Genomic DNA, 68495 nt, shown 5'->3' with positions numbered 1-68495 from the left:
CCCCGGCGCGCCGTGGCACGGCAGCGGTGACGAGTCGCAGCTCAGCGACGTTCGGACGCGGTTCAGTCCGTCCCTGGCGCGTGCCGAGCCCAGCAGACGGTAGTTGTGCTTCACACCGATGGGTGGAACGAAGAACGGGGCCGAAGGGACCCGGGAAAATCCTCCGCTCTCGTTTCATCCCCAAATTATGCAGCGCCGCTGCACAGAAAGCTGCTAAACACGGGTGACTTCTTAACCTGTTGTGCAGGTGAACTCGTAAATAAGGCTGAGTCACTGCAGCTCTGTCAATAATGGAGATTAGAAACTATTCCTAACTGTTTATGTATTTGAGCTCAGATCCAGCTCAGAGCTGGTTTATTGGCCTGATAATGGTATTTATACTCTGGTATTGCCTGGACTCCTCTCCATCTCAGAGTACCATTTGTGCTAGGTCCTACATGAATGCACTGGAAGATAAAATAGCCTGTCCTTCCCTTACCAAAGTCTACAAGGTATGAAAATAAATAAATACGAGCAGTTGTTTACGTATGCTGATTTCCTGTTGAGGTCAATGAGATGCTGATGTGAAAACCGGGGAGGGGATCAGGCCCTGAGCTCTAACCACGCGCTTTTACAGTCACGCTTCCTGTACGCGTGCAAACACTTACGGGCAGTACTGGCACCCATCCGCTTCCCGAACTCAGGGGGGTCCATCTGGAATTTGGAGGTGGGAGCTCTGAATGCTTCTTAGCAGCCTCATGGACTCCCCCGGAAGCAGAACCATGCAGCTCCCACCAACATGTAATCCCATGGGATTACAGGGCGGGAGAAGGCTCTCGTTAGCAGGTGTTAAGCCTGGTTTTCATTTAGGGCTCGCTTGCTCTGTTTGTTTGTCTTTGGACATGGTAGGGAGCAGAGATTTATCTGCTGCTCGGGGATTTGCTCGAGCATCGTTCTGAGCCCTCGTTGTATCAGCCATTGCTCAGGGCATGGACAAGACGCTGCTGTTTCTGGGCAATTTGCACTTCTGGTGTTTTTAGGACATTGTAGACGAAGGCAGGAGCTTCATACTCCTGGTTGTTTGTGATGATGAGGAGGAGCAACTTAGCTTGTGAAGAGTCATGCAACAGGGAGCAAACATTGCAGAAGGAGGGGTGGGAGGCCCAGCACCAACGGTGCTGAGCTGAGCTCAGGAAACAGGGCTCACACTTCAGAAGATTAACCTTGCCCTCCTTCAGTTCCCATCTGTAAGACGGGGGTGGCAGTGCCTCCCTCTCCAGACCTGCTGCCAGAATGGTTTGGATGCATCGAGGCTCAGATCTGCGGGACAAGCCGGGGACGTGGCTGTCCTCATGTGTGCAGGTAACCACGGCCACATGCACCTGAGCTTCCCCTGCACTGCAGAGATGCTGGTCCACACGACGAATATATTGTTTCTGTGGTCACATTTAGCTCCTGCGTGGACCACATCTGCTGAGATCCCAATGCACTGTGTAGAGAAAGGTGATGATCCGCTTATTACTCCTCAGGAAAGGGCGAGAGCTTTGATGCAGGTCTCTGCAAGGATGTCCAAGGTGCCAGGGTCGTGCGTGGAAAGCCCAGCCGCTCTGACTCAACCGTTTGCAGCGTCAGACTGGCAACTGTTCTCTTCCTCGGATTACCTGGGCTTTCTTGTCCGTCTGTGTGTGCTTAATACTCACGTAACGTACCTAGAGAGGTGTGAGGTTTGGTCCTCGCTTGTTTGTTTTAGCTCTGGACTTGACATTGTGTGTGAAGCAGGCCATGAACTGATAAAGAGTTGCTCGAGCACGTTAGTCATGCAGCTGGGAGCGTCTCTGTGTCTTCATCTCCAAGACCACCTGCAAAATGAGTGGGAAAAATGTGACCTGCCTGTTTCAGCCTGGGTTCTCATACATTCTGTAGAGCAACCGAAACCATGTAAACATGTTTGTCTTTCATCTGGTGCCCATACAGTTCCTATCTCCAGACAGAGTATTGGACTTCTCTGTTGAACTGCATCTGCCATCAATATGTCATTTCCATTTTTAAAAGGGAAAAAAAAAAGTCATCTTTCTGATGGCTGTGCTCTGGAATTGCCTTGTGACTCCTTTGTTCTGGCCTCAAAGGATGCCCAGAAAAATCTTTTATGAAAAATTTGGTGGGGCAGAGGAAAATGCCTTGCCAGAGCTGAGGTGCCCACCCATCTCGGGCATCCTGCTGAGCGCTGGGCCCAGCCTCCCTTTGGAGGATTAGCAAACATGGGACAGGTCTCAGCTTGGGCAGCCAAGTACCAGAGCAAAACCTTCCTGCAGCCCCCAGCCCCTGCTGCAAGGCTGCAACTCTGAGTCTGTTGGTGGGACACCATCGAACATCAGAATTAAAGCAGATTTCTTGAGCCCAGTCCTGAATCTGGACCAGAGAATCAGGTTAATTTCTACAGATTTAATTTTTACAGATTAATTTCTATCTTAAAACCAAGGCTGTTTGCCCGTTAGCTCTGCAGGGAGGCTGTTTGGGAATAAGGCTTCTCTTTTGGGTGATATTTGTTCTAAAGAGCAGAGTAAGGGGAAGGGCTCTGTGCTGGGCAGATGCCTCTGGGGACAGCAGTTTTCCATTTACCTGTCTAGAAGCTCAGCTTTCGGGCACAAGCTGTGCAGGATTGTGCCAGCATGATGCAGTCCCGGGTCAATCAGCCTTTGATCCCAGAGGCGTTGCCAGGCAATAGGTTTCACAAGGGGCTGCCTTGCCCAGTGGAAGCTGCCCCAAATCCATTAATGCAGATACCGTCATCCCACACTTGAATCGCAATTACCACTTTGGTCAAACATTGGAACAGGTTGCCCAGGGAAGTGGTGGAGTCACCATGCCTGGAAGGGTTCAAAAAATGCGTATATGTAGCACTTCAGGACATGGTTTAGTGGGCGTGGTGATATTGGGTTGATGGTTGGATTTGATGATCTTAGAGGTCCTTTCCAACCTTAATGATTCTATACCATGAGGTGGATTCAAGCTTCCCCTCGAGGCTGAAATCTTCAGAGACCCTTCCTGGTTCCTCGGAGTTTTCTTCTCCCTTTGGAGCCAGTTGCTGTTTCCAGGCTGGATATGTCCCTCTGTGCAAATAGATGCACCTCTTCGTGTAGTCACTGCCTGGCTCCTGAGCTCAAAAGGGATGCTGCCAGGTTGCATCTGTCATTCTTACAGTCTGCAGCAGGGCTATTTAACTGAGTTGTAACAAGGTCTGATGGATAACTTCGATGAGACCTGCCAGTTTTTACCATGGCACAGCTGCTCCTCGGGAGATAGGAACGGTGAGAAACAAAGGATCTCGCACAGAAACGCACATGTTGCATGTTTGAGACTGGCTGGGGTCTGGTTGATGTTGTCTACGGTGTGGATCCAGGCGAGGGGCTGTTGGGGCAGGTCTGGGCTAGATGTGAGGGTGCGCCGGGCACTGAGGACCTCAGGGTTGCTGCTTCCTGCAGCAGAAGCAGAGCAGGTCCTCCCGTGCAGCCTCGGGGTTCACAGCAGCTCATGAGCCCCCGACACAGCCCGTGGTCCCGAAGATTCCAGAGAAGCTCCAAACCACTCTGCTCCTCTCCGCTGCTGGTTCACAAGACACATCTTGATCCAGATCCTCTTCCTTTGTAGTGGGAGAGACCCAGAGATGGTCCCAGTTGGTGCTGTGGGATAGCACCTGGGGGGCAGGGGGTGGCAACTGTGTGTTCTCCTGCCTTGTGTTACTAAAAATAGCACCGGGGGTAAGTAAAAACAGGGATTTTTTGATAGACTTATTTCCTCTTTTGTTCTGGCAGTGTTTACCCTGCCTCGCACTGAAACTCTGAGTCAGTCGGTTTCATTTTCTGGCTCTTGGCGACAGCACCGCCGGCTCCTCCGTAAGGTGGGATTTGTTTACCGCCAAATAAACCCATTCCTGAAAAACAAAAAACAATCCCCTGAAAACACAGCGACCAGGGTTTGTCATTTCCCTTCACCTTTATTTACCCAACCTGAACTCGGTGTAACCTGAGTCTCTGCACGACAGCTCCTCTCCCTTCCCCGCACCCCATCCGGGGTTGGGCCCATCTCCCTGGAGCCCCACGTGGGCCATGGAGATGTGTCCATCCAAAACATGCCACATCCGCTCTGTGACAAGCGGTGTGGCATGTTTTGGAGACTCAGAGACAGGGTATTATGGGGCAGTGCTGCCAGGTGGGCTGTGGGTGCCTGGCCAGGTCCACACATCCCAGCTCTGGGACATTGCTTGAGCAGGAGCATCTCTGCATGGGAAATGCAATTTCCAGCGGCCAGAGAACTGCACGGCCAGTCTGGTGGGTTTTTCCTCCAGGAAGGCTGGAAAGGGACTTTTTACAAGGGCATGTAGTGATAGAACAAGGGGAAATGGCTTTAAACTGAAAGAGGGCAGATTTAGACTATATATAAGGAAGAAATTTTTCTCTCAGAGGGTGGTGAGGCACTGGAACAGGTTGGCCAGAGAAGTTGTAGCTGCCCCATCCCTGGAAGTGTTCCAGGCCAGATTGGATGAGGCTTTGGGCAACCTGGTGTAGTGGAGGGTGTCCCTGCCCATGGCAGGGGGGTTGGAACTAGATGATCTTGGAGGTCCCTTCCAACCCAAACCATTTCTATGATTCTGTATTCTGGGATGTGGGAAGGGGTTTTAGCTGGGCTGGCTGCAGCGAGCTGCAGTGCTGCCAGACGGAGTTGATGTTACTGATGTGCTGATCTGCTGCGTGTCACCAGGACGATCATGGATCTGCAGGGTCCTGTGCTTCTGACATCCCCCACCATAGCTCGTTTACCTGGGCTTCGTGCCTCGTTTAATATCTGTGGATCTCCACCCCAAATGGCGAAACCCTTTCGAAGGAGCAGGGCTCTGATCCCACCATACCCTTTCTGTCCCCTACAAATTTTGCATCTTAGAAAAGAAACTGGGAAGAACCGCGTACCCGGGACTGTAGGGCCAGCCCCCCCGAGCCCTGCGCGGTGGCTTAGCCGGGCTGCTGGCTGTTTGGGAATCCAGCCCAGATTGTTTCTCGAGCCAGCCGAAACTGAGCTCTAATCAAAGACATCCCGTGACAGACCGGGTACTTTCCCCAGGAGCAATGTAACGCTGGTGATAAGGTATCGGTCACCATGGTACCTACGGAGCTGAAACGCCTCCCCGGGGGCTCCCCGCTCCGGAGGGGGCCAGTCCTGGCCATGTCCAGACCCTTGCTCTTCCCTGAGCAGTGTGGGGACGGGGGGACACGCGTGTGGGTCTCGAGCTCGAGCCGTTTGCAGACAGACAGACGCTTCCGTCGTTCCCGACTCTCTCCCCGCTCACGCGGAGCTGGGTTGGTTTTCCCGCGCTGGCGGGGCCGGGTGACGTTACCGCTCGGGCGCGTTGCCCCGCTGGACGCCGAGTGCCTGGCTGCCGAGCCCTGCTTGGCTACGAGAGCAGGGGAAGGAAGCTGTGGCACCCAAAACTGACCTCAGCCCACCCCGACAGCCCCGGCTCCCCCCCCGCGTCCGGCTGCAGCCTCTCACCCGCCGTGCGACGGGTGTGCTGGAGCAGGAATTCAGTTCAAACTGATCACCAGGCTGTTTTCCTGCTTTCAAGCGCAGGACAGGAAGTCACCAATCTGGGCGATGGTTTATTTAAAAGCTCTTCTCCTTTCTGTTCCTGCCAGCAGCCCGTGCAGAAGTTGCAAACCCTGCCCTGGCACTGCCGGGCTGGTGGGCATATGTGAGACCAGCGCCGTGCGATTGAATCAGCACAGAATTCTACTAAAATGACCAATTTACCTTTTGCTTACCGCATCATTGCCGATGCCATGCAAAGGCATGATCGTTGGCGATACTGGAGAACACGATTGTTTGCTGGGGGTTGATGGGCAGGGCTAGACGGAGCTTTGCCTCCAGTTTGGGTTCAGATCTGAGGTTCCTGAACTCGTCTGTGCTGGGCAGTGCCCTTACCGAGAGGTGCTGTTAATGCAGAGAGCTGCTGTGCACAAGCGCTTGAACATCTGGTTTGTGTTGTGACAGTCCTGGAGCTGTCTCTTGCCAAAAGTGGATTCAAAAGGTGGGCTTGTGCCCCTAAGAACAAAGACTGGCTTCGAAATCAGCTTCCTGAGAACTGGTTTAAGTTGGATTCTTTTCGTTTTACTGCAAAAGGCCAGTGTTAGTATAAGCATCACAAATTTAGGCTAAAAATGAGAGAACGGTCTCTTTCCAATTTGGGAAAGGAGGGACAAGCTTGTCCCTTGATTTTTCTTCCTCTCATCTCATTCAGAAGACCAGGTGGCGGAGGAGACGGAGGAGGTGTTTCGGAGCTACGCTTTCTACCGCTACCAGCAGGAGATTGAAGAGAGAGGGGAGGAAGTGACCATGGACCCAGAGATCATGGACATCCAGCAGGATCTGGAAAGGTAAAACTCTCATACCATCCATATGCACATCCCCCAGCCCCATCCCGAGCCAGGCTCCATCACAGACCCACCCCTCAGTCCTGCTTACCGGTCTTGCTGGGAAGGCAGACCCATCCATAATGCCATCTTCCCTCTGGGCAGCACTGGGAGCCTGGTGGGAAGGCGCCTGGCCATCATTGGTGACGACATTAACGAGCGGTACGACGCGGAGTTTCGCTACATGCTGAAATCCTTGCAGCCCACCAGGGAGAACGTCCGTGAGTACTTCACCAGAATAGCCTCCAGGTAAGGCCTCCGGCTCCCTCGGTGTGGGCAGGACACCTTCTCCTGGAGGACACCAGGGAAGGAAAGGTCAATGAGGGTGCAATGCAGTTGGCTAAGCCCTTACCCCCACCCTGGAGCAGCTGCCTCCCCGGCCCTGCCCCGGCACACAGACCCTGTCCGTTCAAGCTTCACCCACTGTCCCTGGGTTGAGGTCCCAGCAAGCTCATCGTGACGGTTCCTGTGCTTTCTGCCTGTCTGCTCTTGCTCCTGCATACTGTCTGGACACTCTTCATGTGACAATCATCTCCAAGTCCTTGCACAAGCTGACCAGGGTCAGAAAGTTTGGGGGACGTGCCTGGGAAGGGTGGCCTGTACATTAGTAGCCAAGCGAACGTCCCAGGTCCCATTCAGGGGGACGACCAGCCCTGGACCAAAGCAGACCTGCTGCTGGTCCCACTGCTGCTTGCTTGGTAGCTGGGAAGTCCCGACGGGTCGGGCTTTCCAGGGGCACAAAGCAAATGGAGCTGCAGGCTGCGGGGATGGGCAGGTACTCGCTGCCCTTGGCGTGGTCCGTGTGGAACAGGGTCGGACTAATTCAGGATGCGGGATGCTCTGGAGACCCGCAGCATCCCGTGCAGGCGATGCACACCCAGCTCTCCCACTCAGAGCACAGCAGGAGTGAAGGCAAACACCTCGGACATCTTACTGCCATGACTGCCTGAGCCACAGGCTTGGATCGCAGTGGCCATCGAGGGGTTCAGTCCTCACCCCTCTCTCTCTGTAGGGAACCTGAGCCGCTACAAGCGTGAAATGATTTGCCCAGGCTCATGCAGAAGAGCTCTCCAGAGCCAGGAGAGCAGCTGGGGTCTGTGGGTTCCCAGGTTGCGGGCTCCCATCGCTCCTCCGAGCGCCCCCGGCTCCGGCGCAGCCCTGTCCCCGCTCGGTGTTTGTTGTCTAACCGCTCTCTTCTGTCCTTTTCCTGCTCCCCTGTCCTCGGGAAGCCGTGCCGCGCTGTTTTCACCGCTTTGCCAGCCTGAGGCGGTTAACGCACCGCAAACAGGTAAATTAACCTCTGTCCCTCTCTCCCTGCTGCCTGTTTCGCTCCTCTTCCTTCCCTCTCCCTCCGCGACCTGCACGGGGGCAGCTCCCAACCGAGGCTCTGCGGAGAAGATGATTCCCTTTGATCGTGCAGACCTCCAGGAACAGGGCACAAGATTAAAACACAGGGCCTGAGTGTATTTTTTTTTTTTTTTTCCCCTTTTTCCCTCCTTGCTTGCCTTGCTGGAAACCGGGAAAAACACCTGCAAAAACTGGCCTAGATAAATGAGTGCCAAACCTGCCCATAGCGATGCAGTTTGTGCCCACAGCAACCAAAACGTGGATTAGGAGCAGCAGGGCATCGGCTAGGCACGTTTTGGAGTCCTGCCAGCCCTTGGGAGTGTCTGTCTAAGGCAAGATCAGATCAGGTTTTGAACTTGGAGGGGTTTGTCTATGCAGGAAAAGGGAAAATCCTGTTCTAACATGCTTTGTCCTTAGATATATTTAAAACTTCCTTACCTCCAGGCATGAGGAAGGGATGCTTTGGGACAGGTGGGTGGTAATTTCTGCTCCTGGCTCCATGTGTAGCAGCTACTGAGCTTGCTGCAGCCTGTGTACAGCCCGACGGCTTAAAGCACCACTGGTTCCAGCTTACCCTGTTTGATGGCTTTGCCCATGAAGACGCAGGACCTGCAGGCAGCTGGTGCACCCTGCGTTCGGGTGGAGACCTGAGGGGAAGGCAGGAAGGTGGCAGGTCACCAACAGCCACCCCCAAAGCTTCCCCTCTGGCAATTCTGAGCCTGTAGCTGTGCAGACCGGATTTGGAAACTCCCTTTTCCCTGGCACATCCCTAACCCACACGGCTGAAGCAAACAGCAGTTGTGACCAAGACGGCGTTTGTTCTGCTCCAAAAGCACACCTGGTTGTGGGTGGCCATGTGTCACCTAACCACCAAAACGACTACGTTGCCCGTGCAGCTGGGATGCACCTCAAGGACAGCGCAACATCCTCAGCCCTGCTCGAGTGCCCGTGGCCTGGGCAGTGCAGGGATGCAGGGAGGTCGGAGCCACGGCAGTGATTTAACCGGACCGTTGTCTTTGTTTCAGCCTGTTCGACAGCGGCATTAACTGGGGCCGGGTGATTGCACTGCTGGGCTTTGGCTACCGCATGGCCATCTACGTCTACCAGCAAGGCATGCCAGGTTTCCTCCGCTGGATCGCCCGCTGCGTTGCAGAGTTCGTGCTCCGGAATCGCATCGCCCAGTGGATCGCCCAGCAGGGAGGATGGGTGAGCCAGCGGCAGCCGTCCTGGGGGGATTCGGGGGCGAGGGGAGGCAGCGGTGCTGTGGTGGTGGAAGGTGCAGCCTGGGGAGGTGTGGCAGTGCCAAGGTTGGGGGGTCGCTGGGTGCAGGCAGAGCAGCGAGCTGGCCCGGGCAGATCTAACGTGCTCTGGTTATTCTCTGTTTCTCGTTAGGTGGCTGCACTCGAGCTGGACAATGTTTACATGAAGTACATGCTGGTGGTGGTGGCCCTGGTCGTAGTGGGGCATTTAGTGGTACGACGCTTCTTCAGGCCCTGACTGACATGGGGGCAGAGGCCAGGGGGGTCTGGCCAAGCTCTCTCTCAAATCTCTGCTCTACACTGACGTCTCCCAAGAGAGGGGGGATTCAAGAAACCTCCGAGAGAGAGAGAGAGAGAGCAGCTTGGACCGGTGACCCTCCCACCACAGGTCTCTGCCATCTATGCAGACACCACCAGGAGCTATGGAGAGAAGCAGTGGAGGGGGAGAAGTTTCAACTTTGTTGTCCGTTTTATGCCTCGCTTAGCTGCTGAGGATGGAGCATCACTGTGACACTCATAGCATGCAGCAGCGAGGCAGAACAGGCTCCTTGGGAGCCAAGGGTCTGGAGGAACAAACGTGTTGTTGTGACAATGCCAGTGTGTGTGTGTGTGTGTGTGTGGGTCTTGTCCACTCCTTGGGGCGGGGGCAGAGCTCCCCAGTTGCTGATGGCTCTAGCCTAGACCATGCCTGCGTTTGAGGGGGGATTGCAGCCGTCACTGGAGGGACAAGCCAGCATTAGAGAGCCCATGTGGGGCTTGCTTCCACCTTCCCTCTGTTCCTGAGCCCAAGTACTTGAGCTTTCTCTTCCCTTTTAACCAGCATTCCTACCCCTTTTCAAAGAAACATGCTGGCGACAGCTCCCCTGACAGCCGGCGGTAACGTCGGCAGCGCTGCCAGGCAGCTTGTCCCTGCCGCAGCCCGAACCGGAGCCCCACGGCTCCGCCACCGCCGAGGTGGGTGCTGGGGTGCAGCCTCACAGCCCCCCACGAGCTCCGAGGCCGCATGCCGGCAGAGTTGGGAAGCACCAGCAGGTTTCCAAACACTAAAAAGCTGTGGGGTGACTACTGGTCGGCATGGGCAGCCTGCCCACCCGCCTGCCCTCCCTCCGCTGCTGCTGGGGGCTTCCATCCGGTAGATTTGGCTGCTGGCAAACAAGCAGCCCAGGCAAGACCAGTTGGTCGCCCTCGCTGTCAGTGGGAGGGCTCTGGAGTTGCATCCCATCCTTCCATCAGCTCTTTGCCTTCCGAGCTCAGCTGGGCAGGACAGTGCAGGGATGCCCTGGTTAAGCCCAGGGCTGCAGTGGTTTGTGGCTGCCCAGAGAGCAGAGCCCAACCTCTTCTGGGCACCACAGTGTCTTTGGGGAGCAACTTGACCTTGTTCTGCTCAGGATTAATGCTTGAGCGTGGTTTTAGGGGGAGGGAGGGAAGCAGGCTCCGCTCTCCCATCCCAAATCTTTCAGACTTTTGCAGAATAAGGGGAGAGCCTCAGTGCAGACTGTATGGTTTAGCTCTGTTCTTTTTACTCCAGGTGACTCTGTAAGGCTTGAAACTGTGACTGGCCCTGTCTGAGCCAAACCCAACCTATTCCAGCATCACCCACCTCCTAGAGCAGGTCAGCCAGGGACCTCGGAGGTAGGAAACAAACAGTGGTCCTGTGACTGGGCTGCCCTCCTAATGCAGACAGAGCCCTCCTGGCTGGAGCCTGGGACAATGGCAGCAGCAAAATTGTAGCCCTAACCATGCTGAGCCCTCCTGCCCTCTGGGGCCTTCCCACGATGGCTGGAGCAAGGAACATGCCTGGCATTGCTATGGCAAAACGGGCTGGGTGACGCCAACCAACAGTGCTCTGACTCATCCCTGTGGCACGGGGATCACCGAACCGCGGCAGAGCCCGGCTCGCCGCAGCCCTACCTGGGGTCCCCTTCTGCAGCGACCACCGTGACAGCCCAAGGAGGGTCAGGGAGATGTTGAGAGCAGCCCACCTGCCCCACAGTGACAAAGGCATCCCTGACAGCTGTCTAACCTGTTTTTAAAACCCTCCCATGTTGCCTCCCTGTATCATGGACTCCCACCTTAACCTCTACCTTCACATCGATATCCCCTGCTGCAGTCTAAGCTTGTTGCTACACGTCACGTCCAAGCAGAGACAGGACACCTTAACGTCCTTCCTCCTTGCAGCTGCAGAGGCTTAGCAGGACCAGCCATAATTTTATAACACGTCCCTCCTGTTCCTGCCTCTCTTGCCATAGGAAGAGCAAACCTTTCCGCCTGTTTCCATAGCAGGGTCTTTCTGTGCTTATCATTTTGACCCTGACTGTTTCTGCAGTATCCCTTTCCCTGGGGGAGTGCCCTGGACTGTGCTTACTAGAAAGGCATTAAAATATTTGCTATGATATTCCTCTTCTAGATATCTCTGTTTCCGTTGCTTTATTCGTGTTATCTGTGCTGAGCAGCACAACTCTCCAGCGATTGTCTGTGCTCAGGTTCCGCGGCCGTGCCGAGTCTCTCTGAGCAGCTGAACACCCACCTCGCTCGTTTGCCCCCCTGCCAGTGTATTTCTTTGCATTTGCCCACACACAACTTCATTTACCACCTGTTCACCTGTCTTGAGCAGATCTTGAGCTCTCCAGACTCCTCTCTAGCATGAACCAGTCGAACCAACCTCGTACCATCAGCAGTTTCCCACCCTCCCCCAACCCTTACCTTCTTTTCTGGGTGAAAACACCACCAGATGGAGCCTTTTTGCCACGACGAAAACGAACTGCTAATTGTTATTTTCCTTTTCTCTTAATCACCCACATTATTGACATGTCACTGTCCTCTAGGCTGGTTGCCTGGTTTAGTTGTGTCTCCAGCAGGACTTTTTCAGAGGACCTTGGAAAGAAAACAGTACATCAGCTTTTATTCACTACTTCACCGACTCACTCCAAGAACTCTAACAGTTCAGAGAGAACTTTTGCTTGTACAAGCTGTGCTGCTTGTAATTTATTCTCCTCTTCCAGATAAGGTGTTTCACCTTGCAAACCAAATTCAGCTGTAAGGCCAGCAGTCTTGAAACAAAGAATGGTTTTCAGCTTTGTGGCAGATGATCAAGCCTTGGCAAAGTCTGTGATAGCAGGACAGAGAAGGGAACTTCTAAAATAGGTGCTGTAGCAAAGGAAAGTTTCCATTTTATCTGTTTTCTCAGGGGATTTGCAGGGAGGGTTGTCTCAGGATATCAGCATATCGTCTCCCTCTGCTCTCACCTCTCCCAGCCTTCCTGATACTGCTTACCAAGTGGAAAAAGGCTTGAACTGGGACTGTGAAGGGGTGACTGGTCTGTAGTACTGGGTCCTGTCACTGGATGGCAACAGCACTGTAGACACAGCAGATGGGTGCTGGCTCCCAGGGCAGAGGGGGGGCTGAGCTCCATGGAAGGGGAACACCCCCTCCCCCTTTTCACCCAGGTGACCTGGGTACCCATCAGCTGTGGTCCGCACACCCAGAGCTGTGGGCACACACCGTGCTCTGCCCCATAGCAAAGGCATCACTGGTTTGTTGTGGGCTGCTGCTGAGCATAGTGCTGGGCGCTTTGAGGGGGGCAGGACTGGGGTACAGCAGGGTTGGATTTGCTGGGATCGAAGCAGACTGAGACAAGAAGGGTTGGCCCTCCTCAGAAGCTGATGCTCTTGGTAGGGTTGGCGGACCCTCCCCAGGGAGCCGCAGCGGGTATCTACCTCAAAGCCCACTCGGCAGAGTTTGGGCAGGGGCCCTGGGCATGGTACCACGGGCCACCTTGACTCTGAGACTGGCAGTGCCAGGAGCCCCATTTTTACCAAAAAGCACATCTCTGCTATAGCAGCAAGAGCTCCAGATAAAACAACGTTCGTAGAATAACCCTAAAATTCCCTTACAGGGCTGAATCAGCCAGTTTATTCTGCAGGGATAAAGCCCTGATCAACTACAATATTTTTTTTTTAACCAGCATGAACTTTGTTTAACCACCAACCCAGAGACATCTTGTACCTTGCAGGAAAGCAAGCCCACTGCACCGAACAGCAGGGTGCCACTGATGCCACCTCCTTGGCTACTGAGGTGCTATAGGGGGCAACTGCCCCCAGGGCTTTGGCTTCTTGGTGAGCAAGGGAAACAGGGGTGGGGAGCCCTCAAACTGGGAAACGAAGGCAGATGAGGAGAAGGCTCTGCCACGGCTGTTGGCAAGGAGAGGACTGTTCGCTGAATCATTTGGGTTGGAAGGAAAGTCTCACCCCCCGCTCAAAGCGGGGCTACCTCGATGGTTGCAGGGTTTGGTGGAGCAAGCATTACTAGCATTAGAGCCCCATGCTGGGGTTGCATTTGGGGAAAGACTGGTTCTGTGATTCCTACAACTTAGCTGCACCTGCTGGTACCAGCACCTGCCCAGTCTGCTCACTCCTAGACCGGGTAGGGAGAGGAACCAGAGACAGGCTTGTGCTATTCCCTTCTCCACCCAGCCCCAGCATCAGCTGATGGGATGGTCTGGGATGGTTTCAGCACCGCAGCGCTCAGCGAGGGCTGAGGTCACCCCAGCAGTGGCAGAGGGGGGTCTGGGCTGTCCAGGTGGTGGTTCCAGCCCCCACGCTGGAGGAGCCGTACGTGGATGCGAGTCGGGGCAGCCGATCGCAGCCTCACCCGAGGCCATGAGCTCTGCACCATGGCTCCTGGTGCCTCTCTCTGCCAGCTCCCTACATATCAAGGGGTGCAGGGAGGAAAAGGGGGTTCTTTTTGGTGGGAATTTCTTTGTGCCAGAGGCTACCCCAGGAGAGCCGTTAAGGAAACAGCACAGGGACTTGTCCAGACAGAAAACTCTTAGTTCAAGCAGAAGCATGCGTGTTCGGGAGGGTGGGCAGAGGAATTTCATGCAGAAGGTTATAATGGGTGCATAGAAAAAGGGGAGAGTCTGAAAGAAGAGTCTCATTTACTGAGCCCACAAGCATTTTTTACTCCCACCCTCTCCCAGCTCTTTCCTTCTGGATGGAGGAATCTGCCTGAGCCATGACTTTGCTCATCAGAGCCACCTCTCCCTTCTAGCCATTCCTCATGCCGCAGCTGGACCCTGAGCCACCCCCACCACGCACCGGGTGCTGCGGGGCTCAGGCTGGCAGGGCTGGCACTGCCCCAGACAGACCAGTCTCTTCATGGCCGGCACTGGTGGCAGCCTTCTGCAAAGCTCTGTGTGATGGGTTTTACACATATACTTGAAACCACGCTATCTCTATTAATTCTGGTTCTTCCTTGCCTTTTTCATGGTATCAAAGTGCCCAGTGTTCCACACAGCTCCTTCCCCAGCTCCATCCCTCCAGGAAGCCCCAGTGCCTCCCAGCACTGCAGGAAGGGGATGGGGTACATGATGGAGCAATAAAGCATACTTTGCACTGACTCTGGAGGGGGAGGAACTGGTGAACACATTTTTTTGCTAGGGGACCGAAGAGAAGATGACCACAGGTCGTCCCAGTAGCAGTGGGGAGATGGGAAGTGAGCTCAGCCTTTCCCCACTGTAGGTCATTTTTAAATCAGAGGCAAAGGGGCTGGGTGGAACACGGTGGATTGCTTTTACCTGAAAGAAAGACATTTTCTTCACAAATATTCTGTTTTAAAGTGATGTAATATATATATATTCACATGTGAAAATAAAAAAGGTACATACAGTGCAAACTCTTTTCCTGGCTGTGTTGAGTGTTTTCTTTCAGAAGCTGTACTCCTTTGCAGGGTCTTGGGTGGGTTGTAAGTTCACCGGCACCGATTTCCACAAGCTATTTAGTCTTGGATGCCCCATTAGTTTAGGGATACTAGGCATTCTTAGGATTTTCCTAGCATGAAGACCTAGATGGGGACAGAAATCTGCTGCTGCAGCTTGTTTCACTGTCCCTGAGAAATAGTGCCTTTACAGCAAACGCTGCAGGGATGGAGAAGAGGCCACTGCAGGAATCTGATCAGCTGCTCCACCTGCCCAGAAGTTAAGGATCCTGTCTCTGATGCACCCACACCTCCCTAGCAGGCAACCATAAAGCCAGGAAATCACAAAGGACAAATCCATTCCAGAGGAGTACAAGGGGATTCTCAACTGCCACAAAATGCTCCAGTAAATGAAAGTGAAACATGTTCTTATCAGAAAAGCCCAACACGTACAAGACGAGGAGGTGCTACCGCTTTCCTGCGTCGGGATAACACCAATACCTCCCACCAGCCAACAGCTTCAGCCAACAGCACTGAGGACTCACGTCGCTGAGCGGAACTGGGGCTGGCACAAAGATGGGAACTGGGGCTCCTGAACGTAGCCTGTAGCCTGTAGCCAGGTCTCCAGGCTACAGCACTTTCAGCTGCTCCCTTTTCATACGCCAAGACAGGGCACAAGCTCGTACCAAGCTGCCCTCCCCTCCCCACACTGCTCTCCTTTGCTCAGAGACAAACCTGGCTGCTTACCTGACTTTTTTCACCCCTTGCAGGACCACTCTGGATGCTACCTTCCACCAGGTGCTCCTACCAGCACTGCAGAGCTCCAACAGCATCTGTAAGGGGGAAAAGCAGCAGATGATGTCAGAGGACCGGATGCTTTAACAGCACTGCTGGGGTGGGACAGCTGGGGCTGTGTGCCTTGTTAACGAGCACACACCTGGCTAATAAGCACATACACACCCCACCTCTGCTAACGGCCCCCCTGGTCATCCCAGCCTGCAGCTGCTTCTGCTGATGCCTTCCCACCTCCAGCACTGGTCCCTACAGCCCTTGCTTTTGGGGCTGGAGGAATGTCCCCCTAGAGCCCCAGACTCTTGGTTGTAGTGGGAGGCACTGAGGCCGGGGCAGCCCTCAGGGACTGCGGTGATGTGGGGGAGATGCTCTCTCCATCAGTCCTTGCTTGTGAATATGGAGCATCCTTCCTGTTTCCCTGTCCCCACCCTCGCTGAGGACCTGTTGTTCTGGTTGAGGAAAGGCGTGGGGTGAGCAGGGGCAGGATTTCTGGTTGTGCAGGACTCCGCGGTGTATCAGAGGTGGCTTTACAGCCTCGTCGGCAGGCAGAGCAGCGCAGCGGTCATTGTCCAGCCAGCTTAGCGATGAATCCAAGTGTCTCCTCTGCTCCCATCCATGGCTCTGTCCCATCCCACGTCATTGCAAACGAGCCCGTCTGCCCAACGGGGCAATGACAGCTCTGTGCCGTTACCCCTCCCGCACTCTGGGTGCCTGGATTTGCCATTTCTACCTCTGAATGCCAGTCAGTTAAAATAAGGGAGGAGAGATGGAGGGCAGGATGCCTGCCAGGATGGTCTGGGACCAGAAGGTGCCGGAGGGTCTGAATCCAGGCCATGCCCATTTTCTGCAGAATTAATCCTGGGGAATGTGTTTGGGAGCACTGGGAGGAGAGAAGCTGAAGGCTACGGTTCTAAATCGCTGTAGAAAGAGAGGGGGCTCAGGCTTTCCACACCATCAGCCAGTGGCAGATTAAGCATTGGAATCCAAATAAATATTTACCCTCTAGTTCTCAGTCTCTATAAATAGTCCTATGACGCAGTCACCAGTTGGTACTTTGGGATGGCTGCAGTGAGGTTCGAGCTCGGTGAGAGTGTTCCAGGCACGGGACCCTGCGCAGACCTGGCACCGGGCACGCAAACGGGCACGCAAACACGCTGCTGTCCCTGGCTGCCGCTGCCTCCCTGTGCAAGCAAAGGGTAAACTTCAACAAAAGACTAATGGCCCTAATTAAAAAGCCAGCTGCTGCTGTAATCCACATTGTGTCCTGCCCCAAAACCAGATCGAGCTCCTAATTAAATTGCCAAAAAAAAAAAAATTAAAAAAAAATTAAGGCCACAATATTATTGAAGTATTTGCCTTTGGCCATTCAAATAGAATTGACCCTAAACCAGAATCCAAGAGCTGGTAGCAATCTAGATCTAGTTGTGGTATTTGAGGCAAAAGTACCTTATTTCTAAAACTGGGTCAAACTCTGAACCACTCTGAGTTTTGCGGAAATAAGGATTTTCCAGTTAATTTCCAGGATATGAAATGAGAGCGGGCAGGAGCTTGTTTTTATAATCTTAATTTTTTTAATAAAAATCCTTGGCTCCTCGGCAGGTTTTCCTTCATTTGGCTTGTGTTTGAAGATTCCCAGCCCCTGGCTAAGATTCAGCATGCTGTCACTGCGATGTCAGGGATACGCTTCCTCCCAAGGGCTCCTTCACATCCAGTCATCTCACGCATCGTTTCCACCACCAATATCTGGGATTCCGCATGGGACCTGGCTGCACTGACAGGAATGAATTGAAGGAAACAGCCTTTGATCTCCCAGCTGAAAGGAGAAAAGGAGAACACGTGCAGCAGTAAAACCCCGTGATTGACACAAACTGGCACTGGCACCTCCGACAGCAGGAATGCCGTTGTGGCGCTGTGAGAATCGCTTGCAGCACGCAGTTTACTAAGCCAGTGGTTGGTTGTGGGTTTTTTTTTTTCCACCCTGTGAATTGGCAGCCAGAGATGTGGATTCTTCACCAATTTATTCCTTATTCCCAGATCTCCCTTACTTTCCCTGAACAATCCGGGCAAATTCAAGAGAGGACAACCCTGGAGGTATGTCTATCCGTTACACCGTGGGATGAGATGAGATGAGCTCGTTCCAGCAGACATGACCGTTCTGACATGTATGAAGTTGGGCTCTGCTCTGCTTTCCTGGCAGCCATACAGCTTTCTGGATCAAAGCTGGAGTCTGTCCAGACGTCAAGAGCTCTGGCAGAGCAATTTCATGTCTGCACTCAATACACCATTTTGACATACCCTTATCACCAGTTGGCTGTAGGGAACACCATGGTAGTTCAATGCCCTTGGATGGATCTCTGTTGTAAAAGGAGGAATCTCTTCTGTTAAAGTTAGAAGACCTGATTCAGCACGAGGTAAGCAAGAAATTCGGTTTTCTACTTGCACCAGTCATTGAAGGAGACCAAACCATAACACTGTCTTCATACAAGTCGCATTCCTGATTCAGAACTCCCTCTCTCCAAAACTGCCCTCACATTTGCTTGAACCATGTCTCTGCCCATCAACTCGTTCACCAGAATAGGCCAGGGAAGTACCTTGGCATTTACCATGTGCTGATTGTGCTCATCTGGGGGGATTTACACCCGTGATTTAGGTGGGGTTGTTCTACCCTTACTCTGCAGAACCTGGACCAAAGGTCAGAAAGCTGAAACTGGATGAGGTCTACACGGCTCAGATGACACCCTCTTTGAACTCTATGGCAGCACACAAGTAGCACAAGATGTTTCACGATCCTTTTTTTCTTACAAATTTCTTGCAAAAATCTGTAGCTAAACGATGACAACACATGTAAGGGCCACGGCTCAGCTGCATTTCCTTAAAAATAAGGTGATCCTACCATCAAGGCACCAAGCAGCAAGGCTTTGCCAAGGCAGCAGGACGGCTTTCTAAGAAGAAATGAGTCATTTTTAGCAGCTGGCACATGTGAGTGAGGGAAAGGCAGACCCATAAAACCAGCAAAATTCTGGCACCCTGGAGCTTGTTCTGACAAACTCTGAGCTTTGCCTTTAGAGCAATTCACAGATGCTCATTTTGTTAATTGCAAGCAGTGTTACTCCTGCTGCACCCTTGTCTTTCTTACTCCCCGATGCAGATGTTGTCAGGAACAAATTCTTCCCTCTGAGGGTGGTGAGGCACTGGCACAGGTTGCCCAGAGGAGTTGTGGCTGCCCCATCCCTGGAAGTGTTCAAGGCCAGGTTGGATGGGGCTTTGGGCAACCTGGTGTAGAGGAAGGTGTCCCTCCATGGCAGGGAGGTTGGAATTAGGTGATCTTTAAGGTCCCTTCCAGCCCAAACCATTCTGTGATTCTATGATTCCCAGCAAAAGCATCAAGCTCCATCCCTTCTAGACTTTGCAGCTGGCAGCTCCTCTGCTGCCAAGTGGAAAAAGTCATGCTCCTGCAGAGGCTTTTGCCATGACAAGTTTGTGTGGACCATCACTGCCAAGGGTGAAGCCACCACAGTAAGGACCACCCCAAGTGCTGGGAATCATAGTTTCAAATGTTGTGGTTTCTCTTCTTTTAATAAAACTTCCTGCAGAATCTTTACCTTTCTTTTCCCTGTGCTAGGAATTCCCTCCTGTCCCTCTGTTCTTTCAACTGCTATGACTGAAGAAACACAGAAGAAAAACGTAGGTTTTTTCCTAGCAAAAACTTCTCAAAGCACTGTTTTGATACATTTTGGCAGATTCACAGTTCTCAGAAAAAATATTCAGATTGAAAAGAAGCAGTCACTGAAGTTTTCCCTCTCAATAAAAAGGGCATTTCCATTAAATGAACAACAAAAATATTTTGATATAAGTTTCTTGGTCATTCTACTCTTGGGCTGAACTGAAAAAAAGTCAATAAATGCAAGTTTAGTGTTAACATCGCTTCTCAGGTCTTGTGGAAGCCTTGAATTAATAAATCACGGTGGAAAACTCCTGCCACTGAAAATCCAAGAGAGTGGGTCCCTTTCTTCTTCACAATCAGCAAAAGAAAAACCCGTTGCAGGCTGGCTAACGCCTTCCCTAACGCCTGGACAAAGCTCGTTGCCAGATTTTGTACTTCCCGAGCCCTGGGCAAGCCAAGGGCTTGACAGATTCCCCCCAAACGTGGACGAGTCCCTGCGAAGGACCCTGACCTGCCCTCGCTGCCAGCTCTGCCATGCTGCAGTAGCAGGAGGGAAAAGCAAATTCTGACTCAGAGGCAGGAGGCTGCGTCGGGCACGGCGCGTGCAGCGAAGGGCGATGCCATCCCGCTCCGGGAATGAGGCATCCAGCCTGGCAGAGTTCGGCCATCGCTGCCTGTCGCTGGTGCTCATCTTCCTTCCCCAGTTCACTACCTGAACTGCCCGGGTGGGGAAATATCCAAAAGCTTTTCTGATAGCTGCAGAAAACACCGCTCAGGGTGCAGAGGTTATCTGCTGCTTTTTGAAGAGCTCGGGGAGGGAAGCACTGCCCCTCAGTTCCTGGCTTTCCTCTGAAAGTACCAGGTGGAAAATCCTCTCCCCAGTTTTTTCCTAACGTGTGAACATCATGCCCTCACTACAAAGCCTCGCCTGGCTGGAAATCCGCACCAGTGTAATTTAGGGCACACCAGCACATGAAAGTGAACTTGATTTAAGTGAGAGCATCACTTGAAACTGCAATAGCTTTTCTCAATTAACTCCACACGTAGGAAAGACCTTGAAACGCATTTCAAACTGCTATGTTAAGGCATTATAAAATCCTTTGTGAACACTATTATTCTGGCTCACTTTAAACCCCGTACCCCCATCTGACGTTACCACAGGGGTTGCCATCATGACTTGGTAAGACATAACTAAGCAGCTGAGTTGTGATAACAACCCACCGCAATACAACACCCCGCCAGTGACTTTGTACCATTTCTGCAGCTTTTTCTTTTTTTTTTTTTCCTGATGCAAGGGCTGAGCCCTCTGAGACAAAAAGCCAGCCCTCTGCACAACCCCTTCTGCCAGAAGCCTGGCATCCCACCGTGCACCACGCGATACGGGTGGACGACGTGGCACGGTGTGGGCAGGGATGCCAGAGCTGTGTGCTCTCGCTAATTTGACTGCTGCGAGTCAAAATTAGCGCTATCAACTGCTCCAGTAAAGCAGGTATTACTGGTCACGGTAGTTGAGGGCAAAATATTTTATGTCACATCAGCGCTGGGCTGGGTCTGTGCACGCGGTTAATTAACGAGGCTCAGCTAGAGTGCGGTAATTCGTTAAGCTGCATAACTTAATTGATTGCAGTCATCTGCCTGTCCCCACACTCAGCTGCTCCTAACGGGAAAGAAGGCGTTGAACTGTGTCTGTTAAAAGTTTCTTCTTTTGGCTACCGAGGTGCAACTTCTGCCACTTCGATAAGAGCGACCCATTCCCCTCCGGTTATCGCACGTGGGCAGCTCTGCTCACCAGCCCTCACCCGCTCTGCTGCCGACAAGCAGCGCCGCGAGAAGCTCCGATATTCAAAATTTGCCTCGAAACTCAGCCCGGCCCCTCAGCTCGCAGCCGGCCGCCAGCACAGCCCCATAGGATGCAGGTGCCCCAGGCATGGGAGAGCGGGGAGCCAGGATGAGCCTGGTCCTCCCCACGGGCAGAGAGAAATCAAAAGCTGAGCCCTAAAAAATTAAAGAGCCTTTTCTGCAATTCATCCCACAACAGAATTTGTTCCTGTGATTTGCTACAGTCAGCCAGGACCCCGAAAGGATCTCGTGTCTTATGGAAGGGCCAGTGCTCCTGAGCATCCAGATACAGCAGTGTCCTGCACGCAATACTGCTTAACACGCTGAAAACTGGAATTAATGCTAAGAAAGATCTGTTTTAAAATTCCCTCTAGTGGAGAGAGTCTGGAAATTCAAGCTGCAGGGTTGAGCTCACGGAGTGATCCACATCCGTGGTTTGAGGGGCTGTGAGCTCTTACACTGGCTGGTCCAGGGCCACCTCAGCCCATGTAGAAAAAAAAATAACAGTTGACCAGCTGGAAATTCCTATATCATTTCACATTATCCAGAATTTTTATTTCAACATAACTGGAAACTTTTAAAGACAAGCTTTTATTCATTAGAAACAAAAGTAGGGTGGTTGGTTTTTTTTTTTTAAAAAAAAGGCTTTTCATACCAAAAATTGTTTTATTCTGCATTGCCAAGGCTGGCAGCTTTGAGATGCTCAGAAGATGGTGATTGCCATGAAGGTTCCTCCCAGGCCACCACCGTGTCCTTTGCGGCAGCTCGGCGAGCACGCTCGTGCTCTCATCAGCAGCAGACAAACCAGGACGACTTTATTGCTGATGTAAATCAGAGAAGCTCCGCTGGCTTCCGAGGAGCATTGCAGATTTATGCCAGGAGCTGACCCGGCATCTCTATTTTCAAATCTAGGGCAGATTGAAATATGCTGTTTTTCAAGAATATATTCAGGTTAACAGGGCTTTTATATTTGGGCAATTAATCTGGCATAGACAGAGAACCTCTTGGGACAACGTGCAAAGGTTGCTAAGAAGAGGAAAACAAACAGGGTTGTGTAACTCAGTTCTCCCATGTCTTTTCTTTCACGAAAACACATTGCAGCGATACGGCAGCGATCCGAAACCCAGCAGGAGCGTCACTTTAATAATCAGAAGCACACCCTGACATAGAATAGAAATTATTTTGCTAAGAGGTAGTGTTACCTCATCTCGTATTACTGTAAAACGATTCAAACCAGAACTATTGAGACATAAATCTGTGGTAACAGAGGAAAAGCAATATTAGGCTAGAGAAAGTCTTTCCGGGTTATTGCAGGACCGCTCCGTCCCGTGGCCCGTGCTCACCTGCCCAAGGGGAGGGCTGGGGCACGTGCACGTGCTCGTACCGTATTTAAAACCACTCTGGGTCCCACAACTGATCCCTGGCTGGTGCCACCAAAGACCCTTCCCAAACCTGATCCTTGCCTTTCTGCGCTCCCTCTGGCTGTCTCTCCTGCCCATCTGCCCCCCAGCCCTGCTGCCGTCCAACAGCGTCTTCGACTTCGTTCCACCCGTCATTCCCTAACGAACCCCACCCCAACAGAGGCTGTTCAGAGGTCCAGGCAAGCAAGGGGTACCACATCTTCATGTTTAGGAAACAGACGCCTGCCCAGGCAATGGCATCCAGCCTCTGTGACCCACTCTGGGCAAATCTATTACCTACTTTCACTTTTTTCCACTTCCCTCCACATCTTCGCTTGCCCCTTTCTTTCCTCTCAAGCTCAAGTAAGACCGATACATGACTTTAAGGCCTGTAATTGCTTCTGCTATTTTTTTCCTCTTTACCTTTGCTATTCCCCAGCCGCGCAGCAGCATCCCCAGCTTCACAGATCTACTGAGATCTCTGTGATTTGACCCTTAGTTTTTAATTCTTCCAGCATATCAGACTCAACACTGGAACAGGTTGCCCAGAGAGGTGGTGTATGCTCCATCCCTGGAGACGTTCAAGGTCAGGTTGGACAAGGCCCTGAGCAACCTGATCTAGTTGGAGATATCCCTGTTCCTTGCAGGGGGGTTGGACTAGATGACCTTTGAAGGTCCCTTCCAGCCCTAACCATTCTATGATTCTATGATTCTAAACAGCCTGGGAATACAACCACTACTTGCCTAGCAAACCAGTAATCACAGTTTTGTGCTCAAGCTCAGGGAAGGAAATACAACCAACTAAAAACTGTTGATCTGCAGTTGCCAAATTTTGGCAACCAAGTTGCCACAGCCTGGTGAAGGCGATCGCTGCCCAGCGACCTGCACGGTGATGGCTTCAGCAGAGAAGTGGCTGACAGCAGCAGAAACCACCCAGTCTCATCCAGTAGCTGCATGGTGGCACGATGGAAGTTTCCAGTCGCAAACAGCAACAGACTCTGGCAGAACACGCAGCGGCTACGGCTTGATCGATGCGCGCTGCACCCCGGTTCCAAAGCAGCAATCACGCTGTACAACAGCAGGGCATTGATTTACAGTAGCTGAAAATCTGTCCCTTTGCACTGTGTTTTTTTTTTCTTTCTTTCTCCTCCCACAAAAAATAATTTCCTTCTGAGCCCCATAAAACAGAAGATCTCATTGGTTCTGTGATGTAACTGTACCGTCGCGTTCTGCTAGGAACCAGCAATTCTGCTTCTGGCCATGAAATCCAGGTAATGACCCATAACTGAAGTAAATTAGTGTTTAATTTCCCATCCCTTGCAGACAGCTTACTAATGGAAATTGATTTCTAGCTTTTTTTCTTTTTCGTTTAACATGCTTGTGTAACGTCTTCATTTTAGATTCAGGTGGTTTCCAGCGAATTTTAGCCAAAAGGCTGGTGTACAGGCGACCACCGAAGCATCTGGTTAATTAATGTTGTGTTAAATGTGCACCAGGGACCGGCACGGTAGGGATGGCCCCGTACGTGCAGCAGGCTCCTGTCCTGCCCTCACACCCATGGACACGCTCTGGGACAGGTCCTCAGCTGGAGGAGACCAGCAGAGCTCACATCCATGTAACACACGCAGAAGTCCTGCTGTTGCAGACCTGACCCCTAATGCACAAGCTCTTACACAATTACCACGCTCATTTGTACGTGACACGCTTGAGTTTACACTTTCACACGCCCAGTGCACTCCCAGACAGACAGAAGGGTGCTCCTCTGTCCCACGCAGCCACCCTCCGACCTCCCGGCGAGATGCTGCTCCTCAAACCGAGCCGAGAGCCTCAGATGTCCCATCTCGGCGCTGCCCGGACCCAGAACCCGTCCTGCCCTCCCTCTTGCTCAACCACCACCAAACCCCCTGCAATTCTTGCCAAACGTGGGCTCTCTTGTGTAATCTGATCCGGCGCACGCACACACCCCCTTTTTTCTGCTATTTAGGTAAAACTCAGCCGACAGTTCCTTCACTGTAGCAGCACCAGCGTTAGAGACAGAAGCCGGCCTTGGATGTCCGACCCTTTTTCTTTGCAAGGAAGAGAAGGGCAGGAAGAGACGGTAAGGTTTTTTACAGCTCCTACCTCTGAAGTTATAACAGCTGTGAGACAAAATAAGGTTTTCCAACACTGTTGTGTTATTTTCAGCCCTTGGTTACTTCTGCAGTTAGTCTGGCAAATACAAAGGAGTTGGGAGGAGGGGAAAATTCTACTTTTCCCATTTCACTTTTCTGAATTACTATGGAGGAACCAGAACTCAGCTGGTGCTGTTTTACACTTTAAAAGCCGGACTAACAGCTATTATTTTTCTCAGTGTTCGGTTGATTTTCTGGTTCCACAGACACTTTAATAGCACTATAAATTGTCTGGTAAAGAAATTGTTAGTTAGAGCTGGTGTCCGGGGTATTCGTTCCTTAGTGATGTGTAAATTGGCTGGTACTGCTGGCGTGCATTTCTAAAGCTGAATGCTTTGTAGCACGATGATCATAATAACAATTAACATAGGCTATAGCAAAGTGTTGAGCTGGGAATTAACATCCCAAACAGAGATGCTGGTGCAGATCTGTCCTCTCCTTGTGCTCCCTGTTTCTCTGACCAGCTCAGAGTGTCAGGGACGATTCTCCAGGCGAGGGAATTTTCTGTGCCTGCTTCTCTTTTCTTGCTCTGCTCAAAGCCAATTTTTCCCAGTGCATTTGCTCAGGTGCGTTTTGTGCTTCTGCTGACAGCACAAAAGTGCTGTGCTCCTGGCAAATCCTAGGTGTTATCCTCCATGAATGCTAATTTGGGTTTAATTCCTTAATGGCTCAAAAGGGCAGGTGAATATAGAGACCAGGGGAAGGAGGAGAGAAGACTGGCAGGTTCAGAGCCCTATGGAGAATAAGGGCAGGGCAAGATATGGGACAGAGGATGAAATGTGAGGCATTATCCTTATCACAGCTGACTCGTGTGGGAGCATAATGTAATTATTAAAGTAAATGTGCCTTCCTTTTATGCAAGAGAAAGACCGTGAGCAAATTAAGAAACTGCTCTCGTGCCTTCTCTTACCTGTTTACAGAGGTGAGAATCCACCTCTGCCCGCAAGGACTGCAGGGAGGGTTCGGCAAGGTTCACTGAGCTCTTAAAATTTGCTCTAAGGGTGTTGCCTTGTTACAGACCTCACTGAAAATATAAATCCACGGTGAAAAAATAGATGAAGTGAGAATGCACGAGGGTTTCTGGGCATGCTCTGTCTGGGTTTTCATATTCAGAACAGCACGCAGAGGAGAGAGACCAGCTCTGCTGAGATGCGTAGCCTCCGTGAACGTCCATGAAAGTTTGTGTGCTGTCTGACTTGGGCACTCAGGGAGGAACGATAAAAGTCACTGCAGTCTTATCTCCTAAGAATACCACCACCTTAGCTGAATGCTGGCACACAAATATTGTAAGAAGCTGTGAAATAGCAGGGGGAGGCACTTTGCTGGGTTAGATCAAGGGGAAAAATGTAACCATGACAGAAATAATCACCCCTATTTCAGCGATGGGGAGGTGGGCAGAGGGGAGTCAGTAGCAGAGCTGAACACAGTATTAAATACTCACCTTCTGCCTTAGAGACTAAAGTGGGATATGGGCAATTAGGGAAAAAGCTTGAAAGATCAAAGCAGGAAAAAATGTGCTTTTAAAGTGATCATCAGTTATTGTTTTTAACTTACAGCAGGCAAAAGGCTACTTCAAACCACCAAGGAAGGATGTGGACTTACACTGTCGGTTTTACTGTCCTGCCTCACCTTGGAGGTTTCCTTGGCTGGCTCATTAACCGAAAAGAAACTCCTGTTTGGTACGACAAGCTGAAAAAACCTGCGTGGTGTCCACCCCGCAAAATATTCCCTGTTGTTTGGACTGTGCTGTACACTGGCATGGGGTAAGTTCTGCGTATCGCTCCCTCTCTCCTCCTGCTGCTTCGGATACAGGGAAGAACAGACATTTCAAACTTTTCCGTTTGCTTTCGGGATATCCCTCGTACCCGAATCAGCCAGGCACGTCAGGTATGCTTATTCCCAGCAGATGAAGCACAGCCTGAGCCAAATTCTGGGCTGAGCTCCTCAGATTCACACTGCAGGCGATGCTTTTGGCCAGGCCATGCTCAGCTTTGTAACCAGACACTAAAACCAGCCGCTGCCCTGGGGAAATCGTTTGAGCCATGCGAGTGTGACACAGGCGGCGGGTCCGAGAGCAGAGGGATGCGGCTGCCGCACCAATCCCACTGTCCCGCAACCCCTCGCTGCGAAACGGTCCTACAAGACTTTGTCCCTACGAGGGGTTTACTCACTGCACCACTCTGATGTGTTTCCCCCCCGACAGCTACGCCTCCTACCTCGTATGGAACGACCTGGGTGGCTGCAGCAGCAAAGCCATCGTCCCGCTTGGCCTCTACGGGGCTCAGCTGGCCCTGAACTGGGCTTGGCCCCACTTCTTCTTCGGCACACATAACCTGAAGATGGTAACGTATCCGGCCAACCATCCGTCTGCTGGAGGTTTGCCGGTGTCCCTGCCACGGGTTTTGGGGTGGTTTGGAGGTTTTCTAACGAGCGTTGTGCAATTACAACGAGAGCGGCCAGGAGAGCTTCTGCTCAGCTATAATTCACGCTGCACCTGGTTCTGGACAATGGTATCAGTTCCTTCCACTCCTCACCCTGCTCTCACCATGCAGATAGCCAGCCCGCCCAGAGCCAGGCGGGAGATCAGGGAGTCCATAGCCCAGCTGCTGCATCTCCTAGTTAAGGATCCGGGGGTAGAGATAAGCCCTTCAGGCAGTCACACCCTGCCCTGGCAAGCGGCGAAGTCAGCATCCCTGGGCAGGGATGTGAGCTGGGAGCAGCTTATCGAGCAAACACAACGCACTGTGCATCACAGAGCCTGTTAGGGGGATATGCAGGAAGGTAAGGGATGGCACAGCTGAGCTGGACTTGGGCTATATTCAAAAAGCACTTAGCCACGGCCCCGAGGTGATAGAGGCACACAGTGGGACTTACGTTTCCATCCGAATTTTGTCCCTCTGGATGAAAAGTGGTGCACTTAGAAAGTTTGTCGAGGGGTAATAGCCATTGGTACTATCACAAGCATTTTTCTGATCCGTCTGCATAGGTGTTAGCAGCAGAAGGGGACACTGGGCGTCACAAACAGTGTATTAATCTGCGGAACTTGATAACGAACAAAAAAATTAATATTAGTCTTGGCTCCTGGTGTCATACACTCAGGTCTCACTGATTAGAGTTCAGAGCCAAGGATCGCTCCTGGTGACTTTTCCATGCTGAATCTCCCTCATTCCATCTCACTGCCTTTAGCAGGATGGTTTATAGCCGTGCCGAGGAAGACCGCTGCGTGTTCCCCAGAAGGAGCGTCGCAGTCATTGTCCTCTCTCTGCTCTCCAGGCGCTGATTGACATCCTGTGCTTGGACGCGCTGGCGACGGGCACCGTGTGCTCCTGGTACCGCATTAACAAGATAGCGGCGCTGCTGCTGGTGCCCTACCTGGGCTGGCTGGCCATGGCCACCTGCCTCACAATCCGCATCTGGAAGGACAACCCCGAGCAAAAACCAGGGAAGAGCGAGTAAGAGCAGGACAGAAATGAAGGCGTTTTGTGAAGCTAAGCTATGCTGATGTGAGCCAAGATCTAATAATTTGGGGGATTCGTTGTGGGGCAGGCATCAGAACACGGCTCCTTCTCCCACCTTCGTCGTGGCTGTGTAAAAGAAAGGTTGGCACCGTGCACCTGCGTGCTCCTTTGACGTAACCACGCATCCTTATCCTGGGAACTATTTTCTCCAGCACTCTTGAGGTTTATGGGCTACACCTGTATGGTGACCTTAATGCTACCAGGTCAAACTCCATTAGCCAAATTAGGATCTTGTTGTACCAGCATAATTCAGAGTAGCAATCCTGGACCCCCTGAAGCCTCTGCCATTGCCCCAGAGAGCAGAACTTGTTCACACACGTGGTAAATCCCATCTCTTCTTCAGGGACCAAACAAAAATGCCCTTCGCTCATGCACACCGATTTTTAAGAACTTACTTGTTTTCTTGCTATTTGTGCTGTTGCTTCATTTTCATGTATCACCTGGTTTGTGCTTTGTACCATTAACTTTTTATCTGTCAGCTCCTGAGCAAGCAGCAATCTGCCTTGCTCTGCTAGTGAGACCGGGCACTTTGACTTCTATTTGTGGAGTCTCGCGCTCCTCGAGTTTCATGCTCCAAGATAAAGCAGCAATGATTAGAATGCAAATGCTTCTCCCAAGAGGAAATTTCTCTCTTCCACCTCTGTGTGCTATTCCTCATCAAAAAAGAAAAACTAACATCACTGCCTGTGAAAAAAATACTTAAAATGTTTGGAGTTTTTTTTAAGTAAAGAAACACAAGAGCCTTTGTAAAATTTAAGAACTTGCTCACACTGCCTTGAAGGTTGTAATTACACGATCTGCAAAAAGCCCCGTGCCAAGTCTGTCAGGTGCAGTATAGGTATCTCATCCCAGGGTCTTTCCATTCCTGAACATTATTAATCAGGAAAGGTTAAAATACAAGTAGTTCCAGAGAAACTGGACCAAGCCATGACAGAATCAGACACAAGAGGTGCACGGACTAGCCCTTGTCCGTCCTTCACTATGGCCATTGCCTTGGTAGATCTGAACCTCAGATGTTACTGTCCACAGAGAACATTTACTATTATTTTTTAATTGATAGAAGCAATATACGTGAAGAAAAGTGGTAAGTGGATCTTCTTTCTGGCAGCTGATCGAGACTAAGGCTGTGTGGGTATACTTGCAAAGGGTGGGGGTGGGAGGGCTTAGCTTGGGGATGTAAAATAAATTGTATTTGCTTTTAATAAAACCAATCCACTTTTTGGAGAATAAATAAATCCAAGTTACTCTTATTTTACTGGGTTGGCACTAGGTTTGCAAAATCTCAAGAGATCTTGTCTGGAGTCCATGGCTTGTGCTCTGGCTCCAAAGGGAAGGGGATCGGCACCAAGGCTCATTCCCAGTGCGTGTTAGGAGTAAATGGGCTGTGGGGGTTTCGAGCCTAAAGGTCCCAAAGGTTCCTTCAGCCCCTGCACAGCGGAGACATGCTCACCTGGGGATACGTCCCTCTGGGATGCTCCTCTGCTACGTTTCTCCCACAGCTTCAAGGTAAGGAAGCTCATTCTTGGGCTTGGTGTCCTTCCCGAGTCATGTCAAGCCTGATTTCCAGAGATGCTGAACGTTCCCAGCTCCAACTCATGTCACTACATGACGTGTAGTGTACAAATATCAGTAGCTAAGAGCAAAGGAAATTTGTAGTGTCTTTTTAAAGTTTAGTTATATATCTTGTTGCGTCATTTTGATCCCATCCATTATTTTTCCCTTCTAGCTACAGGACACCTTTATTCAGGACTGCTGCTGCAAGCATATTGCTGTAATCTCCCCAGTAAAAGCTGCATGAGAACAGGCCATGGAATAGACGTGGCTGTAAGCAGGAGTAGGGCTATAAAGCATGAGCACTGCAAGCAGCACTAGAAAGATCATAAGCCACTTAAAAAGAAAAAAATCCTAAATCCTACATATTTCAGGGCTTTATATAAGCGTTTGTTACCACTGAGCTTATTTACAGTGATATCTCATCTGTGTCTTCCGGAAAGCCACATGTCAAAGGACAGGAAGACATAAATTATTTCTTCCTAAAAGAAGCTAATATCTGGGCTGGAGATTCAGTTTGGTGGAGTTCAGAATGATTTAGGGTGCCTGAGCATCACTATGCCTGTCCTTTCCTAGTCAGCCACGAGGAATAGAGACGAGCAGAACCACCTAGCGAAGGCAGGAGGGACAAAGCAAGTCTCTACAGTGATCCCTGCTTTTGCAAAGGCAACAAAGTATTATTTAAATCACATTTAAGCTGGTAAGTGACTCTAGATCTGGTTCAAACCCGCAACGTTTTAATAACATTTCCAAATATATACAGATACATATTTGATCAGCTTTCACAAATTAGTCCTCTTTCCCCTTCTTCCTATTTTTTTTTCTGCAGGTAAAGGAAAATTTGGAATTGAGAGTAATAGATTTTTTGGTTTATCTTTTCCTGTTTGTCCTCCTGATTTTCCCAACTGGTGCGAGTAGCTGACTTGTTCTTGTCTTCATTTTGGTTCCTCTTCCTCCCAGCCCACCTGTAAAGGCACCAATAGCTTCTCCGCTACTCGCATCCTCTTGCAGGCAGCAAAAATAGCAAATGTTCCTCCATGTAATATACATAAGAGCTTGAAATCAATTGACGAAGTTAAATTCAGCAAAGCACCCTCTCCTATTAATATTTAAAGCATCATTTAGTATATTTGCTATTTAAACAGATACACTAAAACCCCCTGCATAAAAATAACTTTAATGACATTTCAAAGTCAGTCATCCTGAAAATTTCTTAGTTCCACTGTGCAGCGCAGACCAAAATCAGAGGGGCTCTGGTTTCCCATCGGTGCTGCGTAACGGGGCTCGTGCGATGCCATGGGATGGCTGGAAGAAGCACATGGCCATGCAGCCCTGGGCTGGATCTGTCCCTCTGTTACAAACAGACCAAAGGAGAGAGGAAAAAAACAAACCAAAGAGGTGCTAGGAATCCAAAGCACGGTGAGGAACCCGCCTTGCTGAAATCAGTGACATTTTGCCTCTGAGTGAGAAAGGGGATGTCACCTGAGATCTGCCACGTGGGAGCTCAGGGCTCTCCTCCCTGCCGTACACCAGCGTCCTGAAGGGTCCTTTTTCCCCCGGGATCCAGAAGAAGCACTGGGAAGTTCTGCTGATGCCAGCGTTAACGGGGCGGCAGGCAGGCTGGATCACCTTAGCAGGCATGCAAGGTGTTCCTCCAGCCCACCCTTCCCAGATTAGCTTATGGAATGGACACCATGTCCCACCCAGCCCCAGAAACATCCATAACCCATGAGGGGCATCTCACGGTCTACATGATTCAAGCAGTGACTCAGACAAAGGCTGCGCATTCGTGACAGCTTTCACAGGGTCGTGGCATTTAGAGAGAAGAGCCACCTCTCGGATCACCATGTCTCATGATGATCCCTCTCTTCAAACTTCAGCCAGTCTTTCCAGAAAGACTATTTGATGTTAAACTGATCGTTACACTTGATCTTAGCCCAAAGGGCACATCCCCGGCTGCTGGATACACAATATTTGTGCATAAACAAAATCTTTCCGCCTTTCAGTCCAGCCTCTTTTCCTAAGCCTTGTCTCATTCAATAATTCACCAGCTGCTCCAGAAAACACTCCGGCTTCAGCAGTAAGGAACTTTAATTGATTTGCTGGTGTCTGGAGCTGCGTTAAAATTTAGAGTCAAACGCCAGCGAGGATTTGCTGCTGTGTGTGTGCAAACTTCAGAGAGCCCAGGATGGGTGGGCAGCTCTCCGCACCGTCCCTTCGTTAGCACGGCGGGGTGCAGAATGTAAACTGCTGTGGCTCTGAGCTGCTGCTGACCCTCCCCTTCAACTGCTCCCAGTAAAACTGCAGCAGAAACCCAGCAGGAAGGAGGTTGTGCTGCTTGGAGTCGTGATTAACTTCCAGTAGGGCTTTGAATTAATCGTACGGACAACGAAACAGACCCCTTCCCAGCTCTGCAGCAGCGTGGCAATGGGTGGGTGAGGGTTGGGGACCACCAGCCAGGGAGGCCCAGGCTTTAGGTGTGAAGATAAGGCAAGGAGGTGAGAGCATCACTTATCTCTGCCAGCATCGTGGCTCCGCTTCAGCGTTGGGGCGATGCTATTCACGGGGGGCCACCACCCCGCACGGATCCCGCGGGCACCGTCCGGGTGGAAGCCGTGGGACACTGCAGCTGCTGACACCACTGTTTCACTGTCACTGTCTTCTAAATCTTGGCACTGTAGGTCCTGTGGTGGGAGGAGAGGGACAGGTGAGAGCCTACGGGGGCCGAGGGAAGGAAAGCTGCCTCTGCACATCACTGTCAGAGCGTTTATTTATTTATCACGTAACGGTAGTTACAGCTGGAAAAAGCAGGAGGGGGATTGCTGCCAGACAATGTATCTAGGGAGACGTTTGTTAGTGCCACCAGCTGTCCCCTTGGAATAGTGAGCACATCTGAGCCATGACTCACACAGCCCGTGTCTTATTTCACTGTCCCATCTATCCAAAAATGTTCCTCCAGCTCGAGAATGCAATAAAAGCTTCTTTTCCTGGCAAGGACTTTTGCAGGCAGGTCTCTTCTACTGTCCCTTTGTGATCAGGACATGGTAACAGCCATTTTGACTTCAGGAAAGTAATTCCTGCTGTAATTAGAGGAACAGCAGATGACCTGCCTGGGAGACAGGTCAAGGGAATGCAGTACTCTCTCTGTGAGATACTTATTTAGAATGGGGAAAAAAAAAGCCAAGAGATTGTTCAGAGATGCCTCTAAAGTCAGTGGAGAAGCTCTTCTGGGCTTGGATGGATGCAGGATCAGATCTTGATATCCAATACCTCAGCAAAGCCAGAAAGCTTCTCCCAGGACAGGCTGTCACCTTAGCCTTGCCTTGCTGGCAGCGTTCCCGTGCAGACAGCTCTTCAAATCCTACTGCAGGTTTGGTGTCTTTGAGGTCTGCTCCTCCCCATTACTCCATCCGGCTCTGCTCAGGCGTTCTAATCTCCATGCCCTGACATGGTGAAGCCAAACCTTTCAAAACAGAGGGAGACAGACTGCCAGATGTTGTGGGACACATCTGTCACGGGATGGAGAACGGGCTCCAGCAGGAAACCACAGCTTGGGTTTGTGCCACCGAGAGGGACTCGGCTCGACGGCCGTGGCTGCGGCGCAGGGCTGCGGTCGCTCCCTTGGAGGTTCCCCCCCAAAAAACACGAGGTGCAGCCGCTGGAGAAGATGACCTGGGAGGGAAGAGTCCGCACCCACCGCCTGCATCCAGCATGCTGGGACATGGGGAGAGGCCATGGGGCTCTGCTGGAAACCAGCACGGCTCAGCCCTTGCTGTGGGAGAGTGAACTGGGGGAGCCCAGGGGCTGATTTTCATTCTCCCCACGCAAGACGTGATGCGCGTGCGGGTCTCGTGTGCATCTCCTGTGGCCAAACAGCGATTCTGCTGTGCAGAATTAAATTCATGGTCAACAAAGTAAACCATTAAGTCAGTGGGGAGAGGGGCAGGGTGGAGGGAAGCCTCCATAAAAACGCTGCTGGGCAAGCACAATGATTTTAGTGAACCCAAGTGCCATCGGGAGGTCTTTACGTGAGGCTCGCCGCATCCCTGGCACCTCTCAGCACCCGTGTCCCAGCTCCTTCTCTGAACCAGCCGATGGAAAAAAATTTCCATCACCAGCTTCAGTCATTAGACCCACGCACACCCGCTCTCGTCCCCACGTGTGTGCTTCGGGGGAACTGGGGTCACTTAAAACCAGCCGAACACAACGGATCAAAGCCTTCGCTCCCGTGGCTCCGAGGCAAAATGTCAGATGGACAGCGACTCCGTGGCGTCCCTTTATAGGGTGTCCCTTTATATTTTTGGCGCAGGCGGACGCTGCTGGGAGGGGGATCGTGACTATTTAGTGCACTGCCCTAGATGGAGCTGCGAAGCAGCTGGGGAAAGGCTGGATAGAGGTAGAGTCGCAGTGCCACATTCCCGAGATTAGATTAGAGCCCTGAACCCTGCAGAGGGGCCAGTGAAAGCTAAAGGCTCCAGGAAAGGTGGGACCCTAGCCATCAAGAGCTTCCAAAAATAAAGAAAAGTGGGTCAGAGGGACTGAAGAGGGGCTGGAATGCTTCTTTAAAGTATAAGGGTAAGAAGGAAACAAGCTGTCACTCATTAAGAGAGGATTCCCATCCCCAAAAACACTGCCTGAAATGTCAAAGGTGAGAGTAATTGGACAGGGGAGTTGGAATTTGAGCATAGATACTGTGCAAGAGGAAAAACATTTCACCTGCCCTCCAGGAAAGTATTTTAAGCTTAAAAATAAATAAAATTCTGCACCATGAAAAAGAAAGATATATGTTCCACGGATAGGATGTCTTGGAACTTGTCAAATCCTTGACTGCGCTGTTGTCACAATACTCTCCATGCCAGCTGTGTCAGTCATCAAATAAACAACTTCCCATCACTAGCAACCAGAGTGAACAGGGAGGGGGGTGGGCTCTGTCTCCACGACGGCTGCATTTCGATGGTGTTACCAGTGAATATCGTGGCACAGCAAGGCAGGCTGTTGTTAGCAAGGGGGCTTGAAAGAGTAGCCAGAATAAATGATCTGCCCAACGGCACAAATTTGTTTCACTTTTTGATAGTGCAGACCCCTTTAAAGTTGTAAAGAGCTGACTCCAACGGTGTCACAAAGACCGAGTTTGGCCCGAAAGCAGACATTCACACCTGCTTGATTTCCGTGGAACATAGTTTATCCTCCTCAAAATAAGAGCAGCCTTTCCTCCAAGTACAGACTGAATACTCAATCAAATACAGCTTAATATTTCATATTTATCCAAATCTGGATGACTGTGGGTTCTGAACTAAGTGCAGAACCCAAGATACTGGAGATTTGATGTCCAATATGCTTTGGCTAAAACATGAGTTCTGCACAGCTACACATTTTCCATCTACTTCCACCCCCATGGCATAGCAGGATTAGTCTCCCAGAAAAGTCTTACTGAGGCTTTCATTCAGCTTGGCTCACATGGGATTTACACAAACTTTAAATGATTTAAATTTAGAGTGAGAAATTGGAAGAATTTCAAGTAATCCTGAATGGAGGAAAAAAAAAAAAAAGAGAGAAACAAACCACCTAACCCAAACATAAAAGTCTTTAGAGCTCATGTGAAAGCTACCTTACCCCCAAGCATCCTTCTAAATTACCACAGGCTCTTCAAGAAATCTGCTTGATACAGTGTCGAGCAAACCAACCATCCCAAATAAGATCTTTACAGTCCTTCTCATTTCTCTTTGTGTGAAAGGCAGATTCCACACCCACTTTAGTTCAGGTAAATCCCAGTAAGTACCTCAGCAGAACACCTCCGTCCTGGGCACGCTGCTGCCACCAGTCCCAGTTACTGCTGCAGAACCACACACACATTTCTCGTCGCACCTCCACCCCAGGCTCTCACCCGTCCCATTCCTTGGCTCCAGTGCAACCACTTGTTCCACATCTGCATCCTCTGCGGCAGCAAAGGGGAAAGAAATAAAGAAATCCTGCAAGAATCACTGAGCCCAGCAGTTTTCAAACACTCTTACCTAGAGTTATCCCTCCCAGCGCACGGGGCACTTTTCAAACGTTCAGGCAATGGAGAGAAAAAATACAGAGCTATGGGCAGACACTCAGCACGTGCACTAGGAATTGCCCTGTACCAGAAACACTGCCCCACTGTGAATTACAAGGCTGACTTTAAAATATCTGGGAGAAGGTTCTGGCTTGCATTTACACCAGTACAATCTGACACCAGCTTCAACAAATAGGATTTCACCCTGTTCAGCTCCTGTTTTCAGTGTCCCTGCACGGATGAACAAGCTGGAAGGAAAGGTAGGTCTCCTGCTCCTCTGAGCACTCCTGCTGTGAAGCTCCAGGTGGCTCACGAGGCCAAATCCACCAACAACGGGGATTTTTCAGCAAACCAAATGGGGACTGCCCCTTTCTCCTCCTGCCTGAGCCAAAACAGTGGTCCTTCAAGGTCAGTAAGAAAATAAACTGGCAAAAGCAGGTAGGTGAAGAAGCTGCCAGCTCTGCCCCTTGCCAGCTATCTGTCACACTGAAGGATAAATAGGTACTTGTGCTCCCAGGATTTTCCATCCATTGCTTAACCCGCCCACAGCGAAATCGTCACTTAATTTTAAATTAAAAGGGGAGCGAGAGGGATTGTTAACAAGACCTAGAGAAAGCAAGGGAAGGAGGTGACACCCGAGAGCCCTGGGTCATCCTACCCCATCCAGCCTCTACCATTGCTGCTTTGTTCCATATTTAGCTCCTGACAACTGTGCCTCGTGCAGGAACTCCCAGCTCTGTTTTTCCCTCCTCCCTCTGCTGTCTCCTCTCCCTTAGAGCTCTCAGAAGTCGCTCTTTCTTTTTCCCAGCAGCCATAATTTAACATCCCCATACTCAAGAAGATGGCAGAAAAGCAGGAGGAGCCCAGCAACACCCAGAATGGTGAACCTGACAACGCAGAAGAGGGCGAGGAAAAAAAGAAGAAGAAGTTGAAGCGGGAAGATCTGCCACCATTTGAAATTGTGACAGGGTAAGAGGTTTAGATATAAATATGAGGGTGCAAGAGAGTGGAGTGGGGATGTTCAAAGGTCTCTGTCTCAGCTCTTACGTTGGGTAATTAAAGACAGCATCTTCAGCACTTCTGAGTATTCTTAAATGGTGTAAATATGGCTTTCGTTGTTGTGGGATTTTGTTAAAAGTTTCACCGAGTTTTCAGAGGATGGATTCACACCAGGCAGGCAAACAAATCTGTTTGGTTTAGACAAGCAGGTCTGTTTCTACAGCGCTGACTGATTCCCTTACGGTGCAAGTAATCCCACCGACTGCAACGGGATCACTTGCCTGATGATATCGGTATGGGCCCTTGATGAGCACTGAATATTGATTTCTTGGTGTGATCGATGGCTCTTGTCTGAAAGTTTCTCTATCTGTGGATTAGGAAAAATACCCCTGCTATGGCTGATTTGCTTTATGGACCTAAGGGATAGATTTTTCAGGAGAGCTAAAAGTCCACAGAGTCAAGGGCTCCACACCCACAGCTGGAACCTGACTTTGGAAAGAGCCTGACTTGCAGAAAGGCACCAAAACAACTGACAGTTTTCAAGATGGAAAAGCAGCGAGCAGGTCCTTTTGCTCCAGTGAGCCTGGCCTTTGCAAAAGGCAGATATAACAGAGATCTACGAGGAAGCTGAACTCTATCAGACATAACTGATAGCTGCAACTAGAAAAAAAAACCCTGTGTAATCTGCTATCTCTCAGCATTTCAAAATGTTCATTGCAGTAGGAGGAAGATGCCCTATGTAGTTCTTGCCTCTGGTCTCCCTTAGCAGTCACCAAGGCAGCGTTCCCAGCCTGTAAACCAAAATCAGGATTTCTTCCAGCTGCTTGAATGTAAAGCTCAGGCCAGCCTCTTGAAATCCCACTTGGAATCCTTCTGCCTGTGACGTGCTCACTGGTAAGAAAGATTAAAAATATTGAAAAAAAATTTGGCTGGCATTTTTGAAATCAATGCACCAGGCAGGAGAGCACCTGGGTCTCATCTCGCACAATTGGGTTACATTCCTGCACAGGGGTGAAAAAACATTTTCTTCTTAAAATGGGTCTGCTCTGAAAATTACTTCTTGGGGTGGGGCTGTTCACAGCCTTTGGTCTCTGTCATGCACAGTCATGGAAATACTGCATGTCTGCTAGAGCAGTGACTTTTAAGAAGAGCACATCCCTCTGCTAGGGACGGAGCTAAGACACCAAAAATTGTTCAGATAAGCTCTTGGACTAACAACACATACAGTGACAATTTCTAGACACTTAAGGCATGTACTAAAATGAATCTCAATGAAGAAATCAGGGTTTTTTTTCAGCCTTAGAGCACTCAACTTGTGATTAAAAATGCTAAGGAATTGGGCAGTATCTTCAAAATTCCTTGCTAACCCCAACGACCTGGATAGGAATTGGTGTTCTAATTACAGATGAAAAATAATTTCTTAGCGTCATCCTGCAACGAAATTATTTGTTGAAATAGCAAGGGTGTTGCAGAATTTGACAGGAGGACTTTCCACTCTGGAAAGGCAGCAGCAAGAACGCGAGGGATGAGATGGGCTTGCAGAAAGGGATAACAAGAGGGGAATTTAAGATGCTGAGGCTCAGGAGCGAGCTGCACCGCTGGAACTGCCCTGGGGTAGAGGTGCTGCAGTAAGGGTGGCAGGTGATGCAAGGCAGCCTCCAGTCAAGGTCTGTGCTATGGCATCTGCCTACGTTAAGCTGGTACCAGCTGATTTCACATCCTGTATGCTGATACCAAGCAAGACAGGAGCTGAGGTTTCTGAAACGAAAGTACTCAGATATTTGGTGAGCGACCGTAGAGCTGTCAGTATGTGAGTATTGATACTGTCCTCGTCACAATCCTATTTGGAAAGTGTGTATATGTATAGTTAATTCCTGTAGGAATCATGTATAGTTAATTCCTGTAGGAATCATGACCAAATCTCCTCTGATTATTAGTTGATGACTAATACGCTGGCTAGTAAAGGTGAGAATGAGGAAGTAATGCAGAAATCCTAAAGGACTCTGAAAGAAAAATCCAGCATTTTTTACTTTAATTTTAAGAAGTATCCTGTGAGTTTAGGCTGTGCCTCAACCTGGCATGACCACTGTTTGGCTTTTTCTAATTATTTACAAATTTTCAGCCAATACAGCCAGTTATGTGAGCAACGAGAAAACACATAACTGCAACTGTGGAAGCACTGAAATTCAATTACGCTGCATCTCAGTTTTAGCCCTTGGATTAGGGGCATCTTAAGACACACAGCCAAGTTTTCAAGCTGTTGTTTATACCTCTAAGGAGTCTGGCTTACACAAAAAACACTGGGAACTTAATCACTCTGTTTAAGAGTATTAACCCCTTTTTGTCAACATTTGGCTCAACACAGTCCTGGATAAATAGAAGCCCCAACTGTGTACATTTCATGACATTTAAGTAGACACATTTATTTACTCTTTCCCCGGGGTGTAAATGAGGCTCCTTCTAGCAGTGATAAATCCTTGGTTCCTGTTACAGTTGATCATTACAGACTTTCTATAATCAATGAGCTCAGCATGACCGTGTTTATTTGTGAATGGTTGTCAAAGAGCAAGCAAAAGGACACGGCTTTATCAGCTCGAATAACCCAAGACCATAGTATAAATAGTGATTGAACAAATATTTCAACCTAAAGAGTATGTCCTACTAGTTTACAGCATCTTTTAGATAATCCCACATTTTTATTCTCTCATTGGAAGTTCTAATTCTCTTCTCCTATCCAGCATGCAACAGCACTGGGGTCATGCTGGGCAGCTGCTGTATTCCTCCAGCCTGCCTTATCTCTGCAAACTTCAAAGCACATTATCTGTTCAGTCCAGCACCTTTCTTACAGATTGAGGTTTCTGCCTCAATGGGTAAAACAGGGATAATATTGACATTTGTAGACCACCTGTCACTCACACATGGGAAAACAGGCTTGCCAAGATTTAGTCATTTGCTCAGCCATGGTCAGGAGGCTATTCAGAGCTAGACTTGAGGTTCCAAAGAGGCTGGCTTAGTTTTTCGTAGTAGTTGACACAGCTATCTCAGGGATGTATTTCGATGCTCAGTTGTTTGGAAAGAGTTTTAATCTACCCAAACAACACAGTACTTTGCCACAAGTTACGAGGGTTGTCTGCCAAGCACGCTGTAACTCAAAGGTGGAATCACACAGCACATGGCATTTGAGTGTCTATGCAGTTTTACAGTGCATGTGGTTTGTTCTTGCCCCTTCTTTCACTGCTGACTCCCCCACTACGGGGCTTTCCAGTTACTCCCAGGACCAGGGACACCATGCCCGAATCCCCACTGCTGGGAAGAGTCACACAGGAAGAACTCAGCTAAGCCCTGTCAGGACAGAAGTTTACAATTCACACTTGTGCTGAAATGTCCTCCCTGCTCTGCTTTAAGAGATGGGATTAAGCAGATTCCTGCTAACTGGCACACACAGCTCATCGGTTGCCTTCGTATCCACAACCAGCAAATTTTCCAAGCTCTCAGCCAGCTGCTTACAGCCTCGGAAAATGCACTTAGCTTTGTTTATATTCGTTATCGGAAACTTATTAATTAAGCTGATGCATATTCCATGTCGCTAGGAGGACAGATTTAGGTGAACATCCCAGATAATCTTAGATAGACACCGAGATGATAAGCAATAAAATCCATCTAGAAGGCCTGACTAAACACACCTCTGAGTCAATACATCCCAGAACAGATCACTGCTGCTTAAACAGTTCATCAAAACATACAGACTCAGTCTCACCACTGACGTAACTGCTTTGCCATCAAGCGAGTTAAATCAGGAATGAACTTCCATGTGGCTCTGATGTGCTACATTTAAACACACGATGTTATTTTAAAATGAATTATTGTAGCCCTACAAACTTGGCTCTGAAACAACGCAGTGGGTGGCTTGTATCAGACCCAACATAGCTGGACTTCAAAGAAATCATTCATTAAAGAATCATTAACCAAAGAACCGCTCATTATCTGGGATGTAAAGCAGGAAAAGTGCTATTCTTGGAAGCATTTTAATTTTTTTTTTTTTTTTTTTTTTTTTTTTAGTCTCAAAGAACAAGAGAAAGGAGTTCAGGGAATAAGAGACACTATGCTAAATTAGGGTCTGATAATACTCTTTAACAAAACAAGTGGAAGTCTTGCAATTCATCTTAAAGAAAATGAGACTGGCTCTAACGGGTAACTTTAAGTCATCTAACATGTGGGAACAGAAGTCAAAATGTTAAGAAAAGGAAGTTAAAGTCATCTTTCTGGGTAGTTTAGAAATTGTGCAAGCCAGTGCAAGTTTCCTTTATTTAGGCTTGTGCAAACTCAATGCACATTGAGAACCATAGACCACATCGTATCCAAACGGGACGATTGAATCCAAATAAGAGTCTGTATCTGCACCACTGCTCATCCCTCACGACCACGCCGCCGGCTAAAACGGTAATGCCATGGAAAGCTCCCAAAGAACTTACCTATCGTTTAAGTCCCATCTGTGCACATCTCATCTAAGCAAAATCGAACAATGGGAAGGTTTAATTATATTGTTTAAGCAGCAGCTGAATACCTGTTTCTAGTAAAATTTCTAAAGCCAAACTTGTGCTGTAAACTTCCACTGTCATGCATCAATGATGTGAAAAGAGCTACAGTGGTCCCTGACTGAGAGCAGCAGTGGATATTCCCACTGGAGCTGCCATTCCATGGACAAAATGGTTTCGCCTCATACATCTTGTTGCATTTGGAAGACCAACCATCTTCCTCTCTCAGCACAAAGTGCAATTGTGCCAACCTAAGCGCATCAACTCTCGCACCACTTGGCTGGTATAGCACACTGATATTCCAAGGGAAGTTGTTCATCTGTAAAATAATGCTGCTGGGAAATCCAAAACAGAAGCGGGAACTATAACTCCAGGCCTTTTACTGCAAATCTGTGTAGCAAACCCAAACGGATCAGAGATACTACTGTAGTGTCATAAAAAATTAAATAGAGAGGGTGTTCTTTTATGTTTGAACTTTCTCAAAAGGCAAAAATGCCACAGGACTTGGCCACAGGACTTGGCAGCAAGAAAATTCCCAGCTGCAATGAGACAAGTATGGAACATACACATACTGAAGAGAAATCTTTGAAACTTTGTAAGTGGAACCAAACATTTATGGAAAATTGTATTTAAACTTTTAAAATAACACAGCCAAAGAGCTTGGCAACAGCTATAATTTGCTCTGAGTTATGCATTCAGGCAGCACGCTATTTCCAATTCTTTTCTAAGCAAAAAGCCATTTGCTTACGGCACGTACTGGAGTATTTGCAGCCAGGTATTACATGCAGAACTCCTAAGTGCCTGTTCCCTGGTCTTTCTGCTCAGCCATTTCCATTCCAATCCCTCTGATTTGTACAGAATATCCTGCTATCCGGGGCTTTTCATGCAGGGCTGGCAAAGCCTCATCCTTTGCGCTCTATAGGAAGACAGCCACTCATTTGAAAAGGCACCAGATCCAGCTCCTCATGAAGTTTATTCCTGACCTGCAGCCATCCCACATCCTCACTGCGTCCCATACGTGTTTCCCACTCGTGAACTGACAGAGCATTCACTCATCATTCCCACGTTACTAAGCATGATGTACTGATTTTTATTCTTTTCACTCTTTTCCATGCCCTTCACTTCCACTGTCTCTGGAGACAACCTCTGAGATGTTGCATCACAAATTGTTCTTTCCTCTCAGCAGAACGACGCTTTGCCACTTGCTCCTGCAGCCTCGTTGCTCTCCCCAATTAAAATTTCCAAGAGGCTGAGAATCTCTCCTGACCTTTGCTCAGTGCACCCCCTGGAGAGGCCTGACATTATCATCTGACTATAGATGAGACAGGGATGAATAAGACACTTACTGTTTTACAAAGATTCATTATTGCCTCACTGGGAGTATCAAGGTTATAGGTCCACCTAAAGCTCAGAAGAGAGGAGTACAACACGCCTGAAGATTAGTAGTGTGTAATAAATGAACTGTGTGTCACCACTTTCCTTATTTCGCTTTGGCTGCTCTGTGAAGCCTTCGTTCCCACCCTCTGTAGCACTCAGCAGGTCGCAAAGCATGTCATCAGCAGTATCTTTTTCATCTTTCCACCCAACATCCTTCAAGTAGTAGTTCTTGTACTGATGTACTCCACAGTTAGATGCTGCAGGGGGCAATCAGGAAAGCCCAGTACTCCATAAGAAAGGAACAGGTACTATGAGATGATGCAGCTTTCCTTCTTCACCTCTTCAGCCAGCAATGCATAAAAGCTATACACAGTATTTTAAAGAGACTAATTTTAACATCCCTAAGTAACAGCACACTACCTTGCTTGGGTGAAAGAGGATTGCAATCACATTACTCACAGTGATGATTCATTTTGGATGAATCTCCTTTAAAAATCCAGACTGGAAGACGTGCACAAGAAACTAAAAAAAAATATCTGACGTTTACCAGTAGTATCCATGAGACAGCTATCAAATTTCAGTAGAAAATCCGCTTTTTTATAGCAAAGTTATATTTGTTCTCAGACATTTTATTAGACCAAAGTCACTACATAATCCTACTGAATATTAGTATTCGACTGCTACTGGAAGAGTAAAGCTAGAACACGTAAAAACTGCAACTAGTCAGTCACGCTTGCCTCTACTCTGAGGAAATCCAGGCTGCAAAAGCACTGGAGATAAAACATTAATTAGTAATGCCAGAGTTATCCTAACAACTTAGGACAACAGATCCTGCAGATTAACATTGCAACACCACCCTGAACAAACTATGGTAATGGCCCAGAAAACTGTAGAACAGTTCAGTCTGCAGGTGCATTAAGAATGGGAAAAAGCCAACTGCTGTCCCTCCTTACCAACAGTAAATAACATAGTCTCAAGAAATACATTTCAGAAGCGAGTTCCTCTTCAAATATCTCAATGCAGATACCAGAAATTCCCAGTAGAAGTTTGTTAAAATTAAGTGAAAAAGACTAGGTAGTGAGAACTGGCCTGGAAGCCTCACCACACAGCAGAACTAGCTGAATATCTTACAATTTTTAATATCTTTTTATCCTCCTATTAAAAGGCATCTCCTTTTCCTTCCACACAGGAACTAAACCAATCCTATAACCATTTATTATCCTTCTCTGAGATGCTTCTCTCCTTTCCACTCTCTACAGGGAGCGCCTCCCAGCCATATTTTTCAAATTCCAGTTCAGGAACGTGGAATACAGCTCAGGCAGGAACAAAACCTTCCTGTGTTATGTTCTGGAGACCCAAGGCAAGGAGTCAGTGACTTCTCGGGGTTACCTGGAAGACGAGCACGCGGCCGCCCACGCAGAAATGGCTTTCTTCAACACAATTTTGCCAAAGTGTGAATCGAGCCTCCGCTACAACATCACCTGGTACGTCTCCTCCAGCCCCTGCGTGACCTGTGCTGATCGGATAACCGAGACCCTAAAGAAGAACAAGAACCTGCGTCTGACAATCATGGTGGGGCGCCTCTTCATGTGGGAAGAGCCAGAAATGCAGGCTGCCCTGAAAAAAATGAAGTCAGCTGGCTGCAAGCTGAGGATTATGAAGCCTCAAGACTTTGAGTATGTCTGGCAGAACTTTGTGGAACAGGAGGAAGGAGAGGAAGCAAAGGCTTTCGTGCCATGGGAGGACATTCAAGAGAACTTCCAGTACTACGAGGAGAAGTTGGCTGAGATTTTGCACTAGAAGCTCACGTGAGTGAGGATTTCCACTCCTTGTATTAGTATTACAGTCTCCTCTTTTTTTTTTTCCAGGTTGTTAAAGGTGTAACCCAGAGCCAGCTCCAGTCACTGCTGCTCTCACACGTATCTGGCTGGGTCTGCCTGTGCACCGGTATCGAAAATACTCCTAGGCAGTAACTCACCTCTTCAAGGGTAGTAACACTGCAGTGGGCTCCTCCACAGCAGACACTTACAGGGTTTAGAGCTTTCATTCTTTTTGTCCTCCTCAGAGTAAGCACCTCCAGGAATAAAGAATGAAAAGGCACGGGGGACACTACGTACAATAAGAATACCCCACTGTTACCCACACGCACGATACGCAGGACACGTGCAGAAACAGTGAAAGGAACGTAGAGAAAAGAGGACTTCCCCCCACCCCACAGACTAGCCCTCCAGAGAAAAACCAACCACTAGAGGAAATCAGTTACCATTGCAGATCTCCTTTTTTTTTTTTCCAAAGGGTACTGAAGAGTCACCTATTTAAGCCATAAAACATGAAAGAACTTGAAGATTCTAACACCTCTTTTTGTTTCCTCAGGACCAATTTGGGAAAGAACGACGGGAGATGTGATAGGCTTGGACATCAGGAACGCTTCTGCTTTCCAAAGCTTTGATTCCAGCAGGATAGAGAACCAACTTCTGGAAGACTAGGCCCTGATGGACTCCAAATACATTCACAACGCAGGTCTTTGGTGTTTGGGATTTTTTTTTTGTTTATTTTGGTTCTTCCTCCTCACCCTCCACCCCAAACAAATACATGCTAGGAAAAAAGAAGGCAACATACTGTGTGGTTAAAGTCCTGAATGGAGATGGATTGCAGAGGACCTACAGGAAAGACCACAGGAGTCACATACTGGGACTACTTTATGAGAAAAGATCTTACAACAACAAGATCTGATGAACAAAGTGTGTTACTGATTTGCTGCCCCTTAGATAAATGCATTTAGAAAGTACAACCTTCAGAAATGTTAAAAAGAAAGGGATTTAAGATGATAAAAAGTTTTTCTTCCTCTGCCCTCAATAATCAGAGCTGTGATTTAAATTGGAGCTAACTAATCTATTCTAAATTTAACCCTAACGACTTGATTTCAAATACCTTCTCCCCTTGTTCAACGATGTTTGTGATACAAAACTGGGAAGAGCAAAGCGAAATAAAATGGAAACTCACTGCAACAACCTACAGCACTGTTTATTCCTTCTTCTCTATTTGCGAGAGGTCCTAAATTTAATCTGACAAGTGAGACATCCTGGGACAGCCACGCATGAAATATTTCATAGCTGAAGTGCAGCATGATGAGAAGGGAGAATTACCATCTGCCAAAAAAATTTCAAGAGTACATACAAGTGTGGGAGAGAGAGTATGGGCACACCACTTTCCGTAGAAAACAAGGCAGAGACCAAACAAGGGTCACAGGGACAGCTGAGAAACTGAGTCAGATAGGGTTTGCTCTTCCAATCAGTTCTTCTCCTGCACTGCCACAAGCTGGAATGGTGCAAGACACACACACTCCTCTGCTCGCCTCACCCATCCCTCACCTCACCCAGCTGTGCTAAATTCTGGCACAGATTTTCCAAGCAGAAAAAGCAAGCGGCAACAAGAACACCTTTGTGGAGCTGCTGGGGATTTCGTCTCTTTGCCACAAGATTTAAAAAACAAATAAGCTTAAAGACTAAATCATTGAGCAGCCTTGATGTCCTCTTGATCAGCTCAGCACTCTCAAGTCCCTATTTGTCTATTTTTTTTCCTCCAGTTGTGTATTTGGCTGCAGTAATTATCCACCAAAACCAAGCTTACCAGGGGTGGTCAACAAACAGGGAAAGTAATAATACCAAGCTCTTAAAGACACAAACAGGGTTTGCAGATCTGTATCAGCAAAGAAATCACACAACACAGATTAACCCACAATTCTAAGAACAGAAAACACTCCAGCCATCCAATTCACGGAGAAAACCAATTAGGAACCAGCTAAAACCAGGACACTGTTATGCTACAAACTTCTCAACCATTAGGTCCCATCTTTTAGGTTTCTTCAACACACTTGGCATTTTTTGGCCATTCAGTAGGAGAGAAGTCTAAAAGATTTATTATGTTTAGTTTTTCCCACCCTTCCACAGTAAAGAAAACGCACAGTATGTGACAGTTCTTCAGTACTGGAGCCAAACTTTCCAAAATCAAGTGTTTGCCAACGATCTGATGAACAAAGTGTGTTACTGATCTGCTTGTGCTATTGGTGACACCAAACACCAACCTACACGTAACAGTCAAACTACAAACGCAGTAAAAAACTAAAAATTAAAAATCTTCAACTTCATACTGGGACTTTTTAGAGCACATCAGTCATTCATGTGGGGATTCTCAGAAAACTCAGCTCTTCAGGCTCCACCAATTACATGGTACAAAACGCATGCACAAGATGTCGTCACGCATCACCAGCATTCCCCTTCAAACTCCTCTTCCTCCAGAATGCAGTCACAACACATACACAGGTATTTTTTTTTTTTTAAAAAAAAGTGCTCTGAGCTGACAGCAGTACCGAAGAGCTTTTATTTAATGTTGACAGCATGACTCTTAGCGAGTACTATCTCACAACAAAACATTTTATTTGTCGCCAGAAGGCAGAAATTAAATTTTTAATCCTGTAACAAACAGAGTAAGTAAACTGTATGCCAGATATGAACGTTGCAAAACCGTTAAAAAGAAAAAAAAAGTGACAGGGCTCCACAGCTCTTCATTATCCACCGTAACTACAAACCAACAAACGCCTGAGCAACAGACAGCTCCAATTTCACTCTGCACGGGAACCGGCAGCTCTGCGTAGAAGCTGTAGTGTAGGCAGGTGCTCCGTGGAGGACCAGTGACACCTGGTGGCTGCTGGCACAGACCGGTAACTCCCCGAGGGTTACCACAACACCCTTGCCCTCTTCACGGGCTCCCTGAACACCATATCCCAAATTAGCTGCTCTGGAGCACTCTTTTTTTGTTGTTGTTGTTAAAAGCCACTGCCACCACAAGAGCAAGCTATGCTCAACGTGCTCAGCATGCAGTTTCCCCCTCGTCAGTCAACAGGTTTCTGCTCCTGGAAGTGAGGGAAATGGGACTCTCTTTAAACTCTTTTGCTTACAGACTGTAAACTGTGATCTTTATATCTGTGTCTTCAAACACCTCCCCAAGTATTGCTGAAACTTTACTCCACTCCAGGCCATCAAGACCACATCCAATTCTGGAAAAAAAAAGACATCAAGACAGCTGTAAGAGCCTCTTTTGGAGCACGCTATGAACAACCAGCCCTTCAAGCTGCTACAATTTTACGTGGCACTAAATCACCTTACCGTAAATCAACATAACGCAGTCAAAATCATAGACTCATAGAATGGTTTGGGTTGGAAGGGACCTCACAGACCATCCAGTTCCAACCCCTCTGCCATGGGCAGGGACACCCTCCGCTACACCAGGTTGCCCAAAGCCTCATCCAATCTGGCCTTGAACACTTCCAGGGATGGGGCAGCCACAGCTTCTCTGGGCAACCTGTTCCAGTGCCTCAACACCCTCAGAGGGAAGAATTTCTTCCTTAGGTCTAATCTAAATAAGGAAACAACCAAGCCTGTACGTTTTTCTATCATTTAAATGCACTGGGAAATGCAGATTTCATTTGCACCACTGAACAGAAGGGTCGAACAGGAGACAAGTGGATACTTGAACTTTTGTTTCACAGCAGGGGATCACCTCTCCAACATCCTTCTGTGCAAGAAACACTGAAGTATTTACACTGCAGTAAGTAATTTTCTTACCTGGGCATGGAAATGTCAGTGACTCCATTGTTTAGACAGTGAGCTTTCATGGCCTCTAAACTCTTTCGCATAGTGTCATACGTCGGTTTGTGAGAAACTTTCTTCTTTGTAATCTGAGCATAAATGTAAAAGGTCAGTTGTGCCTTTGGCAGGATCACTGCAAACTATGTTCTTTTTCGAAAAAAACGTATTCCACTACACTCTGAAACTCCACACCCAGACTTGCCACTGGGAAGGGAAAAAGAACTATGTTTCACAGCTTAAAGCAGTGTCATTTAGCAGCAAGTTCTGTCAATTTAAAGTTTAAATATACATACACAAGAGAGCTTGGCATCTCCTTGACTAGCAAGACCCGAGCAATGCATCCTACACTTATTTAGAAAAAAAACAAAAAACCCACAAGCATCTCCCTTCTGAGGAAAGGCTGAGGGAGATGGGTCTGTTTAGCTTGGAGGAGACTGAGGGGGGACCTCCTTAATGTTTATAAATATGGAAAGGGTGACTGCTGTGAGGATGGAGCCAGGCTCTTCTCAGTGGCATCCAATGACAGGAGAAGGGGAATAGATCCAAGCTGGAACATAGGAGGTCCCGCTTAAACATGAGGAAGAACTTCTTCCCAGTAAGGGGAACAGAACATTGGAACAGGCTGCCCAGAGAGGGTGCGGAGTCTCCTTCTCTGGAGATGTTCCAAACCCGCCTGGACACCTTCTTGTGTGATCTGATCTAGGCAGTCCTGCTCCGGCAGGGGGTTTGGACTAGATGATCCTTTGAGGTCCCTTCTAATCCCTAACTTTCTGGGATTCTGCGATATCTAATGGAGTTTAGTTACGGGGGAGTGCATGAGTAATGTTCCACTCTTACCAGGTAGTAAATGTATCGGTCCTCTCTTTGGAGAACAGCCACCTCCCCAGTTTTCTTTTCTAAAGTAAAGAAATTCAGTAGGTATTTTTAATTCAATCAACTACATAACACCCCCTGCACCCCAAGTAGCTTGGAATACCCTTACTGCTGGAAATCAAGGTATTCCCTTCAGCTCCTGCATGCCCACCCACGGGTATCACTTACGTTGATCCAACAGCTCTTGGACGCCTCCAAATTTTTTCTTAAAAAGAACAGCTATGCCTGCACCCATGCGACAGTCCTCACTGATGCAATGAGCCAAGGAGTCCGTCTGGGGGCATGAGAAAAGGTCCCCCTTAACACACTTGATCTGGAAAACAACACAAACAGAAGGGTAAACAAAAATAAGCCAAGACTTGGGTAAGAAAACACTTGGGTAACTGGGTATTTGCAAGCCTGTACAGTAATGAGTACGAGGCAGTGAGTTTAAGACGCGGTTTACAGGTAAATGTGCTGACATGACTTATGAACCCAACATACAGATAACTATTTTTTTCTACAAGATCAGTTATGAGTCTCACATGCCAGCTCAGTAGACAATTTTACAGGATGAACCCTTAAAAAGGAAAATTATGTAACAGAGTACTAGTGGATTAGTGCACATCTTCAGCGCACTATCAGTCTGTCAGCCCTGGATATCCCCAGACATTTACTTAAGCAGGTAAGCGCTGTCCTGTTGTACAGTACCTGCATCACTGACCTAAGCACAAAAGCACAAGGAATTCATCAGTTATCAGCCACTTTCCTCCAAGAAGTGGCATGGTACAGCCAGCTGCCACGTTATTAGGCCTCTAATAACAGGAAGGCCTCTCTACAGAGACACGCACCACAGCAGCACCCCACATAACCCACTTGGTACGCACTCTCTCCTCCTGATCCTTGGAGAAGTGGGTGGCCATGGTAACGTGGGCTATGTTGAAGACTCCTGTGGCTAGAAGGATGACAGAGAGAAAGAGAGTTATTAGGAATCCCACACTAGGCAATAAGCTGGCATGCCAGCAGCTACAAGGCTGAGCCTACTGCATCCATGGGACCGTCAGGACAATCAAGACACCCCTGAAAACAGCAAAGGAGGAGGCCAGCTCCCCTGACCAGTGTGGTACAAGCTTCCCTGCTGCAGCCCCACACCTCCAGCCCGTGAGGTGCAACAGGGCCCGGGTCACCGAGGGCCCACAGGCCTCACCCCTGCCCCTTCAGGAAGCCCCTCCGCAGGCCGCACCCGCAGGCACGCAGCGAAGAACGATCCGCCGAGCCGGGGCGTGCCCCACGAAGAACCTCCCCAGCGCTCCCCACATCAGTCACCCCAATCCTCCTCCTCCGCCACGGCCGCCTTATCGTCACGCAAACATGGCGGCGGCCGCCGCGCGCCTCTCTAGGCAGGCTGGAGGACCGCCCTCTCTATGGTACTCACCGAGAACATTCGCCCGGCCGCCCTCCCGCCACCGCGGCGCATGCGCACGACGCTCAGGGGCGGAGCCCAGCGCAGGATGAAGAAGGGGGCGGAGCTGCATCTGGCGCCTGCGCACTGCTGGCCTCGGCGGCCCCGCGGGGCGCGCGCGCTGCACGGGGCGCAGGCGCAGTGGCCACGGCCGCGCAGGGCGCAGGTGGGCGGGGCCCGGTGCCGTGTGCGCCTGCGCCGCCCGCTCCCGCCCCCTCCCTCGCCTTTGTTCGGGGTTGGGCGCCATTTTGCGCGGCGGCTGAGTGGAGGCGCTGATTGGGTTTCGGGGGCCGGTAGCGGAGCCAATCAGCGCGGGAGCCGAACCGGGGGAGCGAGGCACGGTGAGTGCGAGCAGCCAATATGGAGCCCCCGAGCGCCGGCCCCAGCGCCGGGATTGGCGGGGCCGAGTGGCCAGTCAGGAGGCCGCTCGCGGGGCCGCGGCCGGCGGGCCGCGCGCCGGGGCGGGCGGGGGGCGCCGGGTCCCGGCAGGAGCGGGACGGGGGCGGGCGGGGCGGAGCGCACCGAGAGGCGCGGGGCTGAGGGCGGCAGCGGCGGAGGAGAAGCCGCGGCTGCGCGGAGGAGGCGGGCGGCGGGCCCGGCCTCCCGTGGCGGGGAGAAGCCTCCGCCGTGCGGGGCCGCTGGGACGGGAGCCCGCAGCGCCCCGCCCTCAGCCGGCCGGCCAGGGGGGAGCGGAGCGGAGCGGGCGAGCCTCCCCGCCGGCCCTGCTGACAGGTGGGCCGCGGGCAGCCCGGGCTGCCCCTCCTCCGCCTCCCCGCCTCGCCCGGGGGAAGCGGAGTGCGCGCCCCAGGCGGGTCGCGGTGTCCCTTCTGCGTGCCGGTAACGCGGCTGTGCGCGCCCCCCCGCCCGCCGCCTCGGGACGCACCGGAACGCCAGTTGTCGCCAGCCGCCTGCCTGCTCCTCCGTTAGGAGAAACCGCCTTTTTGCGGGAGCGGGAGGGGGCCCGGTGCCGCCTTTCCGGGAGCAGCAGGGCAGTGCCTCGGCGCAGCGAGGGGGGCTGTGCCCGCCGAGAAAACCCCCAGGTCTGAGGCTTCCTGCGATAAAGTAAAACCCCCCCCGGCTGGGGTGTTCGGTGAGGAGGTGAGAAACAAAACCGGGGCACCAGGGGGAGAGAAGACCACGGCCTGTCGGTGCTGCTCGGTTACATCCTGCCCGTGGCTTGGCGTGAGGGCTCTGTCCCCGGCTGGTGTCCTCAGAGGACTGTGAGCGCATGGACAGACCGACAGGGTCGGCCCGAGAAACTTCGGCTGGTTTAGTGATGTCGCTTCAGGGTGCAGCACGCTTTAAAATGAGACTTTGGAGCTGGCGTGGGTCCCAGCACAGGTTATCCCACCCGTTTGTGCTCAGCGTGCTCTGTTTGCCAGGAGAACTGGTGTTGATGCAGCATCTATAGCCTTATATATATATTTATACATATATATAAATATATGCTGATAGAAATAGAAGTCATTCCCAGCGCAGACCAGGGCCTGGTGAGGAGGAGCTGGCTGGTGAGATCAGCTGTGGGAGGAGCACACCATTGAAGTCTTTAAAACATAAAATATTTGATGCAGTAACGCTGGTGCTCTGTGTTTTAATGAAGGGGATGAAGTAACCCGTTGGAGGACCGTGATCAAAATCTGCTTTTAACTTCGGCTACCTGCAGCTGGTGCAGAGAGTTAGGAATACAAGTTGCTAGTGTTTTGAGTAAGTAACCCTGGGATGTGATACTGGGGTCTGTGAAGAAGTGTTTCCAAGTACAAGTACACCTGTGCTTGATTATTGGTTGTAGTATTAAGGAAGCCGGAGAACTTTTTGGCAAATATGGTTTACTGGCATCCTGTGCTTCCTGTTGAAACACCTGAAAAATAAAATGTGGGAGCTGTTTTCTGACAGGCCCACAGGCCTTTAGGGCAGAAATTAAGTATGCAGTGCAAAACTGAAGTGAGAACCTTAGTAGACAGTATCTATTTATCATCTTTTATTCCAGCAGGCTGTGAAAAACTTACTAAATGGGCCAAGGATAGGTTAAAATTGCAGTGAAACGTAGTGCCTTTCAGTGCAGCGACTCAGATTATCTGTGTGATACCCAGGGTTAGTGTCATTCCATCCTGATTCTGACCAAAAGATCTGGTGGGGGTTGAGAAGGTTCTTGCGTTATTATGGCTGAGTATCGTGCCCTCTATAGTGAGCATGTTTCTGGTCTGTCATGGTACGTACTGGTTAATCGTTTATGTTTGTAGATAAGTGACATTTGGCATTAAGGTGCAAGAAAACAACAAAATGTAAAATCATTGTGTGTTTCCTTAGGCCACAGTGAGGAATAAGTCAATGAAAAAATGAAGCGTTAAGATAAATGCAAGACACTGAAGCACAAAGGATGTTTTAAAGTCAAAATGCAGGAAGCATGAGAGGTGTCGTTACAGTAGTAACCACAGCAACTGTAAGAGTTTAAATTGTGAATAAATTTTGTGTGCGTTTCTTTGAAAACTGAAGGAGCCTGGTTTTTTGTTGCTTTAGACTTCAAAGATTAAAGTTACAGGCTGCTTTTTCACTAATGTAGCAGGTACTTGTGCAGCCGTAGCGTAAATCAAATACCTCATTAAAAGTAATAGTAAGAATTCTTCCCTTGTTGATCAACTGAGAAGAGATGAGAGGGAGAAGGAGGTAATGGAACAAAGTATTTCATTTCAACAGTGTGTTCTTCATATGTGTAGGCAAAGGTCCAAGAAACGAGGGGCAGTAAAAGGGTGGAAGCAGTGAGAAGTCTGCTGGCTGTTCTCAAAACACATGAAAGCAGGAAGAGAAGAAAAAGAGATGAGGAGGGAGTGCTGCATAGTTGGAGAAGGAGAAACAGTTTCACTTAGTTTTGTTGAATTCTTCAAATGCAGTTTGGTATGACGCTTAAACTTTGTATTTTGTGAGGTTTTTTAGCGATAGCATCCCTCTCCTCCAACAAGATTCAGGGTGGGCAACTGTCTGTCACCCAGAACACGCAGACTCGAGGGGTGAGACAGGAAGACAAGCAGGTTCATAGCTACTGTTTGATTCGCTGAAGATAATGACAGAATTGAGATTGAGCTGCTTTTTGCTTCTCAGTCAAGTCATGTGTTCTTGAAATTAATATTTAAGTCTGAGTACCAAAAGTAAGGTGACATTATGAAAGAGTTGGGTCCTTGATTAAACAGCGGCTCTTGCTGTTCTTGTTCAAGGCCAGGTTGGATGAGCTTTGAGCAACCTGGTGTAGTGGAGGGTGTCCCTGCCCATGGCAGGGCGGTTGGAACTAGATGGTCTTTGAGGTCCCTTCCAGCCCAAACCATTTCATGATTCTGTGTGATTCTGACCTCAGGGTCAGCAGATGGTTTGCTTTTCAGCTCCTGTAAGATAATACTAATCTTGGGACAATAACTACATGCTGTTTTACCTCGTCTTGCCAGATCCACAGCCCGAGGTGTGCCTTTCACCGTGTCGGACCCGAAGCGCCATGGAGCAGTACGCAGCCAACAGCAACAGCTCCACAGAGCAGATCGTTGTGCAGGCTGGGCAGATTCAGCAGCAGGTACGGAAGGTGACGACGGGTGAGCTGGCATTGCCAGTGCTGTTGCAAATCTTTTTGTGCTTCTCAGGGTTTCACAGAACCAGCAAGATGCTTTGTGATACTGTCTGGATGTGTGTTTACCTGACTTCTGTCGCCTGATCAGTGATCTGACTGGACTTGAAGTCAGAGTAAATATGTTTAAAAAAAAAAAAAACTTTATAAAATTAAAGTAATAACATTGCAGGGATACAAGTTACAAAATTTCAGAGTAGTAGGGAGTTTGCAAACTGGTAGCGACGTAAGAAATTCTCTCGTAAAATGGAGGGAATGGAATAGTAATCCAAATAGTCACACGAGCAACAATGTAGATAACCCCCCAAATTGAAACAGGTTTTGTTCAAGCCCACAGAGGCTTTCTCCAGCTTTCTCAAAAGAAATATTTATTGAGATCCTTTCTTTCAGAACTACAAGTGGATCAAAACGAACACACAGTACAGGAATTGCAACAAAACACGTAGCTTTGCATGGATTCATTCTGGAAGGAAGTTTCTGGTTCATGTCAGGATGTGCAGATGAGTAAGGCTGGGTGGGCGTGCAGATTTTTGCTGTTAAGCTTCACTCATTCAGATAAAGTAATGCCTTTTCATATGAGCTGTGCTGCTGCTGAATTTTTGTTGCATTTTGTGTTTGTTCTAGTTCAAGGCAAGAGGAGTTTCTTAGTTTGTCATGCAAATGAATGAGCCACTGGATTATATTTTTAGTGAGATTGGCTTTGCTTTGTCATCAGCCTGTTTGAGTATTTGATAGCGGGGACCAGCTTCTTCCCTTGGATTTAGTCGAAGTTAACTTTTTCAGTAAGAACAATGTTATCCTTGAGGTTAAAAAATTATATATTAAGAATTATCAAAAATACTTGCTTCCACCAAGTAACCAAAAATGTATTTGGTTTTATTGACACTTTGTAGGTAAAAAGGAGGTAAAAACATAACTTGGCTTGTATAATTTTTAGTACATGGTCTGAAAGCCTGTGTTGTATTTGACATGAAATATTTTTCTAAAATAATTTCTTAATAGGCCTGTTGTAGTACAGCTTTTAGTAGAGAGGTGTCCTTCATCTCCCAAAATGCTAACACAGTTAACGCAGATTATTTTGGGACTCTTGCTAAAGAGGCTAAAGATAGAAAAGGCTTTTAGATTTAACTGCTCTTGCAACCTCTCAAGATTGTCCTTCAAGGTCACTGGTGGGAAGACATTGATGCAGGGGTGACATAGATGAAGCTTGGAGTGTAGTCATCTTTGCAAAGAGGAATTTATGGCCTTTATTGTAACTAACAAGTCTGACAAAAGCGTGGAGCCCCTTCCCAGTAAGAAACCTGGGCAGTGAAAGGAAACATTAAGCAGAAAGGTAGCGGTCTAAAACAATGAAGCTGAGATTTTAGATTCTGTAAAATAATCTCTCCTGTTCATTGTACGTAATTTTTCTTTGGGATACTGAAGCCTGTCCGTATCATATGCAGTTTTGTTGGTGTTCCACTCTTAGGTTTGCTAAATGTATTCACGTTCCTGATGTTCCAAGAGCAGTGTGTATGAACTTTAAATGCACCCTCTTCCAGCAAAGTGTCGTTGTCTCTTGCCAGAGCTGTGCGTTTCCATGTTTCAAGCTATTCCTGTTCCTATTCCCAGCAGCAGGGTGGTGTCACTGCTGTCCAGTTGCAGACTGAGGCCCAGGTGGCATCCGCCTCAGGCCAGCAAGTCCAGACCCTCCAGGTAGTGGTGATCTCTCTAATCATGTTTGTGAGCCCTGCATGACTCTCACCATCACCACATATCTAATGCTGTGTTTTTTCCAGAGTTTGAAATAGGAACAGGAAAATTTGTTAGCAGTAGTATCTGTGCTTTATGCTAGTTGTGGGGGTTTCCTGGAAGAGATGGGATTATAGCTTTTCGTTGGCTCTCAGGTGCACGCCAGAAACCTTGATGCAGTCGTAATTCCTGCTGCTGTAATTCCGAAAGTGAATAGTGGTTGAAACGGGACTTAAAAGGGAAAATCACTTCCAAGATGTGGAAGTAACAGTCAAGAGTGATAACTCAAAGAGTTCCCGTAGTTTCGAGGAGATTAGAGTTCTGTTATCTTCTGTAAGCAGTTCTGTGTCTCCACGATGTGAAAGAAAGAGAGAGAGGTGGTGGATCACCCACCAGCTCAAAGATGGAAACTTTTACACTTGTGATTAAAAAGGGCACCTGAGGACAAGACTGGCCTCTGTAGGACTGAGAGATCAGGTTTCTTATTTACCTGCAAACAAGGAAGGGAAACCCAGAAGTATCCTAACAGTAAATACATCACAAACTGGAAAGAAATGCGAGGTTTTTTCAAACCCTGATCTGTTTCAGTGTGAAGTATTTTCTGTCTTGTAGGCTTCATTTCATTAGCTCACGTGGGAGGCTCTGATAGACTCTGGGTGGCTGCAGCAGTTCAGTAGTGCATTGTTCACTCAGTGTTTTGGCTTTGTTTTTAATTCTTCGGAAGAGCAGAGTTCCAAAGGCTAGAATGGTCTTGCCAGGTGTAAAGTTGAACACAGCATTTCTTATGTTCAGAGTTAAAACATGAAAAACTAGCTGCTTGAATTGCCTGGGTCACTGTGGCCTCCTGGTCATCGTCATGTGTCCCTCTCTTCTATTTTTTTTTTTTTTTTTTGGCTTGCTCTAATACATTAACAAGACTCCTGGAATGTATAATTTTTCTTTCTGCTTGTTGGGTATTGTGCTGCTGACTGTGCTGCTTTGTGGCTGAAATGAGCATGCTTATCTCTCTGTTGTGATTCCAAACAAGTCCTGCCAATTTTCGTGAGGGACTCGGATGTGATCCTTACAATGCTGAGGAACAGAACGGTGTCACAAGGGTATTGGGTGACCTGTAATCACAATGTTCTGTGTGGGGTGTTGATTGCTGAGGTACAACTGCGGATGTGTCAGCGTGTAATTCATTAAGGTGTTTGAACTCTGCAAAGTGAAGCTTTTTCGGGGTAGTTCTGTATGTACTGAAAATCTGTCCTGATGTTTAGCCTGGTATTCTGCAGTGGTCGAAGAGTGAATATTTGCTGTTGCATATTCCGGAAATTTACAGGGAGAAAACTCAAGAACTCAGTGACTTTATCATGTTGTGTTGCTTTTGTTTCTGAACAACTCAGAGCGTGGTAAGGAGTGATTACCTAGCTCATAAGATTCATTCCACGTTTAAGCTGTGGAGCTGTGGTGTTCCCAAATATATATTTGGATGAGTATAGGGGACATAGTGGGTGAGGATGTTTAAACAGAGAGGTTTTTCCCTTTTCTTTTCATTGGCCTTTTTTCTAGTGACCAGAGACATACCTGGTCCAAGAGTTCAGAGACTCTTATGCCAAATTTATAAATCCACTGTAAGCCCTGCTGGGCCGAGAAGTGGCTGCTGCTCATTTTCTTTCACTCTTCCCTACTGAACTACGTTCTGTGATGTCACATTTATGATGTAACCAATAATACCAGGAGAAGATTTTCCAAGAACGTCACATGCTGTACATTGGTTAGGAAATGGAAACATCGTAAGCGTGTAATTGGAGAGAGTTGAAGCTACCTGAGATTCTCTGTCAAAATAGCTTATTTAGAGCTTTTTCTCATTAGGAACCCCAATTAAAGATTAGTAATAGTGATGAGGATAATGAAGCTTCTTTTATTACACTTTGCTCTCGGGCTGTGCATGAAGATAGTTTTGTGTCTGGAAAATTTAGCCATGCTTTTCATGCTTTATTGCAATTAGACTTGCAAGTTTTGGTTAGACTGCAACAGAAAAAGATAATTTACTAAATCCAGTAGCACATCATGGAAGAAGTTTTAGAAACTAAAGCTATTTGATGCTGATTATGAACCTGGTTCAGTGACTGTTGCTCAGTTTCTCTGGTCACCACATTAAACTAGGTAAGCGTTTAGCCTCATGTGGTAGCCACTGCCATTTCTGCCTTCACATCACGAGATTTTTTTCATTGTTGTGTTTGTTTTCTCTCCTGTTCCCTAGGTCCAAGGTCAGCCACTGATGGTGCAAGTGAGCGGAGGTCAGCTGATCACATCCACCGGCCAGCCCATCATGGTGCAGGCTGTGCCGGGGGGCCAGGGCCAGACAATCATGCAGGTCCCGGTGTCTGGAACACAGGGACTGCAGCAGGTGAGATAATATCCCTGATTCTACTGAAGATAAACTGCAAAGAATGAGCCGTAACGTTCTCGCCTTGGCAGATAGTACCTTTGCCTCAGCACTCGTCAAATAAACTGGGCAAGGACGGTTGTTCTTGTCTGGCAGTGAGCTGCCTGTTAAAATGCAATGAAAATTCTTTTTGTATTCGATTTTTGTGTTTTACGGGATGGTGCAAACCTTTTAAATGAGGGCCATTAAAATACAGCTGGAGTTGGTTTGTATTTTTGGGGTTTTTCTTATTTTTATTTTAATTGGCCCTTGCAGTGTAAGGTGACTTGGTGCTCAGAAAGAGGATTTTTTTCTTTTTATTTTTTTAAAGAAAGCTTCTTGAAAATAACTTGTACTTGAGTTCATCTAATATGTGATGGCTGGAGGTGAATTTAAACATTTCTATTGTACAGAAGGTAATACTGTAGAAGGTATAGAAGATGGATTATATTAGAAGCCATTATTTTGAAATATTTTTTTAAAAGAGAGTTTTAAGATTTAAACAGGTGCTCAAAGTATGTTCCTCAAAAGCAAAGGGAAGGACTGTACGAGTGACGTAATGAAAGTGTTCCAGTGGTTTGAGAATGGGATTTAAGAATCAAATTCAGCACAGGCCAGAAAGGCACATGATGTCTTGGAGTTTTGAGAGGTTTATTTAGTGTTTATTTAAAATTTCTTTCTTGAAAGACAATATTATTTTGTGTTAGGTTCTTTACAGTCTGGTTGTCGGAGGAAAATCCTTAACTGGGCTTTTTAAGCACAAGCTTCAAACCATATTTCTGTTCTTCTTTTTTAATCTAAGAAATGTTCCATGTTGGTGGAAAGACTTCTCTGCAAAGTTGAAGACAACTTATATATATCCAGGAGCACTTCTGTATGCTGGATAATTAACACTCTACAGATACCTTAAATCTTAGTCCTCTTTCTCCTCTGCCTGAGTATTATTATTCCTAGTTTCATATCAATGACTGATTTCTTTTGACCGTTTTGTTGTGTAAGCAGTGGAGAACTGCTAGGGCATGATGACACTAGTATGTTATGTTTCCTCTGTTCTGTGTGCTTGTGACTGCTGTGTCACAGGGAGGAAAAAATTAAAACTCCTCATCTTAAAGTGGAAAAAGAGAAGAATCAGTGCTTTCTTTTTCTTTGCAACAGTAAATCATCCTCAGAGATGATTTGGTAATGCTGAGGCCAAGGAGGGAGAAATAAGAGGCATAGTTAATGTTCCTTTCTGACTCTTTCTTCCACAGATTCAGTTGGTCCAGCCAGGTCAGATTCAGATTCAAGGTGGGCAGGCTGTGCAGGTACAGGGGCAGCAGGGCCAGACCCAGCAGATCATTATACAGCAGCCACAGACTGCAGTTACTGCTGGCCAGACACAGGTAACTGCACCAGCATGAAAGGATTTTCTTGAGAGAAATAGGAAGAGAAACTTGACAAATGACTTAAGGTGTGGTTAAGTGGAAAAAAAAAAAAAAGGAGGAATTATTAATGTTGAGGAGAACTCGAGAATAAATTTTATATTTTTATAGTGTTTTCATACATAACTCTGGGGCAGAATAAGTAGATTGCATGTTTTTATCCATTGTGTTTCTGTATTTTATTGGTTCATGGTTGTTTTTGTCTGTTTGTTGGAATTTGAAAACATGAAGTATTGCTAATTTCATACTTGCACCATTTTGTGAAGTAGTCTAGTCATACCTGGGTTTTCTGCTGATTCTTGTGATTAGAACCAAAATTAAATTTCTGAGCAGAATAGTTCTTCCTTTAACATATTCATAGTGAGACAAGAAACCTAGAACTCGTTCCTTTCAGTATTAAATACTACACTGTTACAAGAAGTATGTTCTATGTGCTTTAGGTATTTTATCTACAGTTCAGTTGGTTTGTGCTCCATCTTATTTCTGGATGCTAGTAATAAAGCAAAAGAAATAGATGCCTGAAACACCTTAAGCACCATGTGTTAATGCAGGAATTGTAAAATTTGAAGAATAAGCAATGTGTAAAGTTACTGTGTTCTTTGTTTTGTTTAGGCCCAGCAACAAATAGCAGTTCAAGGACAACAGGTAGCACAAGCAGCTGAAGGCCAGACCATAGTCTATCAGCCAGTTAATGCTGATGGAACCATTCTCCAACAAGGTATGAGCTTTGGTGTGAAGAAAGTCAGGACTTCTCAGTATCTCTGTGATAGGTTTTGATTGCCTTGTAACTATTGTGTGGGGGTTGACCCTGGCTGGACAGCAGGTGCCCACCAAAGCTGCTCTATCACTCCCCTCCTCAGCTGGACAGGGAGAGAAAAATACAACAAAAGGCTGGTGGGTCAAGATAAGGGCAGGGAGAGATCACTCACAAATTATCCTTATGGGCAAAACAGACTCAACTTGGGGAAATCAGTTTAATTTACTACCAGTCAGATCAGAGTAGGATAATGAGAAATAAAATGAAATCTTAAAATCACCTTCCCCCCCACCTCTCCCTTCTTCCTGGGCTTAACTTTACTCCCAAATTCTCTGCTTCTTCCTCCTGGAGCTGCGCAGGGGGATGGGGAATGGGGATTGTGGTCAGTTCATCGCAAATTGTCTCTGCCGCTCCTTCCTCCTCAGGGGGAGGACTCCTCACACTCTTCCCCTGCTCCAGTGTGGGGTCCCTCCCATGGGAGACAGTCCGACATGAACTTCTCCAACATGAGTCCTTCCCATGGGCTGCAGTTCTTCACGAACTGCTCCAGTGTGGGCTTCTTCCTCGGGGCCACAAGTCCTGCCAGCAAACCTCCTCCAGCGTGGGCTCCTTTCTCCGCAGGATCACAAGTCCTGCCAAGAACATGCTCCAGTGTGGGCTTCCCACAGGCTCACAGTCTCCTTCAGGCATCCACCTGCTCCAGCGTGGAGTCTTCCACGGGCTGCAGGTGGATCTCTGCTCCACTGTGGATCTCCATGGGCTGCAGGCGGACAACCTGCCTCACCATGATCTTCACCATGGGCCGCAGGGGAATCTCTGCTCTGGCACTTGGAGCACCTCCTCTCCGTCCTGCACTGACCTGGGTGTCTGCAGAGTTGTCTCTCGCATATTCTCATTCCTCTCTCCAGCTGCAATTGCTGTCGCATGGGGTTTGTTTTTTTCCCCATAAATATGTTATCCTGGAGGCGCTACTGCTGTCGCTGATGGGCTTGGACTTGGCCAGTGGCAGGTGCATCCTGGAGCCAGCTGGCATTGGCTCTATCAGACACATGGGAAGTTTCTGGAAGCTTCTCATAGAAGCCACCCTTGTAGTCTTCCTGCTACACTATACTCGGTGTGCAAACCCGATGCGTATTGTCAAAGAAACGTCGAATCGCAATGCTGGTAGTGCCGTGGTCTGAGTCGTTGGCATAGTGGAAGCATGGCATAGAAGAAGAGATGTTTATGTTCTATACAGGAATTCAGCCTGCGGTCCTTTCCCCAGGAAAATAGAAAACGCTTTTCTTTGACAAGGGCTATTAGAATAGAAATGCTTAAATTTGCTTTTACGCCTAAGAGTACATGATCTCTAATCTGGCACTGGGATTACTCTGCAGATACAAATGCAAAAAAATAGGAAGCGTGAGGACCAGGTGATGGAATTTAGTTAGTAACTTGTTAATAACAACGCTTTTCTGAATCTTTTTGCATGTTATGGAAGGATGAATGAGTAAAAAACAGAAGTGGGACTAATGGTGTTCCCTTCTTTTTGTGTGCATGTTTTTTGTTCGTTTGTGTTTTTTTTTTTCTTTTGTGTTTTATTTTCTTAAAGTTACAGTCCCTGTTACAGGCATGATCACCATTCCAGCAGCCAGTTTGGCTGGAGCACAAATTGTCCAAGCGGGAGCCAACACCAATACAACCAGTAGCGGACAAGGGACTGTCACAGTGACGCTACCGGTGGCTGGAAATGTTGTCAATTCAGGTGGAATGGTTATGGTATGTATTTAAGTTTCCATTGATACTTTTAGAGGTTGAGGTTTAAGATGTCTAGACACAAACTGTTGTCTGAGATTTGTTTAATACGGTCAGTATTCTCAGTAGCTACCATTAGTTTAAAGTTTAAACAATACAAGTTTTCTGGTTTAATGGCCTGTATTCTATTGCAATCTGTGTATTCTGTGCTTTCCTTCTCCCACAGCAGATTGAGTTCATGAATCTAGAAACTGAAATTCAAAATAAGCTGTTGACTGATAAACAGATGTTTAAAAAGTTTGAATCAACTGTTGCTGTTCTTGAGGATTCCTTAGTGTTTGGTTCTCTGATTTAAGAGGGCTTTTTCTGCCAATTCTTATTTCTTTGTAGCGTGAGGCCTTTTAACTTGAATTTTGCTCTTTGTCTCCACTAGATGTCAGCAGTTCTACAAGTAATATTTGCTTAAGAGATGCTCTGAAATTATCATATAAATTAAATAAGAGATAACTGAAAAGAAAGGGAAGCAATGGGCATGTCCTTATGCTTAACTGTATAAGAAACAGTAACGTGGTCATAGAATTGTATATTGTATTGAAATTTTACCATTATCAGAACAAAACCAGGCACGACTGATAAGTGGTTTGTTTAAATTTGTTCTGCAGTTTGAGTACAACTTTATTGCTCCTTTAAGTAGGTGCGTTATCGGAACAAAACCCAAACACTTTCCATGTTAACGTTCGGGGGTTTTTAAATTATTATTTTGCATTCACTTTGTGTGTTCTGAGCTACAAGCACTAAAAACATATTCTCTGTACAGATGGTCCCTGGAGCTGGATCAGTACCAGCTATCCAGAGAATACCTTTGCCTGGAGCAGAAATGCTGGAAGAAGAGCCCCTCTATGTAAATGCCAAGCAGTATCACCGGATCCTTAAGAGGCGGCAGGCACGTGCTAAGCTTGAAGCGGAGGGAAAAATTCCCAAAGAAAGAAGGGTGAGAGTATAACTCGGATCTAATACAGGGTTGCTGTGTGAGAAAGGCACAGAAAACCACCTGTGCTGGAAAATGAGGACTAGAATCTTAGTGTTCTTCGATACTATTTTTTTTGGTTCATAAGCTACATCAGAATAAATTTTGCGAGTCCCTTGGTGGCAGTCCTGCTTCCGTTGCATGCTTTTAACTGTTGAACCTGTATGGAGCTGTATTGCAGATAGGTGTTTACTGTGAACACTTGATCTTTGGGGAAGGGAAAGGATGGGGCTGGGTAGACTTTTCTAGCCATCAGGAATTTCCCTGCTGAAAGTACTGAACTAGAAATAGTAGGCTGATCTCTCATTACCTCCTTCATGTTGTTGAAGAAATACTTGCATGAATCTCGGCATCGCCATGCCATGGCCAGGAAGCGAGGAGAAGGTGGGCGTTTCTTCTCACCAAAGGAAAAAGACAGCCCTCATATGCAGGTAAGTGGAATTTGGTCTGTTCTCTGGACAACTGCCGCTTTCAGTTCTTCAGAATATGCTTTAGATGTGTCTTCATGCTGTTTTGTTTGTTCTTTTTTGGGCTAGGCTGCTGACCTTTTTTCCTCTCTGCCTTTGAATTTTTGTTTTGGGCATTGTAAAGAAACCTTCTGTCTCGCTTCTTGTAGAGAGCAAGTGTCTATTTACCTTGAGTAATTAAATTTTAGTAATATTGACAGGAATGTGTCCACTTTGTTTTACAAACAGAGAATGCTTGTATTTGTTCGTCCTAAGAAACACAGTCTCTGCAGCCTTTCTGGTTGCATACCAAAAGTATTTTTTTAAGATATTAATTAAAGATAGAGACACCTTCTCTTCCATCTGATGGAGAATTTAAAAATGTGAATATCTGATTCTTAGCTGCATATTGATTTACATAAAAAGTGCAAGACAGGTTTTCAAAGGAAGGGGTACAATAGAGTAGAATTAGCAAATTCCGTTGTTGATTAGTGCTTTAAAGCAGTCCTGTGGTTTTAGTGGAAGAATATTTCTTGTTCTGAAGTGGAATCCTTCCCAAATATTAGACCAGTATGAGGTCTTCCCTATTACCAGAAACAACACACTACTAGAAACTATTAAGATTTATATATCCCATACATACATATACATCCCATTCTGTAAAACCCAGGAAAAATACGACATGTTTAGAGATCAAGGGAGGGGGCAGGAATATCTCCTCTTTATCCATAGAGTTGTGTGTGTGATTCTCTCTGCTGCTACGGAAAAACGATGTTACAACACGATACGTGTCTTGTATCTGTAGGATCCAGCTCAGGCCAATGAAGAAGCAATGACACAGATGATCAGAGTCTCCTAACCACTGCTTGAAGAGAGTAACTGAATAGAATTCCCGTCCCTTCTGCAAGTCTGTCCTACCTTTCCAGTGTTCCAAGCAAGTCTTTCAACGGGACAATCGCCATATCACAGCTTATCCTTTTCTACAGAACAAGCACCACGTTTTTCAGTATGTGGTCAAGATTTTAACTGCAGTTGACTCAACAAATGAACACTTAACGACTTTCTTGGTATACTCTTCTGATCCAGCACAGGGATTTCAGAGTCTGACTGTTCATGCTTTTTCTTTTTTTTTTTTTTTTTTTTTCCCCTGCTGTTAAACATCTCTTGCATTAAGATTGGCTGTGGGTGAGAGTGTGCCATTGACTCAGTGATCAGCAATAACTGGCGTGCTGAAGCAGGGCCAGCAAAGACCTCTTGGAGTTACGGCCCTTCTGTACAGAGACATCATCCAGTTTGTAGCAACCAGCACTGATGTGACTACATCACAGTACTTTGTTCTCCCAGCATAGACTTGTTATTTTTATCTGCTCCTTATACCTTTGGACTCTGTTGTCAGCTGAACTGTTCCCTGTTGTTGCATCTGTGCTTCTGAAACTGGCAGAAACCGAAGGGGAGGGTCCTTTTAAGTTCCATACCTTGTAAAATATGTAAACAGCAAGCTCTTCTCTGGGAAAAGTTCAGCCATCCGGTCACAATGATAGAAATATTTCAAGATGATTACAAGACTTGATACATCGTGTATCCGTTCCAAGAAGTAAGAGGGAGAGGGTAATGTGGAGATATGGATTTAATTAGTAAAAGCAATCTCGTCATGTTTTTTAGTATGTTTATTGCCAGTAGTTGGTGCTTTGGAAGAAAAGAGGATGCTAATATAAAAAGGATTAAAACTTCTAAGTGAGTCTTCTCCAAAGGATTTTTTTTTTTTGATCTTCCTCCTAACATGCCAGTCCAGTGCATGGTTCCTCCAAAAGACTTAAAATCTGCCATCTCAGAGTAATAGCACTTGGCCATCTTTGTGATGATGTTTCTTGAGTCTGTTCTAAATCAGTTCCACAATTCTCTCATTCTACACAGAGTGAAGGATTGTTTCCTGACAGCAGAAGCATAGGGTAGCTCAACTCAGCTCATCCTGATGTGACTGAAGGACTGTTAAAACAAATGAAGGCAGATATTGATGAACCTTTCAGGCTTTTTATAGACTGTCCTCTTTAAATTACTTTTTTTTTTTAAAAAGTGGCACTTAATGAAGGAGGAGTACTTGTATTTTAAAAAAAAAAAAATCTTTTCATGACCTGTAGCTGGCTTCTGGCTGAGTATCTTGACAGAACATATCTTTCTCTTTAATTCCATAGCTCACTACAGATTTTAAGCTTGTTCCATTCTTGCTAATTTGAAATTTGGCAATGGAAGCTGTAGTTCGTAAGCTTTTTAACAGATGATACTTGCATCTTTCCCTGTCCGTCTCCTCCCCTCTTGAATAAGTTTTTTACAGGGTCTCTGTGTATCACCTGTGTGCTATAGTCCCGTCTCTTCCAATTTTTGTGTTCTGTAAAACATAAAACTGCATCATGGTAGTTATGCATGGGACTGGAAATAGAGCCAGGCATTGTCATTGAGGGAGGTGATTATGTAGGTAAAGTAGCGGAGGGTGAGGGGTTTTTGAGGAGAGCATCCATGGACAGGAGAGACTGGTTTGAATTCAGTGAACTCTGTTTTCAAGTGACAAAAAAAGTAAATGCAACTTGAAAAACACAACCCATATTATCTCACTTGTATGTTTTTTCCAGTTGCTGAAAGCTTATGACTAAATGCAAGGTGGAGGAAAAATTAGCAAGTTGTAGAAGACTGGGAGTATACAAAAAGACAGAGCCTTGAAAATTCCATTTACTTTGGATAAAAAAGGAAAATACCAGACTTAAGAGTATGAGAAATGGGAAGGAATGCAAAGGAGGGAGCAGAAATGTGGAGAAATATTAGATTCTATATTGCCAGCAGGCAATGTTGGAGGAAAAGTATTCCTGTCTAGATGCTGAGGATGACAGTGTTTGGGTCTGCTGTCTGTGGAGGTGCGTAGCCAGTGAAAGAACCAAGAAATGATGCAGATTTGGTATTTGTAGTTAGATGGATTTTCTCAATGAATTTCAGTTAATTTTCTTTCTGAATTTTTAGTTCCATGTTCTTACCTTTACCACAGCTGACATGGTGAACTGAGGCTGAGAAAGAAACTGTTCAACACACCCCTGCAGCTGTGGGAGGAGATGGCCTAGTTCTTGATGTGCAAATAAACCTCCTTTCATTCGATTTTGTCTTAAATTATATTAGTAATCTAATACTCTGCTCACAAATCTTACTGTAGGATTTTTTTCTAATGGCATCTTTGGTGCCTTTGGTTGCTTCTGCCTTAAAACACTTGGCCATTTGGAGCATGGTGCTCGTTTTCTTCAGTTGGCAACTCTGAAATCCTCACCCAGCGCTTCTTGCGAGGTCACCCATTTCAGGAAATGCGTAGCTCTCTTTTAGTGAAGGAATAACAATTTGCTTTAGTGGAATTTGCAGCATTATTGTAAATACATTTTTTAGATCATCTGTACATTTTGTCAGTGGAATATTCATGTGCTGGAGGAATATTTCTGTGCTGGAGAAAGAGCCTCTCCGTAATGTTTCTGCTTTTCAACTGACAGCTAATCTCTGGAGAACCCCCTCTGAGAGTTGGAAGCTAGGGAACCAAGATTATTGCTCTGACATACATTTATTTTTTTTTAATAATTACTTTTTTTCTTAAAAAATCTTGTAAACTTCAAAACAGCTAGAACTTTTTTTCCCGATAAGCCCTTCTGATTCATTGTTGTAGAATGTGTATTAAGACCTATGGATTTGTGTTATATAGCAAGTCTTATTGTTGATACTTTAAGTAGTGATGTGAAAGCCTGAGGGCTAGTGTCATTTTTCATTTGCTTTGGGTTATGTGTATTCACTTCTAACAGTAGCGTTTGCTCGGTCAGATATCGGTCAGCACCACGTTACCAAAACAGTCTTTTCTTTTCCTGGGTACGTTTTTTTAATTGGAGACGTCATCGAGTTCAAACCTCTCTAGTAATTACATGAGAATTCTTTGTGGATTTGCTACACTTGAGCAAAAACTCCACTTTGGGAGTGCACGAAAGAGCAGATGAGGATCCAAGAGGAGGCTCAGGCAGAACGAGACGCTGATTGACCCGGAGAGCACTGCAGCAGCAAACTGATCAAAACCGAGGTTTAGATGAGCGTAAAGAGTGGGGTGTGGAAAACGATCCTCAAGTGATGGTACATGGCTTTGAGGCTTTGCATGTTGAAAAGAAGAGGGGGGAAAAAAGAAAATCTTAAAATCCTTTTTTTGTGAATGGGCGTGGGAGAGTCCTGAGATTCACGTAACATACGTCGAAGTTTGTATATAGTTAAAAGTTTATAATTTTTTTTATATGATGCATTTTTTCAAGTGTATTTTGGTCTTTAATAGATGCAATTGTAAGTACTGTGTACACTATCCAGCTAATAAAATTTTACAAACCAAGAACGAGCTCTGGCTCTCTTTTTCAGGCCTTCTGCTCCCTTCAGTCCAGCAGCAGCAGTGACGGGAGCAGGGAGGGCAGCCGGTGAGCTTTCCTGCCACCCGCGAGGGCAGGGAGGGGAAAGGGGAGCTCTGCCTCGGCCGTGGGGGACGGCTGTGCCCCGTGGGGAAGGGCCCTGGCGCCTCCATGTCCACCTTCCCCTCCATCTTCCCCTCCATCCCCACCCGACATCTTGCTGCCTGAGCAGGCAGCTCCGCCTGCCCTCGGGGCGTGGCTGCTGGTGAGTGCTGGACACTGATTGGCTGAGGGGAGCTGGGCTGACCTGCCGTGGGTGCTGATTGGATGGGTGCTGCTCTGGGCCACCTCTGATTTGCTGGGGAAGAGCGCCT

At 47.8% G+C, this 68495-nt stretch overlaps 5 protein-coding genes across 15 annotated transcripts in view; 4 read left to right on the top strand and 1 right to left on the bottom strand.

The window, feature by feature from the left end:
- BAK1 (BCL2 antagonist/killer 1) overlaps positions 1 to 9888 on the top strand; it is a 14581-nt gene extending 4693 nt beyond the window's left edge. The window contains exons 3-6 of the mRNA XM_086627315.1: positions 6269 to 6404; positions 6546 to 6689; positions 8813 to 8993; positions 9180 to 9888. Of these exons, the coding sequence (XP_086483441.1) occupies positions 6269 to 6404; positions 6546 to 6689; positions 8813 to 8993; positions 9180 to 9284 (566 nt within the window). The 3' untranslated portion in view covers positions 9285 to 9888. The remainder of the gene's footprint in view (positions 1 to 6268; positions 6405 to 6545; positions 6690 to 8812; positions 8994 to 9179) is intronic.
- Positions 9889 to 24431: 14543 nt separating this feature from the next.
- On the top strand, positions 24432 to 29293 carry TSPO2 (translocator protein 2). The gene is made up of 4 exons (XM_009989081.2): positions 24432 to 24533; positions 26163 to 26369; positions 26810 to 26948; positions 27880 to 29293. The coding sequence occupies exons 2-4, from the start codon at positions 26197 to 26199 to the stop codon at positions 28060 to 28062; spliced, it is 495 nt and encodes a 164-aa protein (XP_009987383.1). The 5' UTR covers positions 24432 to 24533; positions 26163 to 26196; the 3' UTR covers positions 28063 to 29293.
- A 7260-nt stretch (positions 29294 to 36553) lies between these two features.
- Positions 36554 to 44423, top strand: APOBEC2 (apolipoprotein B mRNA editing enzyme catalytic subunit 2). Its single transcript, XM_009989080.2, has 2 exons — positions 36554 to 36681; positions 43883 to 44423. Exons 1-2 carry the CDS (start codon positions 36554 to 36556, stop codon positions 44421 to 44423), a joined length of 669 nt encoding a protein of 222 aa, XP_009987382.1.
- Positions 44424 to 46986: 2563 nt separating this feature from the next.
- Positions 46987 to 50590, bottom strand: OARD1 (O-acyl-ADP-ribose deacylase 1). Of its 7 annotated transcripts, none has more exons than XM_086627244.1 (6): positions 50559 to 50590; positions 50011 to 50078; positions 49313 to 49457; positions 49109 to 49167; positions 48248 to 48360; positions 46987 to 47679 (listed from the first exon to the last, which is right to left on the bottom strand). In XM_086627244.1, exons 2-6 carry the CDS (start codon positions 50044 to 50046, stop codon positions 47577 to 47579), a joined length of 456 nt encoding a protein of 151 aa, XP_086483370.1. In that variant the 5' UTR covers positions 50047 to 50078; positions 50559 to 50590; the 3' UTR covers positions 46987 to 47576. The 7 variants fall into 7 exon arrangements, with proteins under 7 accessions (XP_086483370.1, XP_086483372.1, XP_086483369.1 ...); XM_086627246.1 differs by lacking the exon at positions 50559 to 50590 and adding an exon at positions 50450 to 50494; XM_086627243.1 differs by lacking the exon at positions 50559 to 50590 and adding an exon at positions 50367 to 50442.
- A 225-nt stretch (positions 50591 to 50815) lies between these two features.
- NFYA (nuclear transcription factor Y subunit alpha) lies at positions 50816 to 64848 on the top strand. 5 transcript variants are annotated; one of them, XM_086627250.1, is made up of 10 exons: positions 50816 to 50926; positions 54020 to 54141; positions 55804 to 55890; positions 58169 to 58315; positions 59584 to 59715; positions 60367 to 60472; positions 62103 to 62269; positions 63063 to 63236; positions 63602 to 63703; positions 64524 to 64848. In XM_086627250.1, the coding sequence occupies exons 2-10, from the start codon at positions 54067 to 54069 to the stop codon at positions 64575 to 64577; spliced, it is 1044 nt and encodes a 347-aa protein (XP_086483376.1). In that variant the 5' UTR covers positions 50816 to 50926; positions 54020 to 54066; the 3' UTR covers positions 64578 to 64848. The 5 variants fall into 5 exon arrangements, with proteins under 5 accessions (XP_086483376.1, XP_086483380.1, XP_086483379.1 ...); XM_086627254.1 differs by lacking the exon at positions 55804 to 55890 and having other exon boundaries at positions 62121 to 62269; XM_086627253.1 differs by lacking the exon at positions 55804 to 55890 and having other exon boundaries at positions 62109 to 62269.
- Positions 64849 to 68495: the final 3647 nt, after the last annotated feature.

This window comes from Tauraco erythrolophus, chromosome 27 (assembly GCF_009769465.1).
Source record: "Tauraco erythrolophus isolate bTauEry1 chromosome 27, bTauEry1.pri, whole genome shotgun sequence".
NCBI classification, from domain to species: Eukaryota; Metazoa; Chordata; class Aves; order Musophagiformes; family Musophagidae; genus Tauraco; species Tauraco erythrolophus.
Note: the sequence above shows the minus strand (reverse complement) of the source record. Positions and strands in the feature narration are given on the sequence as shown.

Coding starts and splice junctions, on each gene's coding strand:
- TSPO2 (XM_009989081.2), top strand. CDS start 26,197: ATGTGGACTTACACTGTCGGTTTTACTGTCCTGCCTCACCTTGGAGGT. Junction 26,370..26,809: donor GTGCTGTACACTGGCATGGG/GTAAGTTCTGCG, acceptor CCCCCCCGACAG/CTACGCCTCCTACCTCGTAT. Junction 26,949..27,879: donor GCACACATAACCTGAAGATG/GTAACGTATCCG, acceptor TCTGCTCTCCAG/GCGCTGATTGACATCCTGTG.
- APOBEC2 (XM_009989080.2), top strand. CDS start 36,554: ATGGCAGAAAAGCAGGAGGAGCCCAGCAACACCCAGAATGGTGAACCT. Junction 36,682..43,882: donor CCATTTGAAATTGTGACAGG/GTAAGAGGTTTA, acceptor CACTCTCTACAG/GGAGCGCCTCCCAGCCATAT.
- OARD1 (XM_086627242.1), bottom strand. CDS start 49,607: ATGTCAGCACATTTACCTGTAAACCGCGTCTTAAACTCACTGCCTCGT. Junction 49,168..49,312: donor CCAAGAGCTGTTGGATCAAC/GTAAGTGATACC, acceptor TCTTTACTTTAG/AAAAGAAAACTGGGGAGGTG. Junction 48,361..49,108: donor ACCGATACATTTACTACCTG/GTAAGAGTGGAA, acceptor ATTTATGCTCAG/ATTACAAAGAAGAAAGTTTC.
- NFYA (XM_086627250.1), top strand. CDS start 54,067: ATGGAGCAGTACGCAGCCAACAGCAACAGCTCCACAGAGCAGATCGTT. Junction 58,316..59,583: donor GAACACAGGGACTGCAGCAG/GTGAGATAATAT, acceptor TTTCTTCCACAG/ATTCAGTTGGTCCAGCCAGG. Junction 63,704..64,523: donor AAGACAGCCCTCATATGCAG/GTAAGTGGAATT, acceptor TTGTATCTGTAG/GATCCAGCTCAGGCCAATGA.